We start from the raw sequence: 69,497 nt of genomic DNA, 5'->3' as shown, positions 1-69,497 counted from the left end.
CAGCAGCTGCAGCTACGCACCGCCCAGTCCGGCCAACTCCAGCTACGAGCCCATGGACATCAAGCCATCGGTCATCCAGCGCGTGCCCATGGATCAGCAGCCCCTGTCGCTGGTGATCAAGAAGCAGATCAAGGAGGAGGAGCAGCCCTGGCGGCCCTGGTAGAGGGTGTCTATTGTATATGCACATATGCAGTTGAAGATAGCCCCCTATCGAATCTCCCGCTTTTAAGACTGACCCCCCCACAACTCATCCAACTCATCCAACTCACAACTCATCCAACTCACACAGGCGCAGGCGTTGTGCGCATGCGCGTAGACATTTCACATCATTCGCCGGGATTGCGCAAATGTTGCTTTGAAGTGTTGCAAACATGCGAATCCTAACTCGGTCCACGGGCTTCGTCGGCTCAGTTTCCTCGCTTATATCCTGGAAACCCGCCGGCGAGACTAAGGTCCTTCATCAGACGCACCCACACACACACACACAAACACACACAAACACACACAAACACACAAACGTTGTTATAATTTATTTATTATTATATTATGTAATCGATTTGAGAGAACGGTATTCTACCAGGACATCGCCAAACTACCTCAGTCCAAGTACTTGGTGTTGAATTGCCTCATGTATCATGTATTACTCTTTGAATAACAGCAAATCAGCGAAAGTCTTCCAAAAACACACTCACCGCAAATCGAAATGTGAAAAGAAAAAAACACTTGAAAAGCTGAAATACTTTTTATGAAAAAGATAAACGCAAAAGCATATAACTCTTACACATAGACGTATGTACATCTCCATTTAAGTATAGGTTTTGTACCATAGCCAGCTAAGCTAAGCCGCTTAGTTATTTCTCTCGCTCTTAAGTCTAATCAAAGAATAATTATATTTATAAAACACAAAAATCTATTCGTAAGGCCACGTGATATAGTGAACATAATGAGCTTCTAAGAAAAACAAAACAAGAATTTTATGCAAGCAAAAGCAAAAAAATCAACAAGAAAGAAAAAAACAAACAAACAACACACTAAAAAGAAATAAATTTAAAAGATTCTACTAAAAAATCAAATACGCAAAACAGTTTCGTTATTCTGGTTGTTGGGTTATCTTTTACTGGGGTCTTTTTTAAACGGGTGAAAGTCCCATGTTGTTTATTTTTAGAGGTTAAACGGTCAGAGTGACAAGAGACTTATCGAGCCCCCCGACGACTTATGACTTATCGTAGCAAATTTCGACGCTAATTATAATGACCATGCATGGCCATGGTGAAATTCATTCCGCTGGAGAGGATCGACGATACTACACTGCAACTACTACGTTTTAAGGGGCTCGATTGTGGTCGTTTCTGCTAATGTAATCGGCACGACGGGTTGAAGGTTTCTTTGTGGCCAGAGCGTAACGGATATAGATATATGTGTGCCATAAATATTATATGGGAATGCTTTGATTTTCACACATCCGTTTGATAAGCCAGGAATTCTAGCAGCTGTGACGAATAGTATTTCAAAATATTTTGCATTTCAACCATTGATTTTGCATGCAAAGTTTTGCTGCAAAAGTTAAGTCGCAAAAGAGTGTATTTTGAAATTCAACGCAGGTTAGCTCTAATTGCAGTAAGCCAAAAATTCCTTTGGCTGATGATTCAGCATAATACCGAATTTTATAGGCATATGGAATTTCCAGAGGTTGGCCAATATACACGTAGCCATAGCCGCAGGAAAGTCGATCCGGATCGCGTTGGTTGGAACTCAATCGGATATCGCCATGGATCATGTATGGCTGATAACGATGGAACTTCCCTGGAAATATCCACTTCACTCCATTCCAGTGCAGTGATATACTCGCATACAAGTTAATCAGTCATTAGGGAAATCTGTTGCCCAGTGGCAACCGAACCGAGTCACGCCCTTCAATTCACATATTCACATAGCACCCCCGCCACTCTTATCTAAGCAAATCCCTGGGCCATTAATCGTCATGCTCGTGACAAAAGTTTCCGCGAAGTCTGCGGAAAAAATACCGCATCATGCTGATAATATGAGTGCGATAAAGCGGATAAGTGTATAAATTTGTTTTCCCATTTGCTGGTGAATCAAGTGCAGAGTTTGCCTGCCACTCCCGTGATGCAATGCGTCTGAATCTGGGCCTACTCTCATTCGCCGCATGACTAGATCCCACATTCACTCGCCAGCTATTCACAAAAATAACTCGTGCAACCTCAAAGTCCGGGGAAAATTGTCGTGAAAACAAAGTAAAGATTGCACGCAGCCAACGCCGTTCAGATGTCGCATGTTCTGGAATCTGAACAGTACACTGGAAACACGCTTCGAGAAAAGTCCGATTGGTGGTTGAGTGGTTGGGTGGTTGGGTGGTTGGGTGGTTGGGTGGTTGCATGACCAGGCTGTTGCCCCACTGAACCGAAAGTGCACTTGATTAGTCATTAGTGGGTTACCGACTTTCGGCCCATTAATGAGGATTACTCATCGCAGCTCGTCTAGCTGGAAATAGCCTCAAAAAATTTGCCAGCATGTCTGCTAATTTACAAAGAAATCGCCATTGGGGGAATAAAAAGCGCCCACTGAGTCATCATCGTTCGCTTTAATTGGCGAAAATCTGTTTTCATTGGGGGACCAAATTTGAATTTAAATTTTCTAATCAGAAAACCCCCCAAAAAAATAACTCATTGGTCTTAGCCTTTTGGGATTTTAAAGTAATGGTTTTTATTAAATGACTAATGTATGTATATCAAGGGAGCCTGAATCAGAATGAAATGTGCAGTGTTTGTGCTTATATAAGAATAACATTTACCCATCACATTTATTAGTAATGCAATCCTTTAATGATAGATACAATAAAGTTCCTTAAACTATTAGTAATAAAATGAAATGTACCTACTGGTTGAAAACAAACAAATATAAAATCTTTGCTTGCATATTATACCAATTGTTTGCTTTCTTGATGGGCTATATTTTTTAGATATTTCAGTAAGGTTTTTTAAAAACCTTAAGTGCTACCTATAATTCATGCATGCTACCTAATTTCCAGATCAGAACTCTGTGCAAATTGCAATTTGCATAGCCGCATTCCTTCGACGGCAGTCAGCATGTCGTCCCATTTTTGGTTCCGCTTGAAAGTCGGTGGTCCTTCAATTTGATCTGCTTGGCAACGCCAGCAGTCACTCCACTCCACAAAACGAATTTGCCACAGTTGCGCACAAATGAAATCGAAATTAAAGAACTTCGGGGTACTTGGTACTTGGTACTGGGTACTGTGTTCTTGTGGGTTTCACTTGGGTTGTGATTTGGTGGTAGGGAAGTCTGAGAAGTCAGGGAACTCAGGGTCTGGTGCGACATTTGAGGCTATTCGCAACTGCGTGGAATGCCGCCAGTCGCCAGTTGTCACGTTTTGCTCTGACAAATGACCCCAAAAATGAATGAAAAAACAAAGCTGTTTGTTTACGACGACTCGTGTAGCATTCCGTGGAATTGTGTGCGGCATGGAGCAGCTCACTTCGCATCGCATCGCACCACACCACACCACACCACTCTACTCCAGTTCACTCCACTTCATTCATGGTAATTGAAGATCGCTTCGTCGTCGTCGCAGATTTTTCGGCGAATTGCCGCCCAGATAATCCGGAGTTGAAGTCGCCATTGGCATAGGAGGCTGCAGCTGGTGAATACGGGGAGTACGCATAAACAAGTTGAATGACCCAAAAATTTCGCGACTCTAATGCCAATTCCACTTCCACTACCACTTCCCTACCAGCCAATTGGCAATGTCAAATGCGAGCCAAGTTTAATGACTCGCCGACTGCTCTTGACACCCGCACTGACTTTGTTTGGATTATTATTGTGATTGGTATATTTTCGGTGTTTCGAGCTTTGTTTACCATGGGCTTTTGAACGCGTTTTGCGAGTCTTGATTAGAGGCAACGCATATGAAATGAGCGCGAGTCCCGTGAACGGGGATCTCGGAAATGTTAGGTGCTATTGAACCATGTGCGGCGGTTCAAGGAGATTGAGATTCAACGAGATTCATGAGATTCTAGCTGCTAACTGGGCCTAAACACAGTTACACAGACGGCAAGGTCGTTTTGTCTGGTTTCGGCTGGTATTTTGTTTTTTTTTTGTTTTGTTTTTAGTTGTATTGCTTCTGGGCTAGCAGACGTGCTCAGCATAGACAAGCGACGGCATCGAATTCGGTGACTTTGACATTCAACTCGCTGTTCGGTGGTTCAAGTGGCACTAGCCAAACCACTCCCGAACCCCAAACCACGAACCCCGAACCACCATCCCAACCACTGAGCAAGGTCAGTTCGCTAACTAACTCCAGTTCACCTACTTTACACCTTACACTGCGCCATTAAAATTCCGGTGGGGGTGTTTACACACTCTATCGCTGATAGGGCAAACCACCAAACCACCTAAGTTGAGCCACCGAAGGGAACCACCACCACCACCACCTTATCACCTTGAGCGGCACGTGACCGCCCCATTCCGGTGATCATAGTGGTGCGAACCAATTCCACCGAGCAACCTGATCGTATGCCATTGGATCCTTGGGGTTGGGGGCTGGCTTCACCTGATGTAAATATCAACGGTGCTTCGATATATGTACATACATGCATCACTCCAAACTCACTTGCAGAATTGCAGAGAGAAAAATATACTAGTAAAAGAATGTAATTCTAATATAATAATAATTCACTGGCTTCTTCTTTGTAGTTCTTTAATTACACTAGCTCAAAGTTTATTGTTAAATTTGAATTTTTATCAGTGCACTCATTTTCATTTCTCTGTATTTGTTTTGCATTCCGTTTTTGAGTTGCGTTCTGTGCTGTGCATAAACTTGCAGAGCCCGTGCATAGGAAACTGCAGGCCACGCAAAATATTTCACATAAATAAATATAGCCGTTTATTTTGGGAAATTGAAACAAGCAATACCAAGTGGAAAAAGTAAATAAATATACAAATAAATAAGGCAATGCAGCTAATACGCCAACGGAACCCACTTGAATCACGTTTTCTGTCACGCAATTTGAGTTCTTTCATTGAAACTGATTTGAAAATGGAAATGGCGCAGTATACTGGGCATACGGTCTTGGTGGCTCCACACTCCCAATGCCCCCACTTCCATTACCTTCACCCAAACGGTTGTTGACTTGTCAAGTGGAGTGGTGGAGAAAAAGAGTGAGCGATATGGGGGCTTCGCACCAGGAGTGGGTTAAGTCCAAAATGGGGAATTAATTGGGCAGCTTCTGGTTGATAGTGGTCAGCGTTTGCGGCGCTCATTTGCCGCATAATCTGATAAGGCGGATTTAGCGTTTTTGAGTGTTAGCCACAGTTATAGCCAAACTACACAGTCTTCAGTCTAGACGTTATCATTGGTAATTGGCCATATCTTTGGTGAAATGCTTGGAATGTTAATGGAACTCTTACAGGTGCAGAGGAGTCTATTGCGTTTCAAAAACTTAACTTCAGTAACAAGTCTTAAGTACTTGAAGTACCTAAAAAAATGGTTGTATTTAACGTTTATATATTACTTTTACGTTTCGAAAGAAAACGAAATAACTGGCCGGAGACATTACTCATACGCCACTGATGCAATCTTAAAGCTGGCCAAAATTACTAAGGCTCCTGCATTACTGGTCTAATCTGCGATATGTGTCACTTTAGAATATCGCAATACTTAGCAGCTGGGAACTGCTAACAGGTGTCTAAGCTCCGCGGGTTTTAGGTGGAGCGCCGTCATTCTTATCGGTTTCGCACTGTCGGCGAACCAAAAGCACAAGCTGCTGAATTAAACAGAAAAAGAAAAAACTTTGGTGCGCGTGCCAGAGGAAAATGCCATTGCTGTGGGATTGGGGCTGTCTGGGAGGCTGGAAGACTGGGAGACTGGGGCCTGACCCATTGCACCGCAAGTGGAAAATTTTCATGGTTTACATCAACGGCTCGAGACCCGCCAATGAGAAGTGTCAACATGTGCTCGTCTGATTAGCACCGCCAAAGTCATCGCGGTTTCGGTTTCGGGGACGGGACGTCAATCGTCGACCAGGTGCCAGTCGCGGTCGCCGTCCCCGTTGCCGCTGGTGTTTCCATCGAATTGTGGATCCACTCGGAGGTTTGGCCCCGGGGAATTCACGCCCACTCCCACTCCCACTTCCATTCCCGATCCCAATCCCATACCCACTTCCACTCCCAGTGCCAGTTGCAGACCCACTCTAGAGACACCCTCTGCTCCGCCGGAAATTAACACTCATCTCCGCAGGTCTGCTGATTACAGAGAGAAATTACAAAGCTAAATGGGAAAATTCTCAAATCCAAGTAAAATTGATGCTTGATTTTATTATTAAAATCCAAAAAAAGTATTCAAAGCCCAAGTATCTCAAAGAACAAAGATTTAAAGAACAAGACAAGCCATCTTTGTAATTCTACACTACACAATATTTATAAGCTGAAATTGATTTAAAATATATTTTATTTTAACGAGTAAAGAACACAGACACATTAATTATAATAATTCGAATTTGTGGTATACCGAACAAATGTTTAGAAGTGATATAGTGAGCACTCCCAAAACAATCTCCACTAAACTTTGAACAAATTTGAAAGTAAGTGGGATCACTGACATGTATTAGGTTTTGTTAATTGTAGATTTGCAGTTTCGATATGTGGAAGAATCAAAGACGAAACAAGATTTATTTGATATCCAATTACATTATATATTATTCTGAATTCCCCAGCGCTTACTTACTAAACCTGATAATATTTTTTTCCGTGTTCCTTGTAGAGTGGGGCTTTGTTTTGGGGACTTGGAGGGGAATCGTTTGCCATTCGGTGCGGCGGTTACCAGTTTTCTGCTTTCTGTTATTCTGATATCTGCTTTTGTTGTGTTGACTTGGCACATTTTTGTTGTGATTTATTTGCGCGGTGTTTTTTGATTGAAATCACCAAACAACGGAGCATTGACGTTGACGCAACTGTGGGAATATTCCACTGCAGCGTGCGCGGCTGTGTTTGCTTAACTGGCTGCTGTTGCCGCCACCCTTGGACACCACCTGACCCCCCCCACCCCCACCACCCACCATTCACCACCCTCCATGGCCTGGCTCCACCGCCCCCCAAAACCACACCCAAACGCCCCAAAAACCGCCGACCAACGGAGAGCACACGCCTCCTGCCGCAAAACGTGTTAATGGATCAACAGTTTTGTGTTAGTTTTTTAGGGGCGAAGTTGGGGAGGAGAGCAAATCTTTATACTATTTTTTCTTATTTTTTTCTCTGACAGCCCCACCCCCTTTTGCTTGGAGCTGGATTCGATCGCTGCCATTCGATGAAAACCGATTGATTGCCCCGCTAATCAGGCGAACTAAGTGAGCTCTTGTCCCGTGCCCGTCGGTGTGGGGCTCCAAATTTGCACTGTGATTCGCTTTTCCGCGAATTGTGTTTGTTGACACAGTCATTTGGAGCGTGCGAATGCGGAGAGTGTTTGCTCAGATTACTGGACCACTCAGTCGTAGAACCCTGGACACCTTGGACTCCTGGTCATCATCTCGCACTCGCCCACTTTGACTGCATTACGCCCATGTGATGACGATCGCGTTGCTCCAAACGTGACTTCTCTGGCGTTTCGCTTTCATGAATAACAGGCACTTGAACTTCGGCAAATGAGTTGACAATGACATTATCATTGGCGGTTTATTGGATCGATATAAAATACGATGTTACAACGATGAGTCATCTAATGGATGACATTCAAATGGTGTCTATTGTCCATACATAAATTCAGCCAGCTATGGTCAGAAAGTTTAACTGATCATAATTTAGTTTCAAATTATAACTTCAGAGTATTTTTCAATCGATCTACATGTACACATACTCCCATACACTTTTTTTCGGCTATAAATTCGTTAGCAATTATCTTTCAAGTGGCTCCCGTTCCTCGTTTTCACGAAGCGTGTGCCGTGTGATACGGTTTCAGTTCATCCATTGTGCCACTAGAGCACGTGGCTTACATTTCTGCAATCAATAACATGTTGGGGGAAACGCCAGTCCAGACTGGGGAAATCCGCCAGCTATTTTGGGGGGGGTAAACATCCGCTTTGAAGCGGGCCGACCCCAAAAATAGTCGCACTTAAGTTGGGGCTTAACCAACGGCTATGGGGAGCTTATATGTACATATCCACCAGCGGGTCACGCGGGCAGCTTGGGGCATTATAGTGTTAAGTGTTAACGATGGACAGTTCAAATGGGGTGCACCGCCACAAGTGCGCGACAAAGTCAAGTGCATGTGTACTCGCTGGCGTATGAGTAATGGAACTGCCATCATGCAAAGTCCGCAATGTCCGCGGGCAGTCGATGGATCTTCTTGATAAGGTGACTTTGACAAATGAAATTATTTGGCGAATGGGGCAATATGGGAGCACCATAAATCAGTGCAGCCTGGAGCTACTGGCTTTGTTTTATTAGGTCTACACGAAAGAGCAGAGGTAGCTGGGTAAATTGGTTTTATGGATCAATTAATAGAACAAATATTTTCCGGGTTTTTTTTGAAGAAAGATCTCGCTGGCATTATTACGCTTTCATTGATAAGATAGAAGCCATGAAATCATCTCATGGCAGATACCATTCATCAGAACATCAATCTACTCATGTTCAACGCACTAATGCTCAGATTCCCATAAAATGACTCATAGATGGGCCAAAAGTGTGATGAAATTCCTGCGTTTGGCATTAAACTGACAGCAGATATGGAAAAAATGACGGTGATTGGAAAATGAGATTGTCATTGTTGAAATTCTTAGAGCAAGCTATTGAAATTCTTCTAAGGGCGCTGAAAGTTCTCGCACAATTTGTATAATGAACCCGGTGACATTGCCAAAGTGCCGGAGATGTTTTTCGTAGCAAAGCTTAATTGGCAAGACCGAAGGCACTGTCGAATAATTGGGGAAATACCCGATATTAACCTGAGATGGCCCCTTGGGGAATATAGAATATAGTAGGTTTTAGGTGCATATCAAATGTGCGAATAACTTGTGACGCATCGCAGAGATAATAACCCGATGAGCCAGGCTGATGACCAGACCAGTAATTTTTGGGGTAATCAATCAAAATAACATATATTGATGGCTGGCCGGAAATGACCCACTCGCCGATTGCCACGTACTAACTAACGATGTCTCTAAATGCTTATTAGCACTCAGAATTAGCGACTCGCCAAATAAAATGAATACAATTCGAATGCCCCCCGCTGTTTTGAGTGTTCGTGTGACTGTGACGTCGCCTGTGACTTGTGACTGAAATTTGGAGTTTGTGTCTCTCGAAATGGAATATATATGGGTATATAGGTATATGGGTATATCTGGTAAATCGCAAGTTGCTCATGCAATCGCACAGATACATTAGAGCAGCACGCGCCAATGAACCGAGCGTGCGGCCAATGGATCAGTATCTGTATCTGTATCTGAATGTGAGTCTCAGTCCGAAAGGCTGGATCCCGTGCTTTTGCTGGCGGGTGGAAAGTTTCTGGCTGTATTATTTGGGCTGAAAATTAAATGCAATACCACTCGATTATCACATTTAAACGACGACGCGCCGCCGCCTAACACACTGCGTTTAGCGAATTCCTAATGATTCGCACACGGCGGCGTGAAGGATTAGGCCTTTCACGTGAAGCGACAGCTACAACAACAGCTAAAGCTACAGCTCCAGATTCAGATACGGATTTGGATACTAAGTCCCTGCCTGACAACAACGTTGATCACGCGACACACTCGCTCTTTGTGTCTGTCTGTCGATGATTATGCAAGGTTTCGCAATGCCAACGGCAAGATGCGTCAGTCCGACAATCCGCAATGTCTGATATATGATGTCTGCCGTTGGCTTAGGGGTAATTAGCACCGCCAAATCACCGACTACTGACTACTGACCACTGACCACTGATCACCCTGTCCACTTGATCACTTGATCACCTTCGCCGACTCCTCGGTTTTAGCCAGTCCAGTCTAGTCTGGTCTAGGTGTTAAGTGCGCCGCCGCAGAGCGGGATTTCAATGGAAATCCCCTTGGGTCGTAAGCCTTTGGGCGCCTTTTTTTAGCCAGGATTAGGCAATGCTGGCCAGTAAACCAGTAAGCCGCAGGTAGGCCCTTTCATGCATTGTGGCCAAGAAGTGAGTTGCGTAAGTTTGCCCAACTCCAGTGACTGGTGGTGGTTGCACACTCGAAAACCAATTACACTTGTCTCTCTGCTCGCGATAAGGCTGTGGTTCCTCTGAAGGTCTCCGTTGTAACAGAGCGGAAATGTAATAGGAGATTACTTTCCAAGAATGCGAAAGCGAAGGGTTCCGAGCGATTTCTTGGAATTAAGCCTGCTTTTATCAGAAGTGTGTGTAAAATGTTTCCCATTAGTAATATTGCTATTACAATAACAATGTAAGTTCGCACTGATTTATTTACGATTCTCCTTCGATTGCTAAAGCGTTAGTCATGCTAAAAACGTAATAACAAGGGTTCAATAAGCTTAGTATGTTGTTACTAATTTGGAAACATACTCGTATTTGTAAAATCTGTAAATTATTTCCGTGGAATTCTGGCTCAAGAGAACTCTTATCATGCTGGATCTGTAGTACATTTTTCATAAACAACCCCCAATGCCTTCGATTCGCTCGACAAACATCGGAAAGCACCCATATTCACATATTCACAAACACAAATCGCACCCTACGTTTTCTGGGTGTATCGACATAATTTGGCCTTGAGCGGTTCAAGTTCGGCGGCGTCACTGGCAACAAAAAAATTATAAATAAATTGTATAAAGCGGCGAAATGGAAACAACAACACGGCGGCAGTCAAACAAAGCTGTTTCGCTTCTGAGTTTCGAATGTTGAAGCTGCAATCTGGCCCCCGCCCACAAAAACAGCACCCGCACATTGGATGGGATGTCATGGCATGGGATGGGATCTGATCGAATCCAGTCACAGTCAGTCACAGTCGCAGTTTTTGGTTCCAGTCGCCTAAGTTCACAGTTCCCCAAGTTCCGTGCCCAGATAGCGCAGCTCGAAACTGGCATCAGGCATTACTTTGTTTTATTTATATACACATTTTTGTTTTCACAGTCAAAGTTCCGGCTGAGCGCCAGACATCAAATCGAATCGAATTGAATCGAATGGAATCGCACATGCCATAGCTTTAAGTGATGTTTTCGCTGCATACGCCTATGTGTACAATGAACGCGCCTTGTGGGCTGGGTTGGTATTTCGGTTTTTGGGCGCATTTTGAGACTTTATTGCGCATACGCCGCGTGAGCCATGGGAATGGCTATTTACTGTTGCGCTGCCTCTTATTCCCCTGTTTTGATCTGGCGCACACTCCACAAACCCGATCAACTGGGTCATTGGACGAGCCAAAATATTGAGTTTGCACAATTATAACGACCTTGGCCGACCTTGAACGTCGTTACTCAAGTTGTTGGCTTACTCGATAGCCAATAACAAAAGCAAGAATTGCGCCCATATAAGGAAAGCTATTACCAATTATATGCGTTGTTGTGATTGCTTTTGCAGCTGGTGTAAAGAAATGATTTATATTTCCATTGTGTTCTTTTGCAATACCAAGAAAAATGGCTTAACTTCCTTCAAAAACATGTTACCCCTCTGGGTTCTCGATTCTTGAAACTAATTATACATAAATAGCTCTCATATTTTTTGTAACCCATGCCAATTCAAATTCAATCTAATCATCATCAAATAATCACGCCACCAAAAGTTGACTACCGAATTATTAGCTCGATATTATTTGGATATTTCCATACATAATAATAGTAATTAGTATGAAGCCAGTGTACGACCGCAGTCAATTATAAGTCAGCAATCTGTCTTTAGCTTTCCCCTTGTCTATCCATCGATATTGTCGCTTTTTGCCTTTTTGCCCATTGTTGTTGTGTGGCTCGGCCTTACTGTACGGTAGGGCTACTGTATAATTCCCGGCTGTGAAAAAAAACAACGAATAACAGAGAATAAACAAAATATTCAAACAAATAAGCAAACAAACAAACAAGCTGCTTCTAGTTATTTGCGATTGATTTATGGGGAATTCCAGGTGCGTCAGCTCGAGTGGTTCTGTGGTTCCTAACTCTGCCACTGACTCCAAATTGGGTGTCCAACTGTCGAAAAAGACACTTTATAAAATATATAAATAGCAGCTAAGTTGGCATAATAAGCCAACAGAAGATAAAAACATCTTGCGAAAGAGGTGATTAGTTTCATTTCGACTTTGCCTTTCCTATTAAGTTTTAAAATAATTCCCTCGTTCTTTCTTTTTTAATCCCTCGACAGTTATAGCCAAAAACTCTGTTTTGCTATTTAAATGGCAGCTTTTTATAGATTTCTCATCATGACTTATGGTCCACACTTTTTTCTTTAATTTCAAAAACTTTTTTTCCTCTAGCAAAATTCCAAGCAAGGAGACTTTTTCCGCCGTCTGCTCATTTCTGGGTGCGAATTTGAAATGCAAATTCTAAGCCATCGGACTTGAAGTCCCAATCATAATGATCACATATCTGAGCTTATAGACAAGTATGTGGATTTCTAGTGTTTTCTGTGCACATAAAAATAGCAGGTATTAATTAACAATAAAAATAACTTCACTGGAGGCGCGCTTTGGCGTTATTTCATCGACTTGGGGGCACAAATGAGTAACAAAGTATGAAATCAAGCTGCCAAAAAATCAGAAAAACTTATAAAAGCAATCTGTGCGATCCATCCAAAGCAACAATAACAACGATGTTATCCACATCGATCTTCAGACTGAAACTCTTTTGTGATTTTGTGATATTTTTGGCACTGTTTATTTATTTATAAAGCAGTCACCAATCGCAGTCACATTTATTTTTTTCTTTTGTTGGCACAATCTATCTATGGCGCGAAAGCCAAAAATAAATCAATCGCCGAGGCTTAACCGCAAACTTAGCGCCTTGGGCTCAGCCCGCGATATCGTGGACATATCGACCTTATGACGCAAGTCTCACGTCTGGACATTATCCAGTATGCAGTAGCCAGTAGTCGGTAGTCAGTATCCAAATGAAGGTGGAGTTAGATCCAACGCTAGAAAAAATCGTGAGAAAGGCCACCGATGTTGACAATTCACACCCTGGATCGTCGAGAGCGGAAGATTTGTTGCTTTCCTCCGCCATGGAAAACTACAGGGAGCTTCTTGTAGACCCAGACCCCCATTTGCTATCATTAGATAGACTCACTCCAGCATATTTACAAGCTTTACGACTATTAACACCTGATAAGATTTGATTTAAATGTCACAATTAGCGGATGTACAAAAATTTCCATATCAGTGTGAATGTCTCTGTCTGGAGTGCCGGAGTGTCAGGAGGTATTTTTGAAGTTCGTTCCGCAGATTGGCCTATTTTTAGGTGGGCCACGTGCAGTCTGATGCCTCATAATGACATTCTAATCAGCGCGACTGACAAGCTCACAATTATGATGACTTTCAGGAGTAACTAAGCACTTGGGAGGGAAAATTGTACTATCAAAGCCCTGTATTTTTAGCACAAAGTCACTTACCGCTGAGGCATTTCCTTTAGTGGTTTTACAATTGCTCAGCAAAGCAGCAAATCAATTACACATTCGCCTTGATAAGCCCATTAAGTGGTTCCGCAAAACAAAAAAAGTGCTCCTTATAAGGTCACACGAATGGGCATTAGTGATAGTTATTGATAGGCTAGTATCGTGGTAATATTTTAATTTTAGCACTCACATTCAGCACACCTGAAAATGGGGCGATGGGGGATAGCAAGGTATCACCATCCGGAAATGAGTCGAGCCCCGAAATGAGAAAATTCTTTATAGTGTCACGCGATTAGATTTGCGACTATTCGGTTGTTAGACTGTTCGTAAGGGATATCATCGGATGGTTGTGGGTGTAGCAATCCGCAGACGAATCATGCTGATTGCATGCATCGTACGATCTGTAGGCTGATTCCACGATTCCAGCTCGAGTTCCGGCAGCCAGCTGCTTTGACGTCAAAGTCTTTTAATCGAAAGTCGAGGCGCTGTGACCCACATACAAACATTGAAAGCACAAGTGTTGGCCTAGCCCTTAGTAGCTGACTAAAGTCGGCCCGGGCACCCAGATAAGGTGCCAGAGCAACCGACCGCGGGTCCCATGCACCGCACCACGTACTCCTTGACGGGGTGTAAGAAATACACTTGGCGAAACTAGTATGCTTAGGCTTATCAAAGTGACAGGTCTTCTAAGAAATTTCAGCCATGAGAAAGAAAAAACGCGAGGAAGGGAGTTCCCCCTTTTTTGCTTTGCGATTCCATAGACTAGATTTGTCTTATGAAATTATATTTCTAAGGAAGCATACGTTTTTTAGATCTTAAACAGGTTTTCAATACTTTTATATAGTAAGTGTAAGTGTGGGTTCATAATAATTATTTTATATTACATTTAAGTCAATATTATAAAGCTTTTATGTACATATATATTTGCGGCTACTAAAAATGTACAACAATTGTATTATAAAGATGCCTTAAATCTTGATAACTTAGGTTTTATACCCTAAGCTTGCTGATCTATGTTTTTTTTATTATTTATCTATCATGGTGAAATGTATTTTCTTATCGTATAAACATTTTTTTCAGTGCAGTTCGAAGGCGTCTACGTGCGCTGCAGTGCGAAGCACGAGCCCCGTCGTTAATTTCACCACTAGCCTCCTCGCACAGTGAGCACTCCGATAAGATGCCGGCATGCGAGAAGCCACACATGTACATACATATGTTGTACACATTAATATATATATAAAGTAATATATGACTGATTGTCTGCCGAGGCCCAAGACGTCGATCGTCGTAAACAGCTTATCAGCTCGCCGGGCGAGCGGTGTATCTGGTGTATGTGGTTACCCGTCGAAAGCGCTGGAACGGCAAGCAGATTGAGAACCTGTCACAGACAGAGGCCGAGACTCCGGCGGCGGCCACATGCAATCAGCCGGCGGCGGAGCAAAGTACGCGCACCGACGTCATCGTGGAACGCTGACGCAACGACCTTGTCGGATCGCATGGCCCACCTCCCAACGCTCCCGACGCTCCCACACGCCACCCACCCAGAAAGTCCATAAAGTCCAAGTCCAAGTCAGTTGTGAATTGTGAGTCATCAGTTGCCAGTGACTCCCATTAGATTTAATTCGATGACTGGCAGTCTTGCGGATCACAGATTACAGGATGTCGGACGACTTGGTTGGCTTTCTGGGAATCTCGGAATACCACTGAGCAATGCCATGAATGCATGGCGGAAGTGACTTGGATTACGATTCGATTACAACACGGAACTAGGCTGCTTTTATGGTGCTATTTTTCCAAAGCCTTTTGCCTAGATCATTGATGAAATCATGTAAAATAGAATATTTCCCCTAGTAACAGCTTCCTTTGGGTATATGTATATACAGCATCTATATCATTTCAGCAACGACAATCATTAAGTGACGACTTTAAGTGATTTGTTTTTGATGGATTCGAAAGATACAAAATTAAAACATCGCTCAACTTTCAACATTTAGCCACACAAGCGGAACGTCTACCTATCGATCATTAGTTCTTCTTAAGCATTAGAAAAACCCTTCTTTATATAACACGATCATCCGATCCGATACGATCCGTTGCTTCTTTCAACAGATTTTCGGCCAGACATGCCCTGGGGTCTCAAAACTACACAGACACCTCATACACTCAAAATCGATATTTTTTAGATGCTGCTCATTCGAGTCGGGCTTAGTTTTTTTTATAGTTTTTTTTTGGTTATTTTTATTTGCTTTGTCTTTGGCGCCGTCTAGCGCAAAAATGTCTAAAACTGTCATTAATTAGAATTTGCAGCGTTTCGAGTCTGTGCCATCCGTCGTCGCTTGTCTGGCTGTTTGGCATTAAAATGTTAACCACCAAGAGGTTAAAAAAAAAAAAATGGGGGACCAGACCGCATCGCGAACGTTTCTGGAATTCCCGCGCCGCAAAAAAGAAAGCAAGCCACAAGAAAAATTAGCCAACAAGCGTGTGTTGGCCAAAGCCAAAGTCGTAGCCAAATGCAAAAACAAAAACTAAGAGTTAAAAATAATCATAAATAAAGGTTGGAAAATAAAGCAAACAGCGCCTGAGACAAAACCAGTCGGAGATGCCGTTGGAGACTCCAAGTGGCGGCTATGCTCGACTTGGTGGATCACTGGCAGGGGAGTGGGGCAAGTGTTCCACAGACGGGCCCCACTCTAAGCCACTCTAAGCAACCGAACAACCGAGCCACCGAGCAACTAAGCCACTGAGCCACTGAAACGCCGAGCAACTCTGAGCCACTTTGAGACACACGCGCCGCGCTTTTGTCATAAGCCTGTCATAGTCCACGCGACTGCAGCTGAATTCACACGCTTCATTGTGGTTTATTGTATTTTTTCCATCTATTTTTTATTCCATTTGATTGTATTCCACTTCGCGGAATTCGCGGCGACATTCCCAGCACACTCCGTATATAGTCTACTGTAGTCTGCTGTCAAGTGGATGGATATATGGATAATGGGCGACATTCTTGTCTAGTAAGAACAGTTTCCTAGGTCAGATTTGCATCGAATTAACAAATTTGATCAGATCTAGACTTTTATTTCTATAGCTAATCATAGATTTTTAAAGGTCACAGGGGAATTTTTAGTTTTTTGTCTATTCATACAATATACATATGTTCTTTTTCCAGCTTATAGAACATTATGATATGGAGCTTAGTAACTTAAATATTATATATCTTATGTTTTATTCTGCAGAGTTTAATAATAAAGAGAATAATAATAATAGAAATAAAAGAGAATAATATAATTTACAACACTTACTTAATATTATTCTTGATAATGCAAAGATGTTTATACTTACAGAGAATAACTAAATTTTATGTATATCTATATAATAGCTGCATATATAAACCTTTTTTGAGGGATAATATCTACTGTAATTGCTATTTTCCGACACTTAATTTGCAGCTGACGATCTGTCAATTAGCTCCGTGGAATCGCACAGTACCTAACTGTGAGTGTGGGCGTTTGATTGATGTTAGAAACGCCGCCACCGTGCGATACTCAAATATGATAATGCAAACAGGTGTCACTGCCATTGGGGATCGGAATGGGGGCTGGAATGGGGGCCGGAATGGGATCGGGAGTGGATATGGCCACCAGCCCGCTTGGGACTAAAGTCGTGCTGGTTTTCCCCCACAGAATTACATAGCTGAAGTAGCTGCACGAGCAGATAAAACGCCCCATAAATCATAAGCATGTAAATAGTTTAACGCGTGTGTGTTCCCCTTTATGAGCTCATTGAAGCTGGTGACCATTGCATTTGTTCACATAAAAGTATTAATATATTCATAAAATATTCTTAAATATTAATAATGGTTACAATCATCAGGTTACACTTCTATTATTAGTTAGATGGTAAAAGATATCAGTTTATAAAATCAATTGAAGTTTTTTGCTCACTTAGCATTTATCAAGATACTGATACCTAATTGACCATCATTTGAGATACTTTGTTCTGTGCACTTATAGAGTGATTGATTGGGCCAACTAAAGCTCGATTAGCGGAGAACGAAACGCGCCTGGGTTCCAAACAGTCGAATTCTTGGAAGAATTCAGTTAGTGAGCCGCGAATCGTGGCACGTTTTGGTAATTATGGCTCAGTTTACGCTCACTGCCAAAAGTCCACAACTTCGAGCGTCTTTATTTACCTCTTTTCAGAGTTTCGCAAACGCGTGCTATGTATGATCTGCGTGTCGCCACAAATCTTCAGTATCAACAATTTTTTTTCTGTATTTTCTTTTTTGTTTATTGTCAAATGGGCAGTGCAGAATGTTGCGTAAGAAGTCTCTCGAATTCCTTCTGGCCCGCATTTTTTTCGGCTTAAATGGGCACGTGTAAACGTCACGCTTTTTTTTTACTATGGTTTTACGTAATGGTATTATTGAACCGAATTCGCTTAAGAGCTCGTGAAACCTGTAGAGGCGTTTTCAGTTGGGGATAACCGTATTATGACGAATTTTCAAGCACTTACCTGCGAATTTCCTTGACACAAAAGGGCATTTGTTTGGGCGCTTAAATTTTAATTTTAATAGAAGCGAACTTAGCCGTTAATTTTTTCAATATTACGTGTTTTAATTACTTGGCCATTGATAATTGTTTTAATTGTATTACGAAAGCTATTGTATAATAGCATTTAAAATGGAATAACCACTATGACTGTTACGATAAGTCTAATTTTTATTACATCAGCTTGTTCTGTAATAGAATATTAATGCAAATTGACAGTGTTCATAGTAGTTAAGTGAAAGTTAAAAATAAAATATAAATATTTCCATGACATGATTATTTAATGAATACTTTCGAAGAATTTTGATTATAAAATTTGATCTACGCAAAACAAAGATATCTATGCCAGTAATAATGCTACAAAAATATCAGTCATAAAGCTTAAAATTTATGTTTTTAGTTTCTTTCTTTTAAGCCGAGTGTAGGGTGTCTGCTCCCCTTTAATTGCAGATCGATGAGTTCTCAATTCACAACAAATAAAGGCATGAGGAAAATCGAAACTGCACAATGTCAACTACTGAGTCGGAATTTCGATCCAGTCAGTGCAATGCTTACGTAACGTAATGGGGTCACTTAACTCGCCAATTACGCAAGCGAGCCGAAAAGAAAGGGCAGCGAATAAAAAGAAAATACTTATGCTGAAAAAGTGAAATTTGTTGGGGGAAAATTGCTCAACGCTGTGACCCAGTAAGGTGAGCCAAAATATATAGAGTATCATGCTGCTCTCGACACGCGCCTGCTTCATGGAATCAGATAAGTGATGCTCAGTGATCAGATAATAATAGTACTAATACATGGTAATATCACTTAATAAATAAAATATGTATGCCATAAATTGTTAGAACATTTCGTGGTAATTAAACCAATATTATAGAACTTTTATACTACTCTTTAAAATAATAATTAAAATATACATAAATATCACAAATTTACATATATATTAACTGAACCCATCTAGACATGTGGATAGCTTTTAAAACTTATTTATTATTGTTTGACACTAATTTTTGTATTTTAGAAATATTTTTCATCTGTAAAAAGAACATAATATTTCCAAAATAAAACTGAGTGGTTCTACTCTCATCGCTGATAAGTCCGAAAGACAGTTATCCAGTGAGCTACCAAATGTTGAGATAGCGCCGGGAATCGGGAATATATGCATATATATATATATGTATATATGTATATATATAGGCCGGAGGAGATCTGGCATGGCGACAACAGCGGGTGGAAAAATAACAAAAGCTCATGAGCAAACAACAAACAACGCGGCGACGGAAACGGAGACTTCTCCGCTCCGCTCGCGAAGGGGATGAGCTAGATGGCGGAAGGGGGGGGCTAGGGGGCGAGCGGGAGCAATGGAACCGCGCCAAGATTGTGCGGCACGTGCCGCTGCCGGCGTCAGCGGCGAAAGGTAAATGGGGGCCAATCGGGTGCGAGCGAGTCGGCGCTAGAGTGCCGAGCGCTTTTAAGCGAGCGACGTGCAATTGCTCGCGAAAGCGCTTCGCACGCCAACCCACCGCCTGCCGCCCATCGCCTCCCCCTTCCAAGTCGCCACAATCAATCAATTGCTATTTTTTTTGGGGGGGGGGGGGGATGGGCACCTGCGGGTTAATGGAGCATGATGGCGTTTCCAATTTGAATCCGGAGCCACCGGGCGGTGCACAAATTATCACGAGTTGCCACTGGCAAACGGCGGCGATAGCTTCAGCAAACAGCGAATAATTCGCACAAATGTACTTGGGGATTAATTGAATTATCGCTGGCTAAAATTACTGCCTAAATGTACTTGACACATTCTCCCAATTTTATGAAAAATTTTCCAGTAGATGGTTTAGAATTATTATTTTAGAAAAACAATAGATACTAGTAATCTGCTGTTCTTATCTGGTTTTAAATATAACGCTTAGGCAGAATTATAAATTCCAATTCATTGATGTATTTATCAATTTATGGCAATTATAATTTATTAGCATATTGTGCATTTTCTGTTAAACAAATCGTTGTTAACCGCAGTTTTAAAACAAGTCAATGGTATAAATTAAAGTTAATTAAACAAATTTCCCTTTTAATTAAAGTTACTTTTATTTAGTAAGTCAGTTTTCTAGATCAAGTTAATAGTGTTATTATTATTAATACATTCTACATATATTGTTTACAAATTGTTTACGCTATAAGGTAATTCAAATCGAAATTCTTCACTACTTTACTATCATTAAATGCTCGTAGCTATTGTATCTCTCTGCTCCAGTTCATCCATGTGAATGTGAGCATAAATATGAATGAGAACGTGAATTTTCCATTAATGAGTTGCTTAAGTATTTCCCGAAATTAATTTCGGCCTCTTGCTGCATACATTAAAACTCGATGAATAGCGCGGAATTAATTGGTCGAAGTTCGCTTGCTCGAAAACAAAACCCATCGGCCCACCCAAGGAAGTGCGCGTAGTGTGGTAATTAGAAAGTTCAAATCTATAAAAATGCCAGTGTTAATTTGCGGCTTAGTGAATGGTCAATAGGCCGATCGAATTGCTGGACTGTTGGAGGAGGATGGCGGTGTTTCTGAACTTGGGAGCACGCCAAGCCACGGCAGCACACAGACATTTCATGGGCTTCGGCAGTATCGGCTCCGAGTCTAAAGTGCTCGCGCTTTGCTGACGCACGAGATGATTATCAGGGGGCTGTGTTTTTGGAGGCGGGGCGTCCGGACCTAGGGGGGGGTGGTGCAGGGGCGGTCAGCGGTCGGTGATCGATGGCTGATCGCTCCGCCGGCAATCAGCAACACGAGCCACAGCCCCAATTGAGCGTGCTGCTCGTGCTGGCAGCTCGTGCCGTCGAAATAAAACAACGTCGATCGATCAGAGTCAGTCGGTCGCTCAGTCATTCAGTCATACAGTCATTCAGTCATACAGTCATACAGTCATTTAGTCAACCAGTCGCTTGGTCACTCAGTCATTTGTTCAGCCGAGCTCTGAATTCGTTATGGTAATCATCATTAGCGCAAAGCTTCGCTGGCACTTGTGCCAGACTTGCCTTCATTTCATTTTGGCCAAAGGTCAAGCGCCCGACTCGGGGTTCCAAAAATCCAAGACAGACCCCTGCTTGAAGAAGGGGAGGTACACTGGCAGAAAGTAGGGGTAAAGCACTTCCGTTTAGCAGGAATCAATCAGCATTTCGCTGGAAGCCACTATAGTGGCTGGCGTTGATCTTTGGATCTCGGACTCGGACTCGATCTCACCGCCAAGCGACTGGTTTCGCTAGCCAACTGACTAATCAGTGGACTTGAGTTCTCGGAACCCGCCACTTGACATAGCACTCGCCACTCGAGATTTGTCACCGTCTGTGGCGAACGACTTCCTGATGACCAGATGCCAAGGGTTCCAGCGCCATTTCGAGGGGTTCTTACAGAAGGCGGAACTGCCTCGGCTCGACTCAACTTAGCTTATCATCGATCGCCACCCGGGGGGAATTGGAATGGTCGAGGTCAACTGGCTCAATTGTCTTGATAAGCGCGCTGAGTGGCCGAGCTCTTGCAGCTGGGGAGCCTTAGCTTTTGGCTTTTGGAATGGGTGCTCTGGGGTCGAGCACGACCACAGAAATGGGCACATCATAAGCCCCTTGGCTCGAGTCGGTGCCTCTTGGCTTTATGACATTCGACAGCCTAATTAGCGTTCGAATACTCCAGTTGTTTACTTAGACGCCACATTAGATGCGATTAGATTAAATCGCCCGCTGGTCGAATGCCCTCATGATTGATGGTTTATTTTTAGTAGCTAGCGGATTATTAATATTCATTTAGTGTGACTCCTGGACTCCTCGAGTGCCGTCTGTGTAATCAGCTTTCCGCCGAGTGCCCACTTTTTGTTTGTTTCACTCGAATTTATGGCAGACAATACACTGCACTTACTCCACACTCTTTTGCGCCGGACTTTGGCACACTTGTGTTCTGAGGGCCTTTGGCTATCTGGGTCTTTGGGTCTACTCGGCTGCCGCAGTATTACCGATATGGGGGGTAGTATCTCAACCGACAACCGACAACCAACAACCAACAACCGATATATTCATCAATTTCGTACGGCGTACTACAGTTGAGGCGGCAATTTGAGGGAAAACCATGTGAACCACCACGTGACTTGCGGCACACAAAGGCGCTTTTTTGCTCAGTGCAGCGATCAGTTAAAGAAGGTGTTATTGAGGTCGTTGCGGAAGGTTTAATCGGTTTGTTCAGGGCTATAGCTGTTATCGTACATTAGGAATTAAGTTATAATAATCAGGGGTCAAAGTAAAATTGCTTGTGCTTTTCAAGCGGAAATGCCTTTACTGTACTATAACAGAAGCTACTTTAAATCAAACTTTAATATATTTAAGTCGCACCTTGCACAAGTGTATCTTATATTTTTTATAAATACGTATCCTGCACGTATGTCCCAAGTTTCTCGCGTTTAAATTACGATTTTCCTTGGCAGATTTCTTATTTTAAAATAAGAATAAAATACCCCTTTTTATTTATTTAATTTAGTTCTACAAAGACGTCAGCGTTCTTGGCTGACGACGACGTATTATTTAGTTTCTAGATATTTCAAGGCTCTTATCAGGGTCTTTCTTTATCGTTCCAGTCTATAACTTCTGCAGACCCCGTTGGTCACCCTATTGACACTCCACTCCCAACCACTACCCCTACACCGACAGTATAACGTATACCGTACACCGTATAACCACCACCCACCACCCACCACCCACCGCCCATCGGGGGGGAAAGCAATGAACTGCGAGTTGTTGAAAAATTTTCCATGAATCGTTGTAGTTTTTTGTTATTTTCTTATTTTCGCCCTGGGTAAACCTACATACATATGTACATATTTATGTACATATGTGCTGTTTGCCTGTGCAACATCCTCGTACACATATATACAACATATACCATATACATATGTGTCGTTGAGCCGCTTTTATCAATAATTATTTTGTTGTGCTCGCCGCGAGTTGTGTCAAGTGGATTTTCTTATCAGCGCCTGACGCTGGTAGGGTGGCAGCTGGGCGGTGTTCGCGGTATTTGTGGTGTTTGCGGTGTGTGGAGGTCGTCGGTGGGGCGCTGTAACTGCGGTGGGGTGGGGATCGCGAGGTGGGGCTGGTCGTGTGACACAGACACACAATCACGTAGGCACAGTCGTCTGAGCCCGGGCTCCAATGCTCCAAGCGCTCCAATTAGACAGTCGCAGTCAATATTAGCCGTGCAAGGCTGGCACGATCGCTCAGCGGATCGATCGATTGGAGTATCTACACTGGGGGAAATAATATGCCTACCTATACAATAATAATCATTTAAAATCTTGGATTTGTTAAGAGAAATACCCCAAGAAACAGCGTCTTGAGTCGTAGAAGAAAGTAGTTAATTTAAGAAAAGTTGTATTCTAAATTCCTAAAAAATATCTATCTATTTGTAGTTTATTTTAAATCAGAATCTTTCTAATAAAACGTTTAGCACTGGTGCCAATTGTTTTCGCCGTGCACATAGAGCAATCAAACTGGCGATCGATCGATCGACTGTTGCCATGTAAACCATACCCTTACCTAAGCCACTTAAACGATCGCCTGCGACGTGCATGGCTTTTACTATCTGTTAATTGATTGACGCAGTAACCATGGGGTAAAACTATATGGCCAACTGGCATCGTGTCTACTATCTACTACTACTACTCGTAGTGCTTGTCAAGGGGTATTGCCAAGTCTTATCTTTGAGTGGTGGAAAGTTTGAGCTCGCCTGGTGGCCATTTTCTTGATGCGGCATCCAGCAGGTTTTTTTTTTGGATGGGGCCGCATAATCGATGGCCAATTTAATGCATTGCAGCAGCGGCCATTATTCAAAAATGACTCTATCCCGCTCGCAGGCCATCCCTTTCCCGCTCACGGGCTGCAAAACTAATTAAAGTCGCAGCAGCTGCTGCACTTGGGTGTTAACTTGCTTAACGTGCATCAAGTCGCATGCAATTATGAGATGCAAAGGGTTCGCTCCTCCAGTGCATCCCATTCTTGCAACTTGCATCTTGCATCTTGTATCTCGACATCCCGGTGCTTCGATTCGCTGCAAATGCAAATCGCAGTCGTCGCCGGCCTCCGACTACCCGCCTACCCAAGTAGCCCTTGTCTCGACCAGATCGAGAGCCTCTGTGTAATTGAACAATTTTCTCCACCGGTCGTCTGCGATCCACACAAAGGACCAGGCCCTCTGGACGGCAGCAATGGCGGTGGATGTCACAGTGGTCCAAACAAGTGATACCAGCAGTTTGTGGTAAGAAACACATGGCAAAGAATGCAAAGACACAAGAATTTGGGAATTGGAAATCCTCGTTAATAAATGTTTTATTATAATACGAAACTGAACTGCCTGTTGTTATATCAATACAATATATTTTTTTGCTATTTGAAGTTCCATGTAATCCGAAATAATAATAATATTATAATGATTTTATTCTCCATAGTTTTAATGATTGTCTAATAGATTTCCTTAGTTAAAGCGCTGGATTTATGCAGTCATAACATTACAAGTCCGAAAGTGTTAATAAAATTTCATTTAAAATGCATTTATTTTCAGCCGTGCTAATATAAAATATAAACTGTATGGTAATAGCAATTTATGACTCAAAACAGCAGCATGCAGCCCAGGGTCGCCTTTGGAGTGAAGTAAGTTGCTGGACTCAATGTTTATTTGGGCCCAACCGGCTCTTTCTGGCCAAAAACAACAACAGGAGCCGCCGCACACGACGTCGACAACAACAATGAAAAAACGAAAACAAGGGCCAAGATGGTGCAGGGCAAACAAAGGCGTTGGCCATAACAACTCAATACACAAGGCAGGGACAGAGGATCGGGATCGGGATCGGTTCGGTTTGGATCGCAGGGCGGCACCCAGATGAGATGAGATCCCCAGACTTTAACTGAGGCCAACTCATCCGCTGGCTGGGCTGCTGGGCTGCTGGGCAATGGCAATTTATGTAAATATCCGTACAGCCTTGATTTCCATGTAAATGCAAAAGGGGCCCTGGGTTGCGTGGCAGGTGCGAACTACTTTCAAACTACCGATCGTGGCAATCAGTGGGCAAACAAATAGGAATACGACTACGAATCCATATTTGTTTGGCCTGCCCTACTGTTTGTGCAGTCGGAAATGGCAGCTAATTAGCCGGTTGCCGGTTGCCGTTTGCCGGTTGCAGGCTGGAGGTTGGAGGCTCTAATGCGGCCGACCGTGCCAACGGTGCGTATGAGTAATGTCACACCCAGTGCCCGAGTGCAAATATTGACAGCGTTTTGCTTTTCGCACCGAGTTCAGTGCGACGAGTCGCGTCGACGAGCGTCAACGACTCTTGAACAAGCCAGTGGATCTGTATCTCCAGAAATATTTGTTTTAATGCCACTTCTCCTTTTTTTTTTAATTTTTAACAAAACAAACAAGAAAGTGACTTGCAAATATTGACAGATCGACCGATATGAAGGGTGCAAACTGAAATTCAATGGAAGTCAAGCAAAGCGTCTAGGAAATTAAATATATATGAACAGGCAGTACATATTATATAGTATAAGAATATATATTTACCAAAGTAGCCGACTTCACCTTAAACTTTAAACTTCTACTGACGCAAGTGCGGCGAAAAGAGAAAAAACTGTAGCGCCAGCAGGGATCACAAGGCATTCGATAATGACGCGTGCTGTACGCCGCCCCTTCACCGCCGCCACGCCCCCTGCCTCATTCACCGTTTCATTTGCTGTGATAAGAGTGTTTAACATTCATTAAGATTATTAATAAAAGGCCGCGCTTCAGCCAAACAAGTTTCAAATAATTCACCCCTTTTGTTGGCCTCAATGGTTTTTTGTATTTTTCGCAAATATTTCTTTACCCAGATTTTTTGCATAAATGTATTTCTTTTCACGCGACATTCCCCATAAACCAGAACCTTTTGATGTCTAATTTCTCAACTGGTTCTCGCTGCCGCATTTCAATATGTGCCAGACATCCACACATGCTCGTATATCCTCGATTTTATTTGAGAATCACTTTTGGGGCAGAGTTTTGGCTTGCTTTTGGGTGGAGTTGATGAATTGAATTTATGGGTTTCGCCTGAAGTTGTTAAGTTATCGAATATATGTGGCTTTGGGCTCTTGTATATGAGAACACATATTTTGTGGTTTTTTATTTGCATAGAAATAACTTGTATTTTGCTGAAGTGAATGAACATAGACGATAAAGGCTTGGGATTTTTGGCTTACTAACGATGACTTGTGGAAAATCTCGGTTATATGTAGGAACCCCCTTTAAATCTATGTACTTTTTTTTAATCATGCTTTTTCCGATAGAAATCCAACTTCCGCCAAATAAAATGTAGGCCAGTAATGTCTGAATCAACATCGCAAAGACTAGGAATATTCCCAAGAAGGCTTTTAAATATTTTTCGAAGCGCCACAGCAACGAGTATTTTATATCCAATGAATATTTATAAAACCCGACTGAGCTATGTAGTTTTAGGGAGGAAGCATATTCAGCATCTTCGCCTTATAAATATTGTATGGCCGCCTAAGCCCGACTTGGTGCCAGATGTGGGGACAACGTCGCGAGACTTTTCTAATTCCATATTAATTGTTTTGATGGTCCATTCCAGTCCGTTTGACGTCAATGGTATTATAGAAACAAATACAGATGCCGATGCCGATGCCGATACCGAGTACCGAATACCAAATGGCAGCAACAACATCTGTGACAGTCCGATCATCCGAAACTGGTTCGAAGTTCGAACTTCACGACTTTTCAACGGTAGCTGAAGGAATGTCGTAGCTATAGTATCTGTCGGATCGATCGGATCTATCGGATTTGTCGATGGAGCCACGAAAGCCGTGACATCGTAAGCACCTGGATAATGTATACATATGGTACTTTCCAGAATCTAAAATCTGAATAGTCGACAACGCAACACACATCTCTGCCTCCGCATCTATGGAAATGGCATATGATTTCCAAAGAATCATCACCGAAAACATCCATTGGGCAATATTATTTTTTGCTTTTTGGGGAAATTTCCATGGCATTTCAAATTTTATTTGTTTGTTTGTTTCGTTGGATCGCTTGTGTTGCTTTTGTTGCTTGTGTTCGTTTCGCACAACAAATGAAACGAATTTCGTTTTGCTATTGATAACACGATGCTGAAATACTCTTACTGCAAAACTTTCCTAGTTGTAAAAGTACTCAAGTCAAAAACAATAACACCATTATCTAAAGCCATTCTAAGTTCTAGAGCTCAATGCTCTATCTGTCACATAAATAATAAATAAATAAAGTAGAAAAAAGAGCAATTAAATGCATTACGACATCTTTTATGGGCAATAATTTAAAAGATATATATAAGTATATAATACTTCCAAGTATCACGCAATATATCAGATGTACTTGTCTAGTAATAAATTTACTAATTTCATTGCAATACATTGCGATATCAAATGCTTTAACTTATTTGGAATAAACCAACTATATAGTGATTTATATCTGAATATAGTTAAAATGCAAAGACATCGAGAATAATCTTGGGAAAAACCTCCGTATATGTACGTCAAATACTTCATCCTAGCATTCTGCTGAGATTGTTGACTTTCGAAATCACATTCCCAGATTGCCTCTATCGCGATGGGGTAAAAGTGCTCGAGGCAATAAATCAAAGTGCGGCGATTTCCATCTGCGACTCTATCTGGCGGCCAGTTGCGAGTGGAGGACCCCTTCCAGGTCAGAGTATTCGCAGCACTTTCGATGGGCCCCCGTCTTCTTTTTTTGGGGTCTGAATTGGGGGCCTTATCGCCGCCGCGCACGCCGCACGCCGCTCGCAACTTGGAGCCGCTGATTGGTCCCTATAAAAAGCCTCGCTGCTGTTGTGCCAGTTTGTTTTCGCCCGACGGCCCCTTATCGCCCGTCCGTCCGTCTATCATTATCACTATTATTATCAAGCGATGACTGGCCGAGTACGTACACCCATACATACTCACCCATAGCCAAACTCACACCGAGGCCCGTACATAAATCACTTATATTATTTTGTTATTGTCACGCGACCTTCAGCGGTATCACGTGTTGCAGGCGATCGCGTCGTGATCGTCGGCCGACTTTCCCCCCGGCTTTCAGTTCAAAGGTGGGGGCGGGTGGGTTGTGGGTGGTGGGTGGTGGGTGTTGAATCCGTGATAAGGCCCATTTATGGCACACACAGCAGTGTGAGTGTGTTGATTGCTTAGCAACGCCCTGCTGATAATGATGACGTTCCATGGAGATGTGCGCTGAAAATCTTCCGTAGCTTTTTGTTCGAGAAAAACGTGACTGGCGCCGATGAAAGAATGAAAGATGGGGCAGCTGGAAAGCTTCCATGAGTGTGGAAAAATTTCGACACTCACAATGCCGCACCGGTGGGGGCACTTGTGAAAAGTCGGCTCTATTAACACCCGTTTCCCAGTTTCCCGACAACCAACCATTCACCATCAACCATTCACCATCGACTGACTTCGTGCCATAAACTGTCCGCACAAATTCTAATTTGTGTCATCGTAAATAGCGTCAAGTTATCAATTAAGCTATTGATTTATGGTTGTCGTAAATCGAAAACAATAACACTCCTGTCCTGGTGTTCCAAGAGTCTGCTTATGATGGTTATGACAGCCCCCTTTTAATAGCGTTTCCACTGCCAAATCGCTGGATAGCACCACGATCGGTGATCAGGGTTCGGAGATCGGAGATCGGAGATGGGGAATCAGGAATCGGGGGCACCTTCAATTAAGGCTGCCACACCAAATAACCGGGCGTTACGTGCTCTCACTGCCGGTTCGGTTATCCTTAAAGGGTTTTTAATTAAATTTTACAAGTCCCGCGGACGCAAAAGGCGGCGGCCCTCTTCCCTTTTTAATTGAAATGTGTTAAAATTACTTTGAAAGTGTGAAGTCGCTGCACGTTCGCCGGTCTTCAAGGGGATCTCTCCCCTCCCCCTCCCCCTCCCCCTCCTCTTCCGCTCTGCGTTGTGTTTTTCGCAATTTACGTTGTCAATTTTAACGCCCCAAAATGTACAAGTTTGAATAAACTTGCCAACCATGCAGCGCGCTGCCTTAGTTTCCATTAACCATTAAGCATTTTTCTGTTTTTCACTTTTCTGGGCAATTCATTTTGCTGGGTGTGAAGTGGTGTTGATAACTCTGAGGTTCGCTTAACAGTAAATGGCCTGCTTAATTGTTATTGCTTATGACGTCGGTGGATGGAAGAGGTACCACATATCAGATACAAGGTCTTTGGAATGCTACGCCCAAGGCTCCTGATACCGATTGATGTCACTGTGATGTCATGCCACCTGCAAGATCGATTGAATCCATCATAGGAAGTTCCACTTTTGTGCTATCAACAGAAAAATAGTTGCTCATTGACATTGAAATTTGAAATTAAGGTTGTTGTAGCTGATAAATATAAATATTCTTTAATTTCCTTAGAACTTATGTCTATCTTTTTTACGCCTTAGTTTGATTTTCCTTAAAATCTCGTCCAGTATGAGCTGCTAAATATATCATGATAATAATACGCCTTTACTTGGTAATTTCTATTTTTAAGTAAATGTATATAAATATATTATTTCGGTTTTAAATAAGTTTATTTATTTTATTTTAATTTGTTTTCCTCATTGCCACTGTCCATTGTCCATTGCACGAAAAAATTCCATTCGGGCAATAAACTCCCATTGACTCTGCTATTTTAGCAAAACGAAAACAACAAATTCGCCACAAATGCGTACGGAGGGCAAGACTCGACAAATAGACTAACAATTTCATGCATAAATAAAATATATGCATAAAAGTAAAGCCGACAGAATAACCCAAATAAAAAGCAGCCACAAACGAGAAAAATGATTACGAAAATTTCCCAGAGTAAAACGCGAAATGGAATATGGAATATGGAATATGGAATGCCGCGACTCCGACCAAATGGAGCAATTTACAAGCGGGGGAAATTCCGCAATTACTTTGATGCCACGCGCAGCCACAAGGCCGGAATTATCATTATCATAGGGAAATGCTGATAGACGATAAACACGGCCATAAAATTGAGGCAACACTATTCGGTAAAAGATAAGTGCTCCTTGCACACGGCGCTCGATAAACTTGACCCACTTCTAAGTGTTTCCCAACGCCGATAAGAGCCACAAGACACTCCATGGCCATAAATAATGCAGCCTGATTGGTTTCAAATCGGAGTGGCTTCTGCAGATCCGCATCCCAGATCGCGTGCAGCCAGAGGAACAGATACCGATGTCGATTCCACAGGTACATGGTACATCATCCACCACGGTGGGCCGTCACTTACGTGCGCTTTCGCTTGGAGCCGCAGCTCATTTCCATATTTCGGCCAGCTGCATGGGGATCCTGCCTCCATTCCGGATTCGGACTCCCGACTCCCGAGTCTGGACCTCGTGTGAGGCGACCGCCAACAGTCACGACCCCACAGGGTCTCAGAAAGTGAGGACCCAAAACTACACGGAGAGAAATCAATAACCGTAGTTAAACTGTAGGGAAAGCTTTCGAAGAGGAAAGGACGCATGGCTTTGAAATAATTTTAAACAATTATGAACCTTATATTAGGGAATAAAGAAATATTAAGAAATTTTAATGATATCAAAATATATAGGGTACAATATACAGAATGTCCTGAAGTAGCAAATACAAATGCGTATGATCTATGAAGGTTCTGTTTTTAGTATAGAGACTGGTCACCCAAACCAAATCCTTCTTTATAATAATAATATTCCGACTTCTGTTTCAAATCATTACTACGTAAAGATAGTTTTTCTACAGCCCCATTTCTACTTTCCCAGCTACCAAATTTCTCTCAGTGCACTCCTGCACCCATTCATGTGCCGCACCGTGGCAGTTGCAGTCTGATGCCGCTCACTCAATTACTATAATTTGCCTGCATCCACGGCGAGTGGAGAGTAGAGAGTAGACGTCTCCTGGCTACTGATTGAATTTCAAATTGCTCAATTTTTGGTCGCAGATTTGCGGTTGGCCTGCCTTCCAGCCTTCCAGCCATCGAGCCATCCGACCTCCCAACCATCCAGACCGCCTCAAACCTAAAAAAAACCAGAGGCCCAGTGTTCCAGTTGCAGACTCATCTCATCGCCAGCGTCGCCGGCAAAAGCGAAATTATGTTATTCCAGCGATAAACTGTTTGTTCCTGCGGCATCCGCATCCGAATCTGTATCTGTATCTGAATGGAGGACCACCATGTGTGTGGCACCACTCGCCATCGAGATCGAGATTTTGGACGCTCTGCGCCGGGTAATTAAACAGGTCCCGAAAAACAAACAAACTGATTTAGTTATCTTATGAAGAAAAGGGCTAACATATATTGCCCTATGTAGGAAAAGTATTACCATTGAGCCAAACGATTCCTAATATTGTTTATTAAAATTTTAAGACTGTAAGTATTTTCTTAAAGGTTTAAAGGTACCTAACTCACGGTCATTAAGTACAGTATTTTGGAAATTGCTTTAGAGTCCACTTGAAGCCCACCCCCTTTTCTCAGCATAATTTGTTTATGATGATTGAACGATATTTGCTAAATCTAATCACAATCTGAGTTGAGTATCATAAAGTTAACAGGGTAAATTTATACAGCAAAAGTATGATGCAGCTGTTTGACGCATTTAAGCATTTGAAAATTGTTTGTTTTTATTTGCTTAATGATTATAGGGGAACATTAAAGTGCTCACGTACTCCAGATTGACGGTGAGTAAATTACGAAATTAGTATATCTTTTGCAAAGGCTTGTTTATAAATAGGCACTGTATGATTAGAACTAATTTATATTCATTCTGCTGTTAAAAAAGCGCTAATGTTGCAGTTCAATAATCGCATGACGCACTTAAAATTTATTTAAGAGCATTCAGGCTTCGGTTCTTCAAAGGGCGCCCTTAATCTCTCCGTGATTCGATCGGGGCGCCGGATGTTATTAATTAATGCCAAAAGGCAGGGTCTGCGATTGTGGCTCTGGGATATCTGGCGGTCGGCGTTATGTGGAATGTATAGTACTTGTTAGAGGCGGCGGCAGCCAAAACTAATCAGCTAACAAGCCGCTCACGCCGCAGCCTCGCCAAAAAAACCGAAGATCCCACCAGATCCCGACTTTATAAAGTTGTTCGTTACGCATGCGCATCGCTTTTTTGCAGCCAGCTCTTTTCCCTTTTTCCTTTTTTTTTTTGGTTGATGTTACTGGCATTTTCTTACGTTTTTTTCGTACGTATTTATTGTATTTTTTTTTTTCAGTTTTTGGCGACGGCGTCATCTCGTCATCCGCGCGGTTTGTCGGCGGCTTTTGCTTTGAGGCGGTTTTTCCATTCATTTGCATACATTTTGCATTTTGCATTTGCACATGGCAGCCAGACGTGGTCATATCGCCTGGATCCCCGCCAGAAATGTTGCGAAATATCTTTGGACACACGCTCGGGGATCCAGTGCAGGGGTTTTTGGTCGAAGAGGGTTGCTGGAATCCGGAATACCCGGCCCTTTGAAGCCGAAGTCAAGCTCGTAAATGCCAAACCGCAAGTGCATTTGTAGCGATTTTCACAAGTCGTAGCTAATTTCTGTTGGTTTCTCGCTTGGCTTCGCCCCATTCATTATCATCATCCGCCGTTGTTTCGGATTCTGCATTTTGGCTGTGGAATATTTCTGCTGTGTGGGAATGACCAACGGCTTGGAATGCCGCAACATTGTTGGGCTTTCGGGTCGAGTATCGATGGTGGTGAGTAAAAACCCATTGGCAATCGTAAAAATTCCAAAGCCAGAGGAGTTCAATAAAAAGAGATTGACTTTCCTACTAGAATCTGCATTATAAATCTCAAGTTTCTATCTTTAATTGATAGATAAAATTCTAATATCGATCTAACAAATAATTAATAAACGCATAACACTAAGCAGATTAATAAAGTTAAGTAAAACAATATGTACATATTAAATACCTGAATAATTGATATTTTGAAAGGGCAGACTATTAATGACTCATTAAAATTCATCGGTCATACTTCGCGTGAACTGGAGACCTTAGAGCCGAAATAGCCATTGGCCACACGATCTTGACTGCACAAGCTCACTATTTGTACCGATTTGGGCCATTTGCGGCTTTGGGCCACCAAATTTGTGGCGCGTACGTCCTTCACGCTTGGCTGCCATTTCGGCACTCGTACTCGCCGGCAGTCAAACGTGGCCAAAACCAAAACAACACCACGGCACTCGGAGCTCGTGTTAAATGCGGTAAGTAAACGCGGCTTACTTGGCTGAGGAATTTTGTTTTTTATTACGGTATGACTATCATGAGCATGACGCCGAGATGCCATGGGATGGGGTCTGAAACTAGCCACTGGCCAAGAAGGCAACGATCTCAGGGCTTCACACTTTAAAATGAAATTAATAATTAAGTTGGCACGCAAGAGCTTTTTGAAAAGAAATATCATCTTATATGCACTCGAGTATTTACGTTAAGTAAATAGAAATATAACGTAAGGTATGAGGGAACATGTCCAAAAAATTCCTGAAATTAATACATCACTTTGAAAATTATAGCATACTTTTTGGGGGCTGCTCAACAAAGGAAAGATTCAAATGCAATTGTAGATTTAAGTTGATAGCTTAGAATTATAAAGTTACAAAATTACTACATAAATAACTTAGCTGAACAAGTAAAGAGTAAAGTTAAAAATGAGGAATGAAATTTCAAGATTTCCTGATATTTCCAGCCATTAATTGCATTAGAATATAAGTTTAGGCACAACAAACGAATATAATAATACTCTGAGCTACCTCTTTTCCACACTTACTCAAACTGCACGCTGTTAAATAAATTAGGGCTTACAAATTGCAGAAATTGCCTTGAGTTCCCACCGAAAGAAGCCTCCAAAGGTTGAATGATTGATGATAGAGTGCGCTCTCGTCCGAGGCTTCATGCTACTTAGGCGTGCCAAGTCAGTCAGATCGTGTAGCCGCCGAGATCCATATCATTAGGAACTCCAGCTCTAGCTGCAACTCCAGCTCTAGCTACAACTCCATCTCCACCAGATCCATCCACTTCCAGATCGCGGGGTCTTACGTAAGCCCTGGCCGGCAGAGTTGAGTTCGCTTTCGGTGCCGAAAGTACAAGTTAAGTACATACATCGTGCCACTATTAACGCTCCACTGACAGCGGCAAAGCACGCATCAGACACACATACAAATCGGCAGAATGGAAAATCGACAGCATTATGGTAAGTGTGCGAGCGAGTGCGCGAAATGCTGCACCGTGAAAAACCGGGGGTACACTTCAGAGGGGGGTGCCAATCGGAGTCAGAAGCGGAAAGGCAGCCAGCGTATAGAGGCTGCAAGCGAGGCAGCGATCCGATTTGATGGATATTAAAATGACCGTAAAAAGGAATTAAGGTCTGTCAGACTTGGCGTTCACAGCACCCAGTTGCAATCGAGTGAATATGCCATGCCGTGGCGGCAAATGGCAAACAAAGGCCCAAAAAAACTGGAAACAGATGCAAAGTCCGCATCGAGCGGATTTTTACATATTAACCGAACAAATATGCCACCAAAAAGGCACCCGAAAAAAGAAATATGCATTCGCCGAGTCGGCAAACTTGCAAAAGCATCCCGGCGATGCGAAACAAACAAATCACGCGCATGCCACTCGCATTTTGTATTCTTCGGGGTTCTCTGTTAAAAAGAAAGGGCCTTGGATTGGCTGATACTGGGGATATGGTCACAAACCGCAGAACTTAATTAGTGTCATGTTGCACTCAAGCTGAAACAAACGGAAATCGGCAGGACGCCAATGTGGGATGCCGAAATGTTGAAATGCCGAATGCGAAATGGGAAATGCTAAATGCTGATGATAACTTCCACACAATTTGTTCAAGTGCCAGGGATGGCTTGCCGTTTTATTAGTAACTAATGAAATACCTACCCATTATTGATTCCAATTTACACGCAAAACAGATTTAATAATAATAATAAATCATACATAAATCTTTAACCATTTATAGAAGTATATATTTCCAAATACCTATCATAAGTTGATTTCAATTCACACGCAAAACCCACTTAATTATTATAATAATACAAGGCCAAATTAGATTAAATTAAATTGCTTTACCATTAAATACTTCAAATCGAATTAATCATCGTACTTTATTATGGATACTGGGAATCCAATTCATTTAATTGCTCAACTGTTTGGTAGACTTGGTAAGCAAAGCTCTTTTAATAACAACGAAAGTGATTTTCTGTATGATAATGAAGTGTGCTTACCTTATAATTAAATCAACAATCATATAAATATTAAATAAAATGTATACATTTATTTGAATAAGGGATATAAAAGTCTGGGCATGTAAACCCTTAAAGATTCCTATCTGCAATCTCTTAAGCCAAATGACTCAATCGCTTCAATCCTTGCCATCCCTGACGATAATTTAGATCTCCTGCACAGCCGCGCGTCGTTTGCTTCGTTATTTTGGCCCTTTTTGTACAGAGATCGTTGGGAACAATGTTGTGTTGCCCGTAGGAATGGAATGGAATGGCCAATTTGACTGATGAGCGACCCACACAGCGAAGCGATGTCCGATGATAATGTGTGAGCCGCGATAGCCATCAACTCGCTCGCTCTCGACCAACGTGTGAAGTCCATCAATCGTGCGCGGTATCCGTATCTGTAAGAGCATCTTTAGCTGTAGATGTATCTTTAAATGTATCTGTATCCGAGTTTGCGTAGCTGTATCTGGCGTGCGACCTGCTCCGCACTTCATTCTTTCCCCTCAGTTACGGCGACCACCTGGGTGGGCATGAGTTTCGCTTTCAGTTCGAATGCACTGGTAAAATAAATATTACATTTAAAAATTAAAAAAAATAGAGTTTTATTATCAAATAATAAATATATAATAAAAGGTTTTGCTTACATTATCGTTATCGTTAAATTTTCATCCAGACTGCATTAAAATTGCCAACAAATGTAGTTAATTCAGTTTTTGGCACGACGATGTTTATTTGTACCATATTCTATATTTTTCAACCATTTCTTTCAGTGTACAGGTGAAGAACTCACACGACGTTGCGTTGGCATTAATCATGAGAATGGCCGAAGAACCTGGACAACATAACATACATAACAGCATAACATAACCACAGCCCCCAATTAGCCAGCTCCAGGAGGCGATTAGCCCGAGCCTAGGACTCTCTGCCTGTGTGTGTGGTCCTTTTTGGGGGTCAGCAGCTGAAATCGGGATGCCAACATTTTGTTTTTTTTTTTGGCGGACTTGGCCAATTTCGGCGAATGCCTGTCTATAATTACTGAGGCATTAAGCCCGTTTCCATGGCTTGGTTTTTGGTTGCGCCTCGCTAGCCGGCCTCCTTTATGCTGGGCTGGCTGCCTTGCCCACGCGTGCGCTACCGAATGGTGGATCACGGGTGGATCACCACCACCACCACCACCACCACCACCCCCCATTGCTCGGCATCCCTGAACCAAGCCACCCCCCGCGAACCACCCGGCACACACGACTAATTTTCCAATTGGAAAATCATGTGCTTTACATATGAAAAGGCCGCTGCGCGTGTCGCTCGGCCAACCATGTGAGTGAGTCGATGTGAATACACTCGAATGTGCGATACGAGTATTCCAGTGAATACCACCGTATACCATCACCGTGTATGTGCTGTGTATACATTCACGAAAAAACGCAATTATATCGGTCGGTTGCATTTCGATACATTTGGTTGCCTTACGCCGCACACGACTGACCGCGCATGTTTTTTTCGACTGGCGGAGCAGCCGAAAAGGGGCCGCAGGTAGGGCTTATACTATAGATCCAGCGACCAAGCCTCGTTTCAAAACTGAAATTATAGAAAACCAAAAGTGTGACCGCTGCACAAACACAGGCGAAGAACGCGGCACAGAGGTGTGGAAAGATGGGGCGGATTGATTGGGGGGTTCTTAATGGGAACTAGAGCTACAGCTACAGAGATCTCCCCAAGTGGTAGAGTGAAATATATCTTTGAAAAACAGATTATGCCAATTAATAATCAATAATACAAAAATCTTGATCATCAAAGTTTTAAATATTTGTGTTATTTATTAGTACTACCAATATCTGACTTAATCATAAGTATTGCATAGTAGTACTACAGTTTTCAAGTCAGTTATGAAGGTGTCTAAAAGTATGCCATATAAAATAAGCGCCATTGTTGCATAACTTTAAGCACTTAGTTAGATACTACCCTGTGTAGGTACTGTACCACTGATGGCACTAAGCTTGTCATTCAGATCCCTTGGCTCCACCGCCTCTGGCCAGTCATCTATTACGTATATTTTAGGCGGCGCTTTGGACAGCTGAACGTAGCCTCGTCTTGGCTGCGCCCCCCCTTTGGCCCTGTTACAGTGATTAATTTGCCAAAGGCAAAATACTTACTTTGATAGCAGTGGCGTGCCGCAACGCTGAGTCCATGCCACAAGCTCTGTTTGGGCCAACAACCACCCCACCAGCCCCCTTCAAAGTCTGTCCTTCGCGTTTAAGTGAATTTGTTGCGCATTTGCATTTAGATGACGGAGGCCGCACTTGTTTATGGCCAAAACCAAAAGACTGGTAGAATGTCGTTGGCCACTTTCGATGGTGTTGGGTTAAGAGTGTAAGTATTTCCATAAAAAATTCTGCGATATCACTATCCTAAGCACTGCTATACTATCCCTGTCTTAAATATATTTATTATATTATAATTATTGCAGCCTTATGTATTCAACATTAATTTGTCAAAGACCAACTTCCTTGATTAACATTAATAATTGTATGACATTGTATGGATATATAGAACGGAATTCAATTACTCTACCGTGGTTCGCAGGCCGCCAGAAATTCTTGTTCCCTGCCAATGGACCATAATTATCCAGCTGCAGAGCCAACTTTCTTTTCCATGGCGGATAATACCAACCTTGAAATGTCTAAATTTACCACGCCGGACAGTCCCCCAACGCGAATAAAGTATGGGGGGCAGTCCAGAAATACCCTTAACCACATTCATTTTGGTAGCCCCTCAAACGCCGGCGCAACAAATTATTGCGTTTAAAAATAATTTCCTTTAAAAATAAACTTAATGAAACAGCGCGTGATGTGCAATTGACACGAAGAGCCACGGTGTTGGATCCCAGGCTTATGCATCCAATGGATATGTACTGCGGCAATGCAAACAATTTGCCCCACAGATTGCAACGGCTACTGGCTGCACGCACTGAATCCATTCGAACCTGAGCCTCAACCTGAACCTGAAACCGAAACTGGGAAGCTGAATCTGGGATCTGGGATCTGGGATCTGGGATCTGGGATGTGGAGTTTGAAGCCCGGGGAATGGGCGAGTAAACCCATAATTATCCATGAGCACAGGCGTCGTGACATGAGAAGAAGTAAAAACGTTTATGGCACGCCAAAAGCTCCAATTTGCCAGGCTGATTTCGCAGCTGCCGCTGGTGGGTCTCCCCTTTTTTTTTCAGATCGGTGGGCATTATAATTAATCAAGAGATGTATGCACAGAAATCAAAAATAATCATCAATGCCTTTGTGTGATGCGATGAGAAAGTGTTGCAGTTGTTGAAAGCGATTGCCCACAGCCAATTCCCCGTGATGACGGCCAACTCCGGGCGTCAAGTGTCCGCCATTATCACCATCATCACCATCATCATCATCATCATAATCGTCAGCAGCATCAGCAGCATTCGCAGCATCGTGATAGCCCAAACAACAAGGCGCAACAATTTGGCATTACATGGAAATTGCACTCAATATTAGCTGAAAGGGAACCCAAAGCAAACCCAACCCAAGCCAACCATCCAACCCATTCCATCCGCACTGAGCCGGCAAACCGAACCCGAATCCAAAGATGGGCTGGTCCTCTTGTCTCGCACCATTTAATTAGATGCCGCGTCAACAAGGTGCTAAATGGGCTGCCATTATGCTGCTGCCACAACTTGGGCCGCGTGGGCTGGGCGGATGCACCACACAGCGAGAAATTATTTAATAAATCACTTTAAAGCTATAAGTTTGCATACAAATTGATGCCACATGGATAGATGGACAAATGAATGATTGGATAATGGATATAATCTATTCCTAACTCTTCATATGTCAAGATTAGCTGGTTAACTTATTTAAAACATAAAAACTATTATTTTTTTTATTTAAGAATCATGTACTATTATTTTTGGAACCTATATCATTGTAAACCATATATGAACTGTGGCCAACTGGCATTATCTAACCAACTTCTGCTAACACATTTTCTCTCAGTTTAACGATGCCGCTCCTGTTACCGAAAAAATGAAAGCTTGCCGGGCTGTGCTGCAACCAGCTGTCGGAGGAGCTGCCCCACCCGGGGGCATGCGTTGCTCTCCTTGTTCGATGTGCTCACCTCGTTGACTCGGCCTCCTGTCCACTTGTCCACCGGTCCACCTGTCCACCTGTCCACCAGTCCAGTTGTCCGGCAGTGCTGATTATGCAGAGGTGATAATTGCAGTGTCCGGCGCGTCAAGATTTATTTTTTGAGCTTTAACGATGTGTTAAAATAAATTGCATATGTGCACGGCGAGCGACCGCTTCGCACTCACTTTCCTCACTTTTCCATTCTGGCCGCCCGTGAAAACCCACAAAACGTCGCGCCTGTGTACATAAAAATTTAATGGGCGCCTGCTGCATCTGCCCAGTATACCCATACCCATATCCATATAGGTAGGTGTGCCCTATAGACCTTGCCCACCCCACTTTATATCCGTAATTGCGAGCGGGCTTATTAAAACATCGGGGTGTGACGGAAGGGGGAGGCGTGTGGCCGCCCATAAATCGCATAAAGACTTTCTAAAAATCGCAGATTTATTGCCCAGTCAAGTTCAACTTAATATATTTAGCTTTTTTTTTTCTCTTATTTCTTGGTCAACTAACGGTTGGGGATGCGATCGTAATTCAATATTTTTGGCCCCCCCCGTCTAACCTCAAAAATGTCTGTCTGCCTTCCAGCGAATTTTGCTTCACCTCTGGCCCAAAAAAAAAATGAAAAAAGATTTCTGAATTTCTGGTAATTGGATCTGTTCGAGAATATCGTATGTATTTTTTCGACTTGCCTGTTGCGTTTTCCAGCCTAATCAGTCGTGAATAATTCGCAGCTACTGTGTACGCCCCGGCATTCGGATCGAGGATCAGAGGGGCACTCCTTCCGCTTGGCTAAAGCGTGTCTGCAACATATGGTTCCCTTCGCCTCCAACTCTGCCTGCAACTCCAACTCCGACTCCTTGAAGCCCGTCTGCAGCTGTAAAAAGTCTGGCTCTGGCTGCACTTTGCATTTCTCGTACACTTTTTGCGCCGCCTGCTCTTTTTTTCGGGTGTAGCACGTGCTTCAATGCACATGACACCGAATCAGAATCAGATTTTTGGGATCGAGGGGTCTAGACAGGAAGTGAAGGAGTCTGCTGAAAGCTGAACTAATATGTGACATGATAATCATATGCAAAAGTAAGTAGCAGTAGTCGTAGTAGTAATGCTAGAAGAAAGTAAAGCCGCATTATATTTTCATTCGTATATGACTCGTAAATGAGTTATCGCACTCTGCTCATTCACAATAATTCTGTGGAACCCAACGCTTCATGTCTGAAAGAAAAACCCCAAGAGGAAGTGGGGAATATACAGTGTTTAGCCCGAACCCAGTCACAATCCCCAGATAAGGCGAGCCCATTGGGCACTCAGAATGCGCGAGCCCGCCTTTGTCTTAATCGCACTTTTCCCCGAAATTCACAGATTTGTCCATCATCAATCCGCCGCGAGTGGCCACCAACGAAGCTGGCCAGTTAACCACTTCCAGCATCGATGGCAGCTGCCAGGCGAGGATCTGAAGATCTGAAGATCTGAGGATCAGGATGAGGATCGATCGATCGCGAGCAGGGACATCCGCTCAGCTCACTTCCCCAAGAAATTCGGCAAATCTTAAAGGCATAAAAGCTACCGATTCTTAGAAATCAGCCAGCCTAGAAACTCTATCTAGTCAGCGGAGTCGAGTCATTGATTTTCGAGGCGGCTTTTTGATCTCGGTCCGTTCGATGGATGGATTGATTTTGATGGACTCGATGGGCTGGCTGGCCCGAGCTCGTCGTCGACAGCTGTTTCAGCTGGATCGCCTCGCCAAAGGTCTCAAATCGCGAAAAAGGTTTGAAAGCTTGCGCATGCGCCAAACGTTTGCTCAGCGATCTAACAATAATTCTCGTTTCTGGGACAGTTGGCCAAAAGTATGGCTTTTTGCCTGGAACTGGATGCCAACTGCTAGTGGGGATCCAAAAAGCAGCACAAGCTCCACCAGCTGGCTAAACCCCTTTCATGAATTTCCGTCTTTGATAGTAAACTAAAATACAGCTGTTAAAACAGTTTGTTGCAGCAGTTAAGCCATTGTTTTTCATATAACATGTTTTTTTAAATACAATGTAAGTGGGCTCTACCAAAGATAATATTCTAATAATTATTCTAATGTCTTTGGCTCTACTAACTTAGTAGTACTAAGTAAAGATGAGATTTTTAGCATTTCTATAACTATAACTATAAATTGTTATTCCATAACACGTTATTGTTATTTTAAGCCACGGTAAAATTTTATTTTCATTTAGATTTATTTAGAATTTTTTAACGTCTTTATTAATTTAATGCAAAATAAGCTACAAAGTAAGTAAACGTTGTGATAATTCTACATGACTTCTACGCAACATCTTACATGCTTAAAAAGTGGCGCCACGCCAAAACTTTGTTTGGAAATTGAACTAAAAACGTAAGCATATCGCTAGTTATCGATAATCAATACACATAAACTCAGTTTGAATTCTGGCGGTATTTGCTAAAAATGAATAGAACATTTTTCGCCATTCTAATTTTTAAAGATAACACTTCGTGATCCCACAATCAGTATCTGCGTCAAAAAATTCATAACTCGTTTGGGTTTCTTTTTTAATCGGTTTATAGATGACTTTATCACATATCTACCGACAAATTAATGCTAAAAGTATAAAAATTTCCACAATAACCTAAAATAAGACGGGAAAATGGGCAGAGGGCAAAGGATTGGAGAAGAGGATATTTAACAATGCACGGATTTATACACTAACAGCGGTATATATAGGCATAGCATATATACGACATTGATGGCTTTAAGCAGTAGAATAAATATCAATCTGTTGTTTTGTGTTCCGCATTCTTTCCTTCAGGAATCCAGTTTTTCTCAGTCTGAGAGCTTTGTGTACCCAATTCACAGCAAACGAGCAAGCCAATCGGTGAGGGTATTTAGTTCAGTATCCTTGGCGGAGGCCTCTGCGAACTGGATATTCTGTGCGATGTGTGAGAATTCGAAGTCCCGTCCAGGCTTGCCCAATGTGATGGGTTTGCTGCCATCCTCATCGCCCACGGATTGCAGTTTGCGGCTTCTGGTATCGCGCACTGTGTTGAGTTCCGATTCCAATAGGTTTTTAATGACCTGGGCGCTCTTGGCGGTGGTTTGATCCTGCTTGTTGCAAAGGACAAGGACAGAGCAGGGTTGTGTGGCACTGTCTGATAAGATGGTGTACAGGAAACTGGAAAAGCGACGAGATTAGCATGGGAACTGGGTTGAACAGCAATTGAAAACTCACTCTGCCACATCACGGATATCCTTGTGAGCAGTAACCGAGTCTACCACAAAAACAATGCCCTTGGCACGATGTTTATACAGCTCCAAGCACTTGTCGCGCACCCTGTAATGTCCGGGTATATCCACTAGCCTGGCCGACGCGCTGCCCGCCTGGTAATCTCCCACGTTCTCCTTGATGGAAGTAAAAGTGGCCGGGAATTTGCCATGGATCAGCTGCATGAAGATGGCACTTTTGCCGGATTCACTGAGACCAGTCAGCAGAAAGTCCTTGCGGCCAGCCGAGCGCCTTCGCAGGATCACAAAGATGGCTAAAAGAGAAAACGCGTGAATTGGATTTCAGACATCAGGTGAGACTCCCGGGGACAAAAGGCCAACTCCACGTGGCGTACTCACCCACTGCAATGAAGCCCAGCAGTAGGGCCACTAGTATGGGGCCCGTGTCGATCTCGCCCAGCTTGATTTGCTTTCGCTCTCGGGCATTTTCATTTAGTTTGTCCATTGCGGCTAACAAAACACCAAACAAATTGGATGGGGAAAATGACACGCACTCATCTAGAGCAAACACTGTGCAACACTATGTTTACGAGCAGTGCTGTAAAACGGTCCCAGACCAAGGCGCGTGATTTAAAGTGAATCTTGTGTGAAAATACTTTTATTTGATGTGTTTACATAAAATTGGGCCTTTACATTCAAGGGTTAATGCGTGATGAAGCTTAGCAAACCAACAAAGTACATAGTTTCAAGCGCCTTCTAAGAGCTAAATGAAATGGAGGGATATCGCCCGGATTGAATCACGCCCCACGATTTTTCACCAAGCCGTAAATGAGGCGAAATGTCAGGTTGCAGGAGAATGCCCAGGCGGGCACAGAGATGGCATTGGCCACGCCAGTAGGAAAACTGAGGAGACCTGTGAACGGAGCCAAGCTGATCGCTTCATCGATGATCATGACGGGCGTTCCTCGATTCCGGATGCTGATAAACACGGTTATTGCGGACAGCAGCACCTTGGATCCGTAGAACATGGCCGTATCGATGCTCATCCGCATGAAGTTCTCCATTCCCCGGGCGGATTTCAGTTTCGCCTCCGCCTCTGACACTTTGCGCTCGGCGCGCATGATTTTGATGGTCCTCGCGTACTCTCCGGAATGCTCCGCATTGCTCACCACCTCCACTTGCTCCCGGGCGGCGTCCAATTCTGTCTGCAACTGCCGGACTTCCGCGGAGTTCCTTACGCCCCACAATCGCGACACTTTGAGCTGCGGGTCAGGGTAAGTTTGAGCACGGGGTTTTTCTCATGCGGCTGGTACTCACGTAGTTCTTTATGAAATCTGGCAGGATTGTGTTCAGCAAGCTGAGCAGGGCAATGAGCACAAACAGCGTCATGCTTTTATGTCAGTTCTTGGCCAAAATCGTGAAAATTTGCAATAGTCTGTAATAAATCGTGTTCCTAATGAAAAACAAAATAGTAAGGCAGTGCTGGATAACAACCTACAAAAGTCAGCTGATTGGCATTGGTCAGCGGTGTAGAAGAGGGGTCAATTTTCAACATATGAAAAATATATCCACAAAGAATTATTGAAATGAAAAATATGCTTTTGTTATGAGCAAGCACTGCAACACAAGTCAGTGTAAGTGGAGCATTTGTTGGAAACAGGAATTTAAAGTATTTACGAGATGACTTGCCAAGTGAAGTATTGGCTAAGAGTTGGGCTTATTGTGTGCCATAGGATAATAAGACTTAAAATGTAGCTTGAGTAAAACCCTGTTACTGTAAATGTTTCAACTCTTGCTACTCCCATGTAACTGTGCTTACACTAAGTTGGCAGCGCCTGCCCTATAGTGTTGGATAATTTCCGCAGCTCTCAGCTGAGCCGGCAAAACAAAAACACATCTGCTCGAAGTTTCTTGAATATTCGACGGGATTGGATTTTCAGGGAGTTTCCAATGAGCCAGCGCGATAATGGAAGATAGAAATGAAGAGGTGAGACTGTGTGCCGTGAAAACTTCATAAATAACATCTGTACTTCGATAGATTGAACCGTGCAGGAGTATTGGGCCACACGAGCTGGACGTGGTGAAAAGCCAGGCGGTGATTAAGTTGTCTCCCGTGCCGGTGCCCGCCCACTTCAAGCGGCTGGAGTGCAACACCAACCTGAATCTTCCGCCTCTCAACTGGCTAACCACGTCGCACAGCAGCCATGGATTGCATCAGGCCCTCTATCAAAGTGCCGGATTCGCCAGTTTTCGACTGGGCCAGATGTTTCCGGACTGCGTGGGAGAGGTGGATGTGGTCAGCGACGCGGAGAACATCAAGCAGCTGCTTAAGTTGCCTTATAGTGCGCAGAGCGCCATCAGCATGGTTGTGCACAAGGTGGGCAACACACTGCTCTTGGATGAGTTCGACATCCAGAAGTATCTGCTGCGAAAGGCGGACGACGACTGGAAGTGGCTAAGATCATTCATCCTGGAGCACGTCCTGACCTATGGGGATACTCAGCACAACTACTGCCTGAAGGAGCGGTCCCGCGAGGCGTTGCAAACAAAGAATTTGCTGTCCAAGTTCCTTTATCACAGCCTGAAGCAAACTGGTGATGAGCTGGATTACGATGTAGCTACTACACCCACACAATTAACCAGCCGCAAACAGGGATTGCCCATCACGGGACCAGTTCTTCCAGAACCGAAGATAGAGGAGAACGTGCCAGATCCAAAGTCCAGCCATGCCTTTAATAGAAACGTAGTCTGGACATTTGAGGATATACGCATGCTTATCGGCACGGATATGCCCATATTTGGAGGACCCAACAGGCCGTGCATCAGCTTGCGGTTAAGGGATGCCGCGCAGCCCATAAATGTGCTAACCGGAATCGATTACTGGTTGGACAATCTTATGTGCAATGTGCCCGAGGTAGTGATGTGCTATCATCTGGATGGCATTGTCCAAAAGTACGAGATCATCAAGACTGAGGACCTGCCGTACCTGGAGAACTCGCAGTTTTCACCCCAAGTGGTTCGCAACGTTGCGCAGAACATTCTGGCCTTTCTTAAGGCCAATGCCACCAAGGCGGGTCACACCTATTGGCTCTTCAAGGGGCGCAACGACGACGTAGTTAAATTGTATGATCTAACTACTTTATGCCAAAGTCAGGCATCTGAGAAGTCGGAGAAAGATCCGCCCCAGCAACAGGTTAATCCCTTCACCGTTCCGGTGGGAATGCTGCTTTATTCAGTAGCTCGAAACATGAAGAACACACTGCCGCACATAAGTCCCAAGGCAGCGGGCAACATACGCGCATTGCTGGATAACTGTATTAAGCTTCTGCCCAAGGAACAGTACCCACAAATCGTGAGCTCGTCCCACTACATACTTTCAGATCTACATGTGCCGGCGGGCATTGATCCAAAGGCGCCCAAGTTCGAGGAAGTTGATTCAGATGATCAATCGTTGTATGATGACGATGAAGAGGAGGACGAGGAGGACTATGAAGACGACCTACTAGACTACCCAAGTGAGAAGAGCTACCAAAGTAGCGAGCAGGGCGGTGGCAGAGCTAACGTCGCTGTGCGTCATATTTGTGATGCCCTAAGAGACTTTAAATCTCATGCCAAGAAGTCCAAGCCCGCTCCTCTAATAGCTACAACTGCTGAGCGGTGTAGCTTCTCTTTGGAGCACATTAGTGCTGGACTATCCTGCCTGCAGTATTTCAATGGAAGTCAAGAGGAGAAACTGAAGGAGTCGGAGACAAATGCCAAGCAAGAGGAGAAGCGTCGCATTCTGCACGAGGAACAAAATCCGAACATGGCGAAGCCTTGTAGCGCCATTCCTTTACCATATGAGCAGCTTAAAGTGAGCCAGCAACCGGCACCAGTTGTAAAGAAACCAAACTCCAGGGCCAAACGCAGCAAGTCGAAGGAACTTGCCACGACTGCCAAGTCCAAATCCGTCAATGCCAGCAATCGGCAGATGAGTGCCAAGTTTAACACACAGCACTTTGGTTCCTGGAACGTCCACTTAAAGCTTCTGCTGTTGGAGAAGGCCTGCCTAACATTTGCCACCTTGGCCGAGCACTACTACGAATCTCGCCGCTATGGATTTACGTTGCGATCCATTGAGCTGGCCTGTCGTTGCCAACAGGTGCTCAACAAGTATATGGCCAATGTGGTTTCGCAGTACAGTTGCTTGCTAGGCCGGGCAGGAGACTGCTTTTTCCAGATGTCGAAAAACTGGGAGTGCATTGAGGAGTATGTGCAGCAGTTTCAGGAGCGCGATGTTTCCATGGACGTCATTGGCGACGAGTTGGCGCAGGAACTGGAAAGCGAAGAAGACGAGCTGCCCTCCTTGGCACCTTCTAACAACGTAGAGCAAGTGATGCTGCACAGCTGTAAGTGCTACGAACAAGCATTGGAGCATGCTCAGAAAGCGGAAAGCAATGAACTGCTTCGGCGACTAGGAAACGTGCGGAACGAGCTAGGTCTTAAGTACATGTACTGGGCTCAAGGTGCGTAGCAGAACTATTTGAAATATACACAAACTGATACAAATTATATATTCCAGAGGAGTACAGTGAGCTAATGAAGAAGAAGGAGTCCACAAAGGGCGCTGAAACTGAGCAAGCAGATGACAGTCCAACTGCAGATCCTTCCGAGCCGTTGTATGTCAAGCTAACAGTCAACTCTTATGATTGCCTACGTCGAGGCGTAGAAGCCTTCACTGCCGTAGAAGATAATGTCAATTTGGCCTTTCTATATTGCAATATTGGTCGATTTATGCGCCTGCGCGCCCATCTTACTATGCCCAATGAAAGGTAGTGTATCATACATTTGGCATTTCGTTTTTAACTCATTATGTATCATCTTCATTTAGCGCTATTACCTTAGATAGCCAAAAAGCCTTCTATAACGAGGCATTCAGCTATTATGAGAAGGCCAAGGATTGTCTGGATACTCGTAAAGCAAACCCCGAACTATGGGACCTCGTCCATTGGGAATTATCCACTGCCACTTTTACGTTAGCCAAACAACTTCAGGACCATAGTGCAGCAGACAAATCCAGCCTCGTTGACGCCTCTAAAGAAGTGCTGGAATTGCTACAGAAATCATTGCGACTTTGCGATGTCGAACACGCTGGAGCGCGCCAAGTACTATACAGTTTTCGATCGGGCTTAATACACAAAAGGTAGGTCTAGGACTTTGACTTGCAATATTGTTAAATGGCAAATAAACAATTGTTGACTTCCAGGATTGCCTCCTTCCACTACTCGCAGCTGCGTTCTCATGGTTGTTGTGATTTCTCTCAGCTGCCGAAACCTACTCTACAACTCTGTAAATACCACTACGAGAAGGCCACACAAATACTTGAGAGCCTTAAGGAGGTGGGAGACCTGTTGGTGGTGCAGCTAGAACGGATTTCCCTTTACGAATTTCTGGCCGAACGTGAGTATACCGTTTTTAAGGTCACCAGGAGTCAAGAAATACATTATTTCCATTTTCCGGCAGTTTCCACCCACAGCGCACAGAAGATAAAGCAAATGCAAGCGGCTTTGGAAATTTGTTTACAGTGTCAGCTCATATTTGCCCACGTCATCGATACTAACAGTGGCCAAGTGGCCGATGACGAGTTTGCCGGCCATTTGACGCTCTTTGAGAGTCGCCTGCAGAATGCGCTGAAGACGCTTACGAAGCTCACGCTGGCCGGCAAGGATCCCAAGCAGTTGTCAAAGCTGTACAAGCGCATGTATATGGAAACCTTGACTGGGAAACATGGCCTAGGGGCCCAGCAATCGTCGACAGCTTGCTTAAAGCATTTGCACATGCTGCTCGCCCGGCTACGGGCCATGTGCGAAACACAGCTGGCCCCGCGACCAGCCGTACGTGTCTTCTGATAGGTTTTACCCCAGAACCCACAACAGTTCGAATTGTATGCATTACTCGTCGCTTGTTTATTGATGTCTCATCTCAGCCCCGCCGCCCGCAGCCGCAATTATCGTCGCTCTCCAAATGATCTGTTCCCATCTGCAAAGCAGCAAGCACAAGCAGCACCGCCAACTGTAGGACCTGCAGATCGAAATTACCATTAATGTACCCATCCCGATGAAACCATAATCATCTCATCTCACCTTGCAACGCAGACTACTCATTTTGCAAACGTTTGGAGCCAGTTTTCTGATCTGATCATCGGCAGCTCGGCTCTTATAAAGTCTGAGGGCCCTGGCCCAAACGTGTCGTTTATCTAGATTAGCCTCCGCTGAATATCTTGTTCAACAAGCTAGCTATATCGGACTTGTGATGGATGTTCAGATCCGTCAATCTTGGGTTGAGGTTTTAGCCGATTTACTTTTGCATTACATTGCGAATACTGTTACTATTTAATATTTATCGTGTCGTTTGCTAGTTCCAGTTCCCAGTCTTACAATAATATTTTTACTTAATTCCTAAGCGCAAAGCAACTAGTTTAAATCCCAATAAAGCAATCTGGCAGAGAAACTGCATACGGAGAAAGATGGTTTTCACCCGTTCTCTGGCTACTGGCTGCTGGGACCCTGAGCCTGGCCAACATCTAAATAATTTATTATTCATTATTAAACGTTTGCGCCCGCCTATGAGCCATTCACAATTTGTGTAGCGCCACTTACTTGAATATTATAAAAAGCTTAGTGCGGCAGTTTGGAAAGTGGAACGGTTAAGTGTTTATAATTTTATTGTAATTTTATCTCAATTTTTTTTGCTTTTGTATATAAATTCTACCAACGCAGCAGAAGTTTCAGGCCACTGCCTTGACTTCACTGTGTCACTGAAAAATCGGTGTCAAGTTGTCGGCACCGTGGGGCAAACTACCTGCAATAGTGCTCGAAACTATGTGGATCCGGAGCACGAAGAGTCATGCGGTCGGAATCTTACGTAATGGGGTCTCGTCTCCGGTAGACGATGGCGTAAGCACAGACGCCTGCTATCTGGACCGGCCCGAATTGAGAGCCAGCATTTTGGCCAGTACGGATTCGGCCTGGCTGCACGTCTCCGGCGGCGTCTCAAGATTGCTGGACAAAGAGCCGAGGGGCCTGGAACTGCGTCTCCGGGCACCCGGAGAGCCAAAACTTGCATCATATTCGTCACGTAAGAGTTGGACTGCAGCCTGGATCTGGTATAAAAACAAAACATTGCGCCAGAATGCGACATTAGTTACCTTCGCATCGATCAACTAACCAACTCAGCCTCAAAATGATGAAGTTCATGGTAAGTCTTAAATTCTACTGACACCCCAAATGATTCTTTGGTGATCCAGAATGATCCTTACAATGGTATATCACTAAATATATTTTTATAAATGATATATCATTAGAGTTTTCTTTTCTTGGTTCCTAAATTTAAGTTATACCCACATTAATTGGTTTTTTTCTTGAATCCCTTAGTGCATCTGCCTCTGCGCCATCTCTGCCGTTTCGGCCAACGCCTATGGACGTGCCCGTGGCGGATACGGTGGTGGATACGGTGCCCCGGTCGGTGGCTATGCCTACCAGGTGCAGCCTGCCCTGACCGTTAAGGCCATCGTTCCCGCATACGGCGGTGGATACGCCAGTGGATACGGCGGAAACCAGGGAGGTTATGGCGGTGCCTACGAGTCGGTGCCTGTGCCCGTGTCCTCTGCCTACAGCGGTGCCAATGTGGGATCTCAGTACTCCGGCTCCGGCTACGGTGGTGCCCCACCAGTCGACGCCCAGGCCATTGCCCTCGCCAAGCTCGCCCTGGCCGCTCCTAGCGCCGGATCTCCTCTGGTCTGGAAGGAGGCTCCCCGCTACGCCCAGCCCGTCTATCCACCCACCAGCTACGTGCCCAAGGAGTACGGACACAGCGAGAAGGTGAAGGGTGGCTCGGCCGCCGCTGCTGCCAGCTCCGTGGCCGCTGGAAAGAAGGGCTACAAGAGGCCCAGCTACTAAGTGGGATAACGTTGAACAGTGAACCAAAAACTTAACTTCCAATAAGGAACTAGGTCATAATAATAAAAGCCAAAACATCAAAACTTAAATTTTGAGTATTTCATTCTTGCTGGGTTTCTCGTTTCGGGCCAAGAGTTTGGATCTGCTTTTCTTAGCTGAATTGGCACTGACTTGCGGTTCATTGCAATGCCATGCGATACTTTGAGCCAGCAAAAATTTCTTGGTCTCGTTGTTAACTGATAATGCTGAAAATGGTTGAAGAGCCAAAGAAAAATTGCCAAGTCAAATAAAGCTGAAAACTAAAATTACTTCATCTGTTGAGCCAAGTTACAATTATACTTCCCAAAATCAAAGAAACTTTTGAATTTGATTTAACATGGTTTCTCATGAAATACTACTTTAAATGTTTTTTTAATTTGTATGATATTATTATAAAATTGTAAGTACAATTTCTAACTTATATTAAAATGTTCTATCACTTTAAAGGGATGACTTAATAGTTTTAAGGGAAAACCTGCTAGAACCAGTTCTAGAAGAATCCTCCCTTGGGGCAGCCCAGTTGCGGGCACAACTGACCTGGAAACCATTACCCCCAAGAATGTGGAAAACTTAAAGTTCACTCCAACAAATTTTGGAGTGCATTCGAAAATAAACGCGTTCGTGGGTCCCAATTGAGAGAGTCGCGTGTTCGTATAGCTATCACTAACCAAAGCCCGGTAGAATTGCACATCGCGTAACCAAGCGATTTTATAATGGCCCGACAACAAGTATATGGAAGTACATAAATCAAATGTGAGTATATTCCAGCCGGGCAATGCCACTATTATGAAATGCCATTTCTGGGCTGAAACAGAATAACTTGTGTATATAGGTCACGTAAATGTCCAGGCTAAATTTCGCGTATAAAAGCGGGCGTTTCTGGTCGGTAAATCATAGTTTGATTGATTACCCCAAACCAACAAAACTAAGCACTCACCATGAAGTACCTGGTAAGTTGTGGTAGTCCCCAAAAAGGAGTGGCAGCCATCTGATCCTCCGGATTTCCCCATTTCCCACCTTCAGATCGCCTGTGTTACCCTGGCCCTGTTCGCCTACATCAACGCCAGCCCAGCGTACGGCAACCGTGGAGGTTATGGTGGCGGCTATGGTGGTTACGGTGGTGTTCAGCGCGTCGTCTACGAGGAGGTGCCCGCCTACGGACCCGCTTACGGACCCGCCCGTGGCTACGGCAGCTATCCCCGCAGCCTGAAATCCGAGGGTAATGGAGGACGTGCCTCTGCCGCCGCCGCCGCAGCCGCCGCTTCCGTGAAGCCCGGAACTTACGGCCAGTACGTTATTCCCTCCTACGAGTTGGACGGTGCTCGCGGCTACGAGATCGGAAACAGCTACGGACCTCGTGCCTACTAATTCCTGGTCCCACGGCAGTGAATTAAACTATCGACTCCTTGCTCAATTCCTCGAGTGGCTGTCATGGCGAAACTCTGAGAATCAGCGAATAAAAGCAGCTTGAACGCAATGGAAAATACCGAACAGAAATCCGTATTGTGTTTTGCATTGTGACATACTTTTCAGCGCACTTAGGTAAACGATTTGGCGGTGGGTCATTATTATTCCAGATACAAGATGGGTTCCAAAGTAGGGCAGCTATTAACTCCAGAGAATCTCACTTTATAGAATAACTTCAAGGCACCTGGTTGAACGGTGGAGTTTTAGAGACTTCACAAATCAGTAATCACTTAAAAACTGTTTCTTAAAAAATCTTCAGAAAAAAACGAAAATCTTAGGTAAAATACTTAAACTAGGGAAAATAAGTTTATTATGTGTCACAAAGCAAAAACAAAACGTTACAAGCCATTATGAAAGTAAATGGTTTTGTTTATTTGAAAGTATGGAAAGAACTTGATATCCATATAAGTTATAATTGGTGGCACGTTGATGGAACCCGTTCTTGGCCCGTAATTCCATTAGCCCGGTTGCGTTCCCTCACGCACCCCATAACCAGCCATAAGACCACCATTGATTTTGGGCCTCATTCGGAGCATCTGCATCGGCCACCCCCAACGAAGGTCGACCGCCGAATGTGGGCGATATGATGCTGCGGTGAGCAACCTGCTCGAGTCGAAACGAGCTCAACGTGGAGCCCCGATATCTGGCTAGGAAAAGCTAGAAATCCACAGAAAGTAGCCCAGCAAACTGGCCGAGAAGAGACGACGAAGCCAGCTCTTGAGCCGTGATAAATTTCTGGGCGAGATCACGTTTCGAGTGCAACAATGAATTTGCTTATATAAAGAAGTGTGCTTGGCCATTTAATATGTTAATTCTGTCAACTGTGCCAAAACCCATACATCATAGCCATGAACAAGTTCGCTGTAAGTGTCCCTGAATACCGCTTCCGTATTCCCTGCCGCTCTTTCATTTTCCGGACCTATGCTAACTGGTGGTTTGCCTCATTTTCCAGACTCTGGCCGTCATCTTCTGCGCCTGCATCGTGGGCAGCTGCTACGCCAACTACGGTGGCCAGCAGAGCTACGGACCACGATCCTACGGTCAGGATGGCTCCGCCGCCTCCGCCGCCAGTTCAGCAGCTGCTGCTGGATCCGAGGGTCAGCAGCGTTATGAGCGCCCCGTGGAGATCATTGCCGGTGGATACCGCGGCAGCTATGCCCCCGAGATCCTGCGCCCCGTCCAGGTCAGCGGCGGATATGGCGGTGAGCGACGTGGCTACAACGGTGGCAACTACCGTCGTGCCGGCTATGGACCCCGTTGGACTGTCCAGCCAGCCGGAGCCACTCTGCTGTACCCTGGCCAGAACAACTACAAGGCTTATGTCTCGCCCCCGGAGTACAGCAAGGTGATCCTGCCCATCCGCCCCGCTGCTCCAGTGGCCAAGCTTTTCGTGCCCGAGAACCAGTATGGCAACCAGTACGTTAGCCAGTACTCTGCTCCCCGCAGCAGCGGATACTAGGCGCATACTTGATCCCCAGCCAACCTGGCGGATACTTGATCCCCAGCCAACCTGGCGGATACTTGATCCCCAGCCAACCTGGCGGATACTTGATCTCAGCCTGATCGTGTACATAATAAACCAGAAGAAAAAATCATAATATTTTTAGTATATATTATTCGGGGTTTCTAGCTATTGTTTATATCTATTAGCAAACAAATTTTCGGGTTTTCGAGCTCATTTGCAGCTGCAGCAGCTGTTTAGAGCGGGTGGAGCATGGTTCATTTGATTGCAGCCGCCACCGGGAATGTCTTTGAGTGGCTTGGCGGAAACGTGCTCCGGATTTGCTTGCTCCGGCTCGCTCGCAAATCACTCAGCAAAGTGTCACAAGCCATAAACATTCAATTATTTATTGTGTCAGTCAGTCAATAATCTTGTGGCCAGAAAGCGCCACAGTTCGTCGAGTTTGCCCAGTTTGCCGATTGCCGCGCTTATTTTCATATATGTATTTTCTGGCTGCTAAGCAATCGCATCTGCTGACTTGTTTGGGGCCAAACTCTTGGCCAAGAGCTTCAATGCTGCTGGCCATCGCTTGACATTCGAGTCGAGCGGTGAATCACGGCTAGAATTCTGGCTTCGAGTGCGGCACAATTCTTGGGAAAACTTCTCGGTGAAATGAATACCATGTGTAGATTTATTTATTTTGAAAGTGAATTCAAGTTATAGATACTTTTGTACTAAGCAAAGTAAGTCACTAGTTATTTGTTTTTGTTAGTAGCGGTTAATTTACTGATTTTTGTAAAAGTAACTTTGGTAAGTTATGATTAAAAACTTAGACCAAGTCTGTAATGAATACTTTGCAATTATTTTAAGAACAAAGTACCTATTAAAAAGCGGGCCTTAAAACATTGATGTAATACAATAAATTCAAATTGTTAATAAATTAATAAACTTAATAATAAACATAAAATCTTTTCTATTGCTATGGAAAATTTTCATAATTTTGAAATAAATTGTTATTATGCGGAATACAAATGAACTTTTCAGAAATTTCGTTAGGCTTTCAAATGAGAGTTCGCCCGACGCCCAAAGACTTTTCGCCGTTGCTGGTTCCGGTTAGTGTTCATTGATCGGTGGCTTAACCCCAGTTGGCCCGATTTCCGATGCGTGCATGGGCCGGATCGTCGTGGAGTACGGGCAAAGCCCCGATACCGCACACACCAGAAGCGAACAGAGCGTGCCGAGCAGGGGGAAGTCGCTATCAATGGAGCAGCTTCTCGGGGTTCCCGGGGCAGTGCCGCAATTTGGCGCGCAATTTCAATGAGCATAGAAATTGGAGACGATCCCGTGGCCTTATCGCCCTGGGCCCGAGGGGTGCGGAGGGGGCTGGAGATGCTGCCAGTGGCGGCCCCCCCGAACTGACTGGTGACTGGTCATCGAGGTGGTTTGGTCACGTCTGGTGAGCTCACAAATCGCGGAGCAGCTCAAATGGTGTTGCTATAAAAGCAATTTGGACACACGCTCTGGTTAATTAGTTTTCGAAACGGTCCGTTCCTAGCACCACCACCAACAAAAAAATGTCCGCCACCCTTCGCCTTCTCTGCCTGATGGCCTGCTGCGTCGCCCTGGCCGTGGCCAATCGTCCGCAATACGGCGGATCCGGATACGGCGCCAGCTACGGCGATGTGGTCAAGGCTGCCGAGACCGCCGAGGCTCAGGCCTCCGCCCTGACCAACGCCGCCGGAGCAGCTGCCTCCGCCGCCAAGCTGGACGGTGCTGACTGGTATGCCCTCAACCGTTACGGATGGGAGCAGGGTCGTCCACTTCTGGTCAAGCCCTACGGTCCTCTGGACAAGCTCTACGCCGCTGCCCTGCCACCACGCTCCTTCGTGGCTGAGGTCGATCCAGGTGGGTTCCTAATCAATGCAACCATATGGAGTTTATACCTGGATTATATAGATTTTCCTTTAACTTCTTAGCACTGCTGTTATGCCACCGTACTTACTTTCTTTTCTATCTCTAACTTTCAGTCTTCTCGAAGAGCTCATACGGCGGATCTTATGGCGAGAAGGCGGTTCTGAAAACCGAATCCAAACTGGGTGTTGTGGCCATCTAAGAGCTTGGATTGTATAGCTCATAAAGTGTTAATAAATAGTGATAGCTTAAAGCAATATAAATCAATGGAGCTTATTTATTGGGCTGGGAAAGCAAACTTTATCGAAACTTTATTGGGAAATGGAAAGTTCGCATTTTATGAAACCTTTCTTATGTTCTGCTTAGCACTCAAGTTGGCTAAGAAAAACTGCAAAACTTGAAGTCCACTAAGGTGCGCAGCTACAACACGTAGAATTGAAGTGAAGACCCCCATTAGTAAAACCGAATTTCACTTACAATTTCTTATTGTTATTATTATGAATAGAATTTCGTTTTTATTGCAAGATACAAAGTAAAAAATGTGAAAATTGCTCAGTTTTGTTGATGCTGATTTAATGTAAAATTCAAATTCGTTACGAGCACACAGATATTTACCTACTAAACATAAAGTGAACTAAAAACAAATAGTAGAAGCGGTTGTAACTCGGTTAACTCGATGCTGCGGTGGCGTGCCTAGTGGGATTTTGGTGACGATTATCAATTCCATTTCCATTTCAAGTTATTAAGTTTTGGTGCTTTTCGTTCAAATGGGCTCCATATCCATCAAACGTTATTGTTCAGCCAACTCTCATGATCTCTCATTTCTCATTTCTCATCTCTCTACGTACAAGTATCATATATCGTATGTGGTATATGTATATATCTCTATCGCTAGCAAAACTCTGCCAAGTTTTCGTTGGTTTGTTTTTATTTTGTTTTTAGGTTTTCAGGTTCATTATTTTAATTAAATTACATGAACTTCAAAATAGTATTATTATTATATAGATAGGATGTGTAGTGTTATGTATTTATAGTGTGTAGCCTATACGAGCCCCCCCGCCGAAGTCCACTGGGTTCTTGATCGCTGCCGCGGCGTTTGGGGGGTTGACAAAAAAATTTAAATTATAAAAACTTTCTCACGCAATTCTCGTTCTCGTCCTGCACTCTGAACTCTGAACTCTGCCCATCCGCCAACCAGATGGTCTTCTTCCTGGACTCGGATGGGTGGTGTTCGGTTCGGTTCGATTGGCGTTTTGATAATGAAATGATCTCGGTGCGGAGCGTGGGGCTCTATTCGGTGATCGTCCTTGTGGTCTCCTGGATGTACACCTGGGATCCGGGCACCGTCGAGGTGGTCACGAATGTGCGGTGCTTGGCGCGGATGATGTTCAGGCTGGACTCGGCGGTGTCGGCGCGATCCTCGGCAGCCTCCAGCTCGCGCTGGAAGCGACGCACCCGGGTGGTGGTCTGCTGGGAAACACCCTCCTGCTCGGACAGCTGGCGGCGGTAGATGTTGATCTTGGCAGTGGACTTGTCCAGCGCGTCCTGCAGCAGGATGAGGTTCTTCTGGTCCTCCTCGCACTGCACCAGCACCTCCTTGACGGTGCGCTCCTTCTTGCGCAGAATCTTGATGGTCTCGGCGTGGCGGCGCTTCTCCTCCTCCAGCTCCAGCTCCAGATCGCGGATGCGGGCTTCCAGCTTGCTGATGATGCGCTTGCTGCCGGCGACGGCGTTCAGCTCGACCTCCTCCAAGCGGATGGACAAGTTCTGGAGAGGATTACAGAGTAGAGTCATATAGCACCAGATAGGTAATATAATAGAAGCAAATGTAACCCAGTGAAAGTTTGTGATACCCAAAAACCCAGACACGCACCTTGACTTCGACTTCCAAGGACTTCTTGATGGTCTCCAGCTTCACGATGCGCTCCTGCTCCTCATGCACCTGCTCGACGACGTGCTTGAGCTCCACCTGGACCTTCTGGTAGCGCTCGTCGCTGATGCGCAGCTCCTTGGACACCTCCTCGTAGTCGGAAGCGATCACGGTGAGCTCCTGCTCCAGCTTGGACTTGATGGAGACGAGGCTGACATTGGCGGTGGTCAGCTCGTTGATGCGGGAGGCAGCCTCCTCGTACTGCAGCTCCACGGTGCGCTTGGCACGGTTGGCGCTGTCCAGGTGGGAGCGCACCTCCTCCAGCTCTCCATTGAGTCCGGCCAGGCGGCGCTGGGCAACGGCATACTGGTCGAGGGTGGCCTGCAACTGGCGCTGGACATCCTCGTAGTGGGCCTGCAGTTCGGTCAGCTGCAGCGACTGCTTCTTGATCACCTTCTGCAGATCGATGTTGGTCTTGTTGGCCACATCCAGGGACATCTCCAGCTCGGTGATCTGGATCTGCAGCTTCTTCTTGATGCGGGTCACCTCGGTCTTCAGCCGGGTCTCCGCCTCGATGACGCGGGCATTAAGCTGCTCGATCTCGATGGAGGTCTGCTTGCTACAAATTGTATGCATTCATTAGAACTTTGACACATTTCTCAACCATCAATCGATTGAATTGATACCAAGAAGTAGCCCCAGTTTGCCACAGAATGACCCTCCGTCGATTCGCTTTGCTGGCTCTATTTTTGGCCCCAATGCCTGACCCACAATTTTACATTTTTCGCACCACTCAGCACTTGGGCACTCAACCACTCAAGTCAACTTAACTCAGGTGCTCTGGCATTGTCAAAAATGTTCATTGCTTCATTGTTTCGCTGGCTGCTGCATTCGCGAATTTCGGTGTATTTTTACGCATGATAAAGACATCGAACTTGTCACAAATAGCCGCGGCTTACATGCCAAACTATTTGCCGACTATGTTAGTTCCTTCTCCCCCTAAATTCAATTTTTTTTTTGTTTCTGGGGTAAGTGCATCATGCGTCTATTCTTGGGCGAAGGTGCACCGATGCCAACTAAATTTGAGTTGTGTTTGCGTTTCTGATACTCTACCTGATTCACTTTCTAATTTAATGCAAGGAGGTGTACCTGTTGCAATTAGTGATAAGTGATTTATGACTGCTGAATTCTATTTCAGTGGATATAAGTCATTTTATGTGGTAACATATTACCATTGAAAACATAGTGGGTACAACTCTTTCTAACAACATTTAAGTTTTGAAGGAGTAACTTTATAATGCTCAACTGGCAGCATCATTTCCACTTCCCTGGTTATATAATCATATTAGCGTTGGCGTCCCCCATCACTCAGTATTTCCTAATTCCGCTGATTATTCTGGTTTAGTTGAATACTAAGTTTTCTTATAGACGCCCCTGTGTGGGTTACTTAATCTGAAAATCATGTGTGTGTGCCCGTTGCTGTCGTTTTGCCAAGGTATTTGGCTTTCTAGTGTCTTGGGTAGAAAGCTTAAGCATTCCCATTTAGATTTTAATTTTTCCCCACCATTGTTTTCAATGTTTACGCAAAAATATTTGCTGTGTCTAATGTTGTTCTGTTTTTTTTTTTTGTGTGCGCCGCCTCTTCTAGTGATTGTTTTTGCTGTCATGCGCATCAGTTTTCTTTTCAGTTGAAAATAAAATAAATCTCGATTTGAAGGACAAACCCAAAGAAAAAGTTGGTCGGTCGGACCATCTACGCGCAAATCAAACTGACAGCCTCGAAATTTCTGAGGTGCGGGTGCGAAATATGATAGCACCGGGTTAAAAAGTCTTCATATCAGGGAAAAGTGATGAATAGATTTGGATTTGGATTAACTTGGCATATATGGATTATCATAACTTGAAATAATATGTAAATAAGAGCATTGATTATCCATCCAATTAGAAGAAAGATTATACTATAAAGATTTTCCCACTCAAAGGTTTGTTTAGATGTCCAACACAAGAAACACAAGAAACACCCACAAAGTTTGTAATTAATGACCAAATTGCTGGCGATCTTCTGCAATTAGCTGTGGACAAATATGCTGCGCATAATTCTGTATAAATAATTTTCGTATGACTGCACAACAGACACAATGGGAGAGATGGCCAACATAGTGGAAGAAAATCGCAAAAACTCTTGAAACAAAAATACATTTGGTGCCAGACGAGGAACGACAAACAGACAAATAGAGATGGCAAATTGCCGGGTCGAGGGAGGAGATTCTAGGATGCTCAGTCAAAAAATTGAGCTGCAATTCAAAAATGTTCGCATTTATTCAAATGGCCCGGATGGGAAGTGCACAAAGGAACGCAGATCGATGCACTTGATATTAACACATTTTAGTGGCTTTCTGTATACGGTTCTTTTAATATATCGAGATTAATATATGGAACCACTTTTCGTATTTGTAAAGAACTGTTTCGTGTAATGAAAAGTAAGCGGAAAAGAGGCTTCTAAAAATCATATATTTGATTTTTAAAAGGTTTTCCACCTCATCGATGTGTCTAGTAACACAAAATATATCCTTTTAGATACATAATAGCTTTTGCTTGAAATCTAAGATATCGAATGAAGATATGAGCGAAAGTAGGGACTGGAATTGGGCTGGGGATGGGGACTGGGACTAAGGACATTGGGGACCTGGGACCTAGTGCTTCCAATACACGTAGCTATAGTCCTTGAGCTTGGGATGGGTGCGCAGGACCTTGCGACAGATCCAGCACTTATCCTGTATACCGCACCTGCTGTCCGCGTAGAACTCCACAGTGCGCTGATTCAGCGTCGACAGTTGGCGCTTCACGTTGTGGAGCGAGGAGGAGACGCGATGGTCCAGCTTGTCCACCAGCCGGTCGTCCATGAGCTCGATGTGGAGCGCATGGGCGCGATACTGGCCATCGAGGGGGGAGGAGGAACGCGAACGGGCACGCGAAACTGCCCGACTTGAGCGCACTAAGGTCTGGGAGATGTAGTCCTCCTCCTCCTTCTTGGCCGTCTTGATGTTCTTCTCCGACTCGGAGAGCAGCGCCTGGGCAATGGCACTGGCGGACTTGCCGCGAATTGAGCGCTTGAAATCGTCCGACATCTGGTCGAGTTCGTTATCCAATTCAATCTTACGGATGCGCTGCAATATCTTAAGAGTGTCGCGTTTGATCAGATCCTCGAGCTCCTCCTGGCGGCGGCGGCGGCGCTGGCGCGATCTTTCGACAACTGTGTCCGGTTCAAGGTGCTTGGTAACACGCGATGCGTCGACCAACTTTTGTACACTGAACGGCGAGCGTTTCTGGGCCCGAAAGCTAAGCAATATCTCGTCGGCCCGAGCGGCGCAGGTGCGCGACAATCGGACGATCTCGTCGGCGTTGTATTGTCGCACCGCATTCGAGGGGCGGTACTGCTTCAGCCCCCTTTCGCTGACCCACGGCAGGTGGGGCTTCTTCACCTCCAGACCCTTGGCCTTCGCATCCAGATAGTCCAGCATCGGCTGGTAGAAGTTCATCGTGTAGCCATAGTTATCCTCATAGGTCGTCGTCGTCGGACGGAAGCGGGAAGGTCTTTGTTTTAAGGCAAGGGCCATGGTTGAGGAAGGGTATGTTCAAGGGTTGGGAATTTTTCAAGGGGGTTGCGATGGTCTAATGCACTAATGTGTGTGTTCTTAAGAGTACTCTAATTAAAGCTACAATTGTCGCCGCCTCTGTGTGTCGCCTTGTCGCCTTTGTAGCTTCGGGTCTCTTGGGTTCTCCTCGGTTGGCAGCGGCAGTGGCAGTTGCTGCTGCTTTGCAAATAAATTTTCAAATTTGTCGAAATCTATAAAAAGATTGCATTTCGTTTCTTTCAGCTGTTGGCATCGGGCTAGGTATGAGCATAATAATGACGACAATAACATCATCATCACTATCATTATCACCATCATTTGTTGGCAGTCAATGTGCGGCTATGATTGATTCATTTTGGCAGAGTGCTCATAGACAATGTCATAACAGCAAGGCATTATATGCAATAGCCATCGAGGACTCAAAAGAACTAGGGAATGTTATCACGAATAATATATTGTGAAGCATCATTTATTACATTACTATAAATGTTCTGTTTGGGTAGATTCTTTTATCTATCTTTGTTAAGTTATTTGAACATTTCGAGTCAAAATATTTGAATTTCGAGAGACATTATCTTTCAATCACCGGAAACGTGTGTAAAAGTAGCTAATTAAATCAAGCATTATGCACACTTAACTTAACTTTTAATAAGTAAGATAGTACAGATCTCTGCCAAAGATATAAGATCACAGACCTTCACTGACCACCAACGCGATTGAATGAAGAGGTTCAAAAACCTACCACTTGCTGGAGAGCCACTCTGCAACTCGAAAGTCTTCTCAATGGGATCTTTCGATTTTCAACAATGAACCCACTTTGATTGTGTAATCACAGCAACTGCGCAATTTTCTGAGGAATATTTGAATACGGATTTTTAGAAAATCGATATGGTTTGGAAAACCAGATGGATGAAACCCACTTCTTGAGCTGAGCCTGTGAACCTTCCGTGGAATCAGGATCTTGTGCCTGGCTGCCGAAATAGAAAACTAATGCCGTTGCTTTTTGTGCGACTAAAGAACTCGAACTGATTGCTAATTGCTAAATGGGTCAGTTCACTATCAATTGTGTTGGCAGTGGAAAGCGATTGGAAAGCGAATCAATCGAATAATTACCCTCCCCCTTGGGACCTTGATTGCTGTTTGTGTTTTCTTTTTTGCGACTTCCGCTTTGGCAGGGGAAGCGAAAACCTTCGTCTGTTCTCGCTGTCACTCGAGTGGCAGTGGCGTGGGGCTACTTCCAAAAGGGGGATCTAATTCAAGTTGTTCCCCATCCCAGATCAGTGACTTACCGAATGGCCTCGATCTCCTCATCCTTCTCGGCCAGACGACGCTCGGCGTCGTGGCGGTACTGGTTGAAGTCGGCGGCCAGGCGCTGTCCGCGCTGCTCCTCAGCCTTGCGGCCCTACAAAATGATATTACACCCGTCATTAAAATGATATTTGATTATTGGAAATGTGTTTGCGAGTACTTACAGCCTCGGCTTCCTTGTAGGCAGCGGTCAGTTCATCGCGCTCGTTCTCCAGACGACGCAGCTCCAGCTCCAATTCGTGCAGGCGACGGTTCAGTTCGTTGATGGTGCCCTTGGCCTCATGAAGATCATCTGGGGGTTTGAAAAAGTGGAATAGGTTATGATTATATCGAAGGAACAATAGTAGTCAAAAACGCACCTCCCAGTTTCTTGTTCTCGCGGGTCAGCTGGTTGTTGGAGTCCTTGACCTTGTCCAGTTCGTGGACAGTGCGGACGAGGTCGGCGTGCTTGTTCTTCAGGTCGCGCTGGCTGGTCTCGTACAGGATGATGGTCTCGTCCAGGCGGCTCTTCAGCTCAACGTTGTGCTTCTCAAGGGTGTTGACCGACTTGGTCAGCTCGCGGCAGCTGTTGTTGGACTTCTCCAGATCGATGATGAGCACCTCCACCTCGCTGGCCAGGCGCGTCTTCATCTTCTCCAGGTTGTTCACCTTGACGATGAGGGATTCGATGTGCTCCTCCAGCTCGGTGATGCGCACCTGGTACTTGCGACGGATCTCCTCGACCTCCTCGGCGCGGGCAGCCACCTCGGAGTTCCACTTGTTCTGCCAGGATGTGGCATCGGCATTGGCCTTGACCAACTGACGTTCCAAGTCGATGCGGGCCTCGGACTCCTCCTCGAGTTGATTGCGAACCGAGTCCAATTCGATCTCAACCTGATGCAGAGAGGATTCGAGCAGCGAGCGACGACGGTCCTCGTCCTCCAAGCGGCGGCGGGCGTCCTCCAGCTGGGAGATGACCTGGCTCTTGGAGAACGAGACCGTGTCCAGCTGGACCTTCAGATCTTGGACGTCCTTGGTCAGCTCAATGTTCTCCTGCGAGAGGCGGGATCGGTGGGAGCTAATGTCGATCACGGTGCGGTTAAGCTCCTCGATCTTCACGTTCAGCTCGGTGATCGAGACCTCCAGCTTGGAGATGTGCTTCTCCGACACGATCTTCTCCTTGTTGTAGGACTCGATCTGGGAGAGCAGCTCGTAGACTTCGGTCTGGAATTTGGCCTTGTCCTTCTCGGCTCTGCAAGCATTCGATTAAAAATAGGGAGAAGATGTTTCTCCAGTTTAGTTTTGGGCGTCTACGATCACATTCCCGATACTTAGGCATGGTTTGTGAGATCAGCTGGGCTGTGAATCGCTAGCAAGCTTGGGTGGATCTGCGAGCCTTCGGCCAGCGATCGAAAGTTCAGTTAATGATTGTCGATCGGTGGTCGAGGACTCAGCAGGCCAAGGATTAAGATCATGTTGGGTCTGCCTGGAAGCAAGCTATGATAATTGATTGGTAAAATAAATGTGCATAAGCTGGGACGGAGAGTGGGGATATGTAATAAGAATTAATCTGATCAGTGTATGCTTGGCAAAAATCGATATGCAATTTCAATTAAATCGATAATTTCGATAAAATTGAGAATTTAACTTTTATAAGAGTTTGAGAATTTATCTTGTATATACCTAAGGCTAATCGTTATATTTGATGGTCTTTATAATCATATTATATTTATCTTGTATATACCTAAGGCTAATCGTTATCTTTGATGGTCTTTATAATTATATTAAAGCATGTGTGTCTTGGATCGATCAAAGTAATCCCATTACATATCGCCTTGAGCACCGATCGAATTTTCCGTGTGCAACCCGTGGCATTTGCCAGCTTTTCCACCTGTCAGGGGGCCAGAGTCGGTGCAACCGACCTTTCCCACCCACAAGTCGAGAAGCCAGCCAAAAAACGTATCGGATTTCCATAATGCGCGATGGGTCGGAGCGGGACAGCAACAAAAACAATAAACACATTTTCTATATGATTCAATCAAAGACATATTTGGGTTGGAGCGTTGGTGCGAGCGAGAGGCAGTGAGAGGGAGCGAGAGGTAGCGATGCAGGGAGGCGGTGGGAGCGGAATGGCAACAGCAACAAAGAGCCTCTCTGCTCAAGAATGTGGATGAAAATTTCAAAATTTCTATAAATAAATTTCCGCTCAGAAAGAAAATATGGTATGGGTGGTGGGCATAACATATGGAAGAAAGTTTCGCCGTGCGAAAGCTTTGCGAAGCTTTTCGATAGAGTGGGACGGCTGCTTGATCTTCCGACCTTCCGTCCTTGTCTTGAAACGGAAGTGCGCAAACTCGGGCGCACCTCTTTTAAAGGTGGAAATCTTAAAGATCGCAAAGAAACTCAACTTTGAACTTGGATTAAGGTAACTAAGGCTTAGGATCAAAGTTGATTTTGATTTATTCGGAAGCTGATTAATCTACGTGACTAGTTCTGCTCGGATAGCCTTGAATTGCTGCGATTTCGAAATTCCTGGGAATTTATTTTTGGAATTCGTTCGCATCGATTTGGAAATATGAGAGGCGGCCAGCAACCGAAAGTTTCTCGAATTTTTTCCCATACGTTTGGCTTTTTGGCCGCAATTTGCACCAATAGAACTTGCAAGCCATGCAGGTTTATGTTTTCTTAACTTTTCTGCTTTGCATTTCGCATGTCATGGCATTTTGATGAATGGTTTATAATCTGCTTCGATTTTCTCTGTTTTTGTTATTTTTTTTTTTTTTTTTTGGGTCAGCGGGGCAGCGCAAGGTTAGGCATTGTATTGTTTAGTTACTGCACGAGATCTTGAGACATTGAAATGTCCGCGAGCGCCAGCTGACGCCACTTGATCATCATCATTGGGGGCAAATAAATATGTTCTGCGGATGCATGACAGCTCGGGATGGAGATGTTTATGTTTTGGATATGGTATCGTTTCTGGGTCAATGGAATGGAAATGGGTGTGGAAATGGGGACACATCGATGGCGTTAGAATGCCTACCTGGCCTTGTTTTTCGTTAGGATTTCAACCTGTTCCTGGAAATCCGTGATAATTTCGTTGTGCTTTTTCTTCAAAAGCAAAGTGGTCTCCTCCGACTCAAGATGAACATCCTCAAGCAGCTTGCGCAGCTTCAGCAGCTCAGCGTCGCGCTTGCGGTTGGCTTCAAACTGGGATTGGAATTGGATATATCAGTTGGTTGGATATATAATTTCGATATAGCACTTGGTACTCACTTGATGTTCAGCACCACCCTCGGCCTCCTCGAGACGCTCGGACATCTGAATGACCTGAACGCTGAGATCGGCTTTCTCGCGCTCGATCTGAAATTTGAAATTTGAAGAATATAAGAAGAGATTAGCAGAGATTAGGAGAGATTCCATTGGGGACTTGGTATAATCAAAAATATCTATAAATACCCTGCGCTAGCCATGCTGTGTGGCTACTCAAACGGGCCATAATAAAAATTATAAATCACATTAATCAGTCAAAAATAATTATGCACATGCAACACCTAAAATAACAATGGCATCTTGCCAAGAAATCTTCCACGCAGAGGTGTGTAGCCATAGTCCGATTGCATCCACGATATATGCGTCTATATATGCGTATATATCTTTTGTGGGCGGTCGCACACCGCTCTTCTAGATTGCATTTCCAAAAAGGCATTCGAACATTTTTCGCTTGAACAGAAACATTTTTTGTTGGCTCCCTCGGAATCTAAACATTTGCTTTTCGCCTTTGTCGACGACCTCGTTTGGTCAATTTTGCGAATTGCATTTAAATGCTATTTTATGAAAGCGATGTGCTAGATGCGGCCAGTGGGATTTCTGGTATTTGGAGCTGTCCAAAGCAATCATAAAAAATCAGCTAACTAAAATGTGAAAGGCTTAAATTGAGAGCGGGTTGTTCTGATAAATCTTTTTTAAATCATTCCATGAATATGTTTCTACATCAATGTTTATGATAATACCTAGGCGAACATGTGTTTGTCCGTTCATTTGGCATAACAAAAAGTTGCCGATTGCCACAAAGGCCACGTAAGTACGGGCCGTAAATCCATTTGCGCCATATGTATCTTGTAGATACATGTTCTTGCCGCCTATATATGCATGTATGGATATGTAGGAAGAATGCCAGGCGGTGTGAAGACTTTTAATGTGCATGAAAATTATTTAATTTTCCCACAGACACACGCCCACAGACAGAAAACGGGAAGATTTTCCCGCAGTGAGCGAGTGAGCGAATTTTCCTCTCTGCCGCTGCTGATCATGAAGATGGTGATGATGATGATGGCTTTTTGGCTACTTTATTTTCTTTTCTTCTCTGCTCATATTTTGGTTGTTTTCAAGTTAATCATTCGCTTCTCTGTATTGAATGTCGTGCGCTAATTTTAGCCATTTTGTTCCATATATTCTGCGAGTGTGTTGGTGGGGGGCGGTGTATCTGTGTGCGAGTGCGTGCTAATCCATAAGGCACAAAGTAATTAAATTTGATTTTTTAACAAATTTTAAGAACATTCCTGGCCAGCCCATTCCATTCCGGCAAGAGCTCTTCGCATTTTCTAAATTTGTAATGCCCAAGAGGATCGCTCTGAATGAAGTGCACTTTCGGCCTGCGAATTTTCCCACTTTTCTCTGGCTATCTGGCTATTCCTGACTTTTCTGTCTTTGCGGCGGCCGCTGTCTTTGCAAAGTCAGGGGAAAAATCATTTATCAATGCTCCGCAAGAAAGGAAAAGCCAAAAACGAAAGCGATTGAAGTTCAATGCACATCATTATCATTTACTTTCACACTTTCGTAACTCTACGAAGGGTAGTTTATTCTTAGATTTGCATTTGTTTGCTGACTTTTCTATTGGTTCTATCGCTTCTGCTACTTTTCTCTATTTTGATTTTATTTTGGCTTTCCACATATTTATGCTGTTTTTAGGGTGACATTTGCGAGGCGAAAACGTAAAAAATGCTTTTCCCTGGCGCTTTCATTTCCATTGGGTTACGGGGAATTTGAACTGATCTTTTCTAACTTCCTAAAATATGTCATATCTCTCAAGCTGATTTCATCAGCAAATAATCTTATTCACTAAAAAAGCCCAATGACCCTGGGAAAAACCAATTCTATATATTAAGAAAATATTCCACTTAAATCTATACTAATGCCTTAAAAATACTACAACCAAAGTGTATTCAAAAATAATTAAAAATATTTAAATTATTAATATTTCCATCTGGAATTACTCACCCTTTGACGCAACTCACGTTCAACTTCAAGATCATCTTGGAGCAAACGGATCTTGTCCTGCAAGAAAATGGTGGATACATTTATTGAGTGTGTTCTCTTATGGGCTCATTATTTCTATTTCATATGATTTGATTGAAACTTTCATTAAAAAGCACTTTACAGCACAGCATTGATTTCTTCACAGATTTTTTCTTCGATGTTTTCGCATGTACGAGTATATGTATTGCCCAGAGGTGGCCATTACATAATTTTTTAGCAATGCATATGTATATACAGACACGTTTAGATACATATAGACATCTAGAATTTTGCTTCACCGAATTTTCTATATTTCCACACACAAGAACGCGCCGAGAACTTAACACACGAATATATATCTACGGTATATATGTGCATTTGATATAGAGTGTAGATGAATTTTTCGGGTTTCTTAGTTTGTTTTTCTTATTTTTTTCTTGATTATATTCTGATTCTTTTTCAGTCTCTACACAGACACCGAAACAAGAGAGAGAAATTCTCGTGGATTTTGAAGAAATTTGGCGCACACGCATTTCGTATTCCTATTCCCTGGTCGAAATTCCAACGTCTTTTGGGGATTTTGGGATTTCGGGCTCTAATCCGATGCCGATTCCTTAACCGATACCGGTGCGCATCCAATTTCGAGACGGGACGATCCTTACCTCCAAGCGGGAGAGCGAGCTCAGGTCCTGGATGTACTCGATGTTCACATCGGCGGCACCGGGTCCGGTGGACGTGGCCCGGTAGGAGTATTTCGAGGAGCGGACAGCCTGCGATGACGACATGTTTGCTAGGTCAGATTTTCGATTCTGTATTCTCTAAATTAATGTTGCGATCGGTTCGCGTTTCTAGTATTATGATTTGTGTTTCCTCTCAAGCGAAAATCTCTACAGCACCGCACGCAGTTTTGTAGTTGTCACCGAGTCACCGAGAAAATTCGTAATAAACGTCGGAGTAAGGCTGGTGATCTACTGAACAAGAGATCCCGTTGTCGTTCGAATAAAGAGTATTTCGTTCAATTGCTGTGCCCTGCCAGCTGAATTCGTCTATTTCAACGATTTACTCGGCTCCCTTCGGCCCACTTCGTGCGCCCTCGGCTGACTTCGGGCGCCATCGGCTCTCCTCCGCTCGGAACCGAGTGGGATTTACCGCTAGATATATCTACAAGTATAAGCCTATGTGAGTGTAACTTTCGAGTGACTTTTCACGCGGCAGTGTTGTTGTGTTAATTGCTCAGTTGTGTGGAAAATTCTTTGATTTTTCATTTCACTTTGGCCGCAGCTTGTGCGAACGCATTTTCACATTTTCACGCTAGTTTTCCCGAGAGCTTGCCCCCTACGAAAATAAACTCAAAAACACGAAGTACGCCTGCTTTTCTTTTCTTTTCGATTCTTTTCCTTTCTATTGCTTACCTGTAATTAGCCTGTGTCATTTGTGCGTTTCATTTTGTGTATCTAGCGTCTGGCCAGAATGTATCTACACATAAATTTTTTCCAATTCTCGAACGTACATATAAGTCATGTTGAAATATTTGGCATCTTCTGCAGATCATAAAGTCCATAATTTATATTTATTGGCTCACTTGGTTGGTTCAGGGGTCTCGCATATTATTTAAAAGGTATAAACCAGTATTCCAGCGCGTAGTCCCTAAATTATATAGATTAAGAAGAACTGGGTGTATTTCCATAGAGTTCTGGGGGCAAATTTAAATATAATGATTTGAATTTTGAAAGTATTTTTATGCTACGGTTTTTAGCACTTTGCATTAAA

The 69,497-nt window shown here is 44.1% G+C and overlaps 9 protein-coding genes across 11 annotated transcripts in view; 6 read left to right on the top strand and 3 right to left on the bottom strand.

Moving 5' to 3' along the window:
• Nucleotides 1–1,073, top strand: part of LOC120449065 (protein hairy) — a 3,612-nt gene extending 2,539 nt beyond the window's left edge. Inside the window, exon 3 of the mRNA XM_039631361.2 lies at nt 1–1,073. This exon is cut by the window's left edge and continues 662 nt beyond it. Coding sequence (XP_039487295.1) covers nt 1–163 — 163 coding nt within the window. The 3' untranslated portion in view covers nt 164–1,073.
• A 41,094-nt stretch (nt 1,074–42,167) lies between these two features.
• LOC120449201 (signal recognition particle receptor subunit beta) lies at nt 42,168–43,428 on the bottom strand. Its single transcript, XM_039631565.2, has 3 exons — nt 43,245–43,428; nt 42,853–43,159; nt 42,168–42,795 (listed from the first exon to the last, which is right to left on the bottom strand). The coding sequence occupies exons 1-3, from the start codon at nt 43,348–43,350 to the stop codon at nt 42,474–42,476; spliced, it is 735 nt and encodes a 244-aa protein (XP_039487499.1). The 5' UTR covers nt 43,351–43,428; the 3' UTR covers nt 42,168–42,473.
• A 59-nt stretch (nt 43,429–43,487) lies between these two features.
• On the bottom strand, nt 43,488–44,362 carry LOC120449203 (guided entry of tail-anchored proteins factor 1). 2 transcript variants are annotated; one of them, XM_039631568.1, is made up of 3 exons: nt 44,344–44,362; nt 44,163–44,280; nt 43,488–44,107 (listed from the first exon to the last, which is right to left on the bottom strand). In XM_039631568.1, the coding sequence occupies exons 2-3, from the start codon at nt 44,232–44,234 to the stop codon at nt 43,643–43,645; spliced, it is 537 nt and encodes a 178-aa protein (XP_039487502.1). In that variant the 5' UTR covers nt 44,235–44,280; nt 44,344–44,362; the 3' UTR covers nt 43,488–43,642. The 2 variants fall into 2 exon arrangements, with proteins under 2 accessions (XP_039487502.1, XP_039487501.1); XM_039631567.1 differs by having other exon boundaries at nt 44,340–44,357.
• A 124-nt stretch (nt 44,363–44,486) lies between these two features.
• LOC120449199 (erythroid differentiation-related factor 1) lies at nt 44,487–49,592 on the top strand. The gene is made up of 6 exons (XM_039631562.2): nt 44,487–44,832; nt 44,884–47,350; nt 47,407–47,656; nt 47,716–48,027; nt 48,091–48,284; nt 48,348–49,592. Exons 1-6 carry the CDS (start codon nt 44,812–44,814, stop codon nt 48,731–48,733), a joined length of 3,630 nt encoding a protein of 1,209 aa, XP_039487496.1. The 5' UTR covers nt 44,487–44,811; the 3' UTR covers nt 48,734–49,592.
• A 336-nt stretch (nt 49,593–49,928) lies between these two features.
• LOC120449202 (chorion protein S18) lies at nt 49,929–50,871 on the top strand. Its single transcript, XM_039631566.1, has 2 exons — nt 49,929–50,081; nt 50,258–50,871. The coding sequence occupies exons 1-2, from the start codon at nt 50,067–50,069 to the stop codon at nt 50,780–50,782; spliced, it is 540 nt and encodes a 179-aa protein (XP_039487500.1). The 5' UTR covers nt 49,929–50,066; the 3' UTR covers nt 50,783–50,871.
• Nucleotides 50,872–51,629: 758 nt separating this feature from the next.
• On the top strand, nt 51,630–52,318 carry LOC120449207 (chorion protein S15). The gene is made up of 2 exons (XM_039631572.1): nt 51,630–51,771; nt 51,845–52,318. Exons 1-2 carry the CDS (start codon nt 51,760–51,762, stop codon nt 52,187–52,189), a joined length of 357 nt encoding a protein of 118 aa, XP_039487506.1. The 5' UTR covers nt 51,630–51,759; the 3' UTR covers nt 52,190–52,318.
• Nucleotides 52,319–52,991: 673 nt separating this feature from the next.
• Nucleotides 52,992–53,886, top strand: LOC120449205 (chorion protein S19). The gene is made up of 2 exons (XM_039631569.2): nt 52,992–53,151; nt 53,241–53,886. Exons 1-2 carry the CDS (start codon nt 53,137–53,139, stop codon nt 53,745–53,747), a joined length of 522 nt encoding a protein of 173 aa, XP_039487503.1. The 5' UTR covers nt 52,992–53,136; the 3' UTR covers nt 53,748–53,886.
• Nucleotides 53,887–55,249: 1,363 nt separating this feature from the next.
• On the top strand, nt 55,250–55,903 carry LOC120449206 (chorion protein S16). The gene is made up of 2 exons (XM_039631570.2): nt 55,250–55,634; nt 55,757–55,903. Exons 1-2 carry the CDS (start codon nt 55,304–55,306, stop codon nt 55,840–55,842), a joined length of 417 nt encoding a protein of 138 aa, XP_039487504.1. The 5' UTR covers nt 55,250–55,303; the 3' UTR covers nt 55,843–55,903.
• A 285-nt stretch (nt 55,904–56,188) lies between these two features.
• Nucleotides 56,189–68,740, bottom strand: LOC120449200 (paramyosin, short form). 2 transcript variants are annotated; one of them, XM_039631563.2, is made up of 9 exons: nt 68,390–68,740; nt 67,710–67,766; nt 65,706–65,792; nt 65,473–65,639; nt 62,813–63,684; nt 62,618–62,745; nt 62,435–62,547; nt 57,514–58,129; nt 56,189–57,407 (listed from the first exon to the last, which is right to left on the bottom strand). In XM_039631563.2, exons 1-9 carry the CDS (start codon nt 68,510–68,512, stop codon nt 56,931–56,933), a joined length of 2,640 nt encoding a protein of 879 aa, XP_039487497.1. In that variant the 5' UTR covers nt 68,513–68,740; the 3' UTR covers nt 56,189–56,930. The 2 variants fall into 2 exon arrangements, with proteins under 2 accessions (XP_039487497.1, XP_039487498.1); XM_039631564.1 differs by lacking the exons at nt 62,435–62,547; nt 62,618–62,745; nt 62,813–63,684; ... (2 more) ...; nt 67,710–67,766; nt 68,390–68,740 and adding exons at nt 60,298–61,357; nt 61,888–61,995; nt 62,066–62,216.
• Nucleotides 68,741–69,497: the final 757 nt, after the last annotated feature.

The sequence above is a fragment of the Drosophila santomea genome, chromosome 3L (genome assembly GCF_016746245.2).
Source record: "Drosophila santomea strain STO CAGO 1482 chromosome 3L, Prin_Dsan_1.1, whole genome shotgun sequence".
NCBI classification, from domain to species: domain Eukaryota; kingdom Metazoa; phylum Arthropoda; class Insecta; order Diptera; family Drosophilidae; genus Drosophila; species Drosophila santomea.
Note: the sequence above shows the minus strand (reverse complement) of the source record. Positions and strands in the feature narration are given on the sequence as shown.

Excerpts from the sequence above, each read along its gene's own strand:
- LOC120449199 (XM_039631562.2), top strand. The coding sequence starts at position 44,812 with ATGGAAGATAGAAATGAAGAG. Across the intron at positions 47,657-47,715 it reads CTTACTATGCCCAATGAAAG|CGCTATTACCTTAGATAGCC; the intron begins GTAGTGTATCAT and ends ATCTTCATTTAG. Across the intron at positions 48,028-48,090 it reads TCGGGCTTAATACACAAAAG|GATTGCCTCCTTCCACTACT; the intron begins GTAGGTCTAGGA and ends GTTGACTTCCAG.
- LOC120449206 (XM_039631570.2), top strand. The coding sequence starts at position 55,304 with ATGTCCGCCACCCTTCGCCTTCTCTGCCTGATGGCCTGCTGCGTCGCC. Across the intron at positions 55,635-55,756 it reads CGTGGCTGAGGTCGATCCAG|TCTTCTCGAAGAGCTCATAC; the intron begins GTGGGTTCCTAA and ends TCTAACTTTCAG.
- LOC120449200 (XM_039631563.2), bottom strand. The coding sequence starts at position 68,512 with ATGTCGTCATCGCAGGCTGTCCGCTCCTCGAAATACTCCTACCGGGCC. Across the intron at positions 65,793-67,709 it reads AACGTGAGTTGCGTCAAAGG|ATCGAGCGCGAGAAAGCCGA; the intron begins GTGAGTAATTCC and ends TTCAAATTTCAG. Across the intron at positions 65,640-65,705 it reads AGGGTGGTGCTGAACATCAA|TTTGAAGCCAACCGCAAGCG; the intron begins GTGAGTACCAAG and ends TTCCAATCCCAG.
- LOC120449201 (XM_039631565.2), bottom strand. The coding sequence starts at position 43,350 with ATGGACAAACTAAATGAAAATGCCCGAGAGCGAAAGCAAATCAAGCTG. Across the intron at positions 43,160-43,244 it reads GCTGGGCTTCATTGCAGTGG|CCATCTTTGTGATCCTGCGA; the intron begins GTGAGTACGCCA and ends TTTCTCTTTTAG. Across the intron at positions 42,796-42,852 it reads GATATCCGTGATGTGGCAGA|TTTCCTGTACACCATCTTAT; the intron begins GTGAGTTTTCAA and ends TCGCTTTTCCAG.
- LOC120449203 (XM_039631568.1), bottom strand. The coding sequence starts at position 44,234 with ATGACGCTGTTTGTGCTCATTGCCCTGCTCAGCTTGCTGAACACAATC. Across the intron at positions 44,108-44,162 it reads CAGATTTCATAAAGAACTAC|CTCAAAGTGTCGCGATTGTG; the intron begins GTGAGTACCAGC and ends CCTGACCCGCAG.